The sequence below is a fragment of the Empidonax traillii genome, unplaced genomic scaffold (assembly GCF_003031625.1).
Source record: "Empidonax traillii isolate 1590-97213 ecotype Southwest subspecies unplaced genomic scaffold, ASM303162v1 scaffold121:size1714817, whole genome shotgun sequence".
Taxonomy (NCBI): domain Eukaryota; kingdom Metazoa; phylum Chordata; class Aves; order Passeriformes; family Tyrannidae; genus Empidonax; species Empidonax traillii.
The window spans coordinates 1,568,116-1,640,204 of record NW_020955314.1 but is presented as its reverse complement, the minus strand read 5'-3'; the positions used below and the strand labels follow the sequence as shown (position 1 = coordinate 1,640,204).

At 39.0% G+C, this 72,089-nt stretch overlaps 1 long non-coding RNA gene across 1 annotated transcript; it reads left to right on the top strand.

Annotated features, from left to right (window-relative positions):
- Nucleotides 1-20,045: 20,045 nt before the first annotated feature.
- On the top strand, nt 20,046-42,533 carry LOC114057218. Its single transcript, XR_003571155.1, has 3 exons — nt 20,046-20,139; nt 40,478-40,483; nt 42,524-42,533. It is a non-coding gene; the product is annotated as an uncharacterized LOC114057218 (long non-coding RNA).
- Nucleotides 42,534-72,089: the final 29,556 nt, after the last annotated feature.

The window sequence follows — 72,089 nt, the reverse complement described above, 5'->3', positions numbered from 1 at the left end:
TATCTGCAGTTTCTTTCTCAAGCTCGTTACAAACTCAGAGTATTCTACACAATGGGATAACATAATGGAAAACCTGGAGTATACTTATGTCAGAAGAAGTTGGTAGTATTGCATTCTGCCATTGCATGTCCATGGCTGTCAAAATTCTTGCTGCAGTTGGTGTTTATCACACTATGTCCATGTGTCTTGCATCAGAGTGCTCTTAGGTACTATTAGTACACATCAATGGGGAATAAAGAGTTGCATGTACTTTTTGTACAGGGTTGTCTAGTAGTGAACCATTTGATGAACACTCAGCACTCAGGTTTTCATCCTGAGAATCCATTGCAGGCCGCAGATGCTGCTATTTGGGTATTTTCTTTCAGGTACAGGGTGTCTGCATCAGTAGTAATCTTAAAAGACTCAGCAGCTTAGAAATGAATCTAAGAAAAGACTATATCAAAAACTTGACCCCTCCAGTGATCTTAACTGTAAGCAAAGCAAGTAATATCTCCCATTTAATATGTCCTTAGCCTTCAATTAAAACAGATGTATAAACAATTACATAACCTTGGCTGGTATAGTGGCAAGAATGAAAGAGAGGAAAGAATTAATAAAGCCAAGGACAATCTAAACTGTTTTTCAGCAGTCAGTGCTGACAGCAACAGAAAAAAAACATCCTGGACAAAATCGATGATCTTGAAAATCATCTCAAAAGATTTAATCTTGACTCTTTCTGGTGTGCCTACAATTGGGAGACTGCTGATGCACTGGAGTTTCTGGGCAGAACTCTTTGCTCTGCAACCTGATTATGTGCCCCGTGCCTAAAAGTTCCATGGAAAAAGCCAGGCTCTGTAAGAGTCCAGATTTTCTCACTTTTTTTTTCTTAACTAAAAGGATGAAAAAATTGCACATTTGTAATTCTCCTTTCTTGTAGCTTGACCAATTTTGTTCTTTTCCACCCCTGCAAAAAAATTCAACTGAGTTAGAGGATGGATCAAAATATGCAGGGATGCAAAAAATGAACTCCATTTACGGAGAAAACCAGATAATGTCCTTTGTTTCCGTTGTGGTTTTGATAGTCTGGGTTTAAGGAACAAAGCAATAATTTACCTTTTTTATTGCTAAGGATGAAGAAAAATATATTTTGCTTCCTTTTAGAGACAAGTGGTAACTATAAAAGAGTAGAATGAACAGTTTCAGAAACAGACTTCTGAAGAATTTTTTAATAAAATTCCCTCAGAGGAAATTTTTTAGTTATTTGTAATATTACTCATATTTTTCAGTAACTTTAACCAGGAAACTTTATTTAAATAGTAATTTTGTGTATGAATTTTATATTTAAGTTCCAAAATACTGCACATTTGTCCTCAAAATTTGACTGCTTATATTTAACGAAGTAATGTCTTAAGTTATACAATTTCAGCCTGGGTTTCTTTAATTTGAAAGTCAGGTTTGCAGCACTTGTAGTCTGGGGGCTACAAAGCTCTGCACAGTGTTTTGACCTGGATATGAAGGTGACAAGCTCATCAGTAGGGAAGTGGTTACTGTGGTATGAGTAGGTAAATAATGGGAAAAGGAAGATAAGAGAACAGCTGACATCTTCCTTGGCATTAATCACTTTGTCCTGATATTCTATTTGCTCTTTTCCCCCCTGACTTCAAACCTTCAGCAATTCATGAGAAAATTTTAGAAAAATACAATCTTCAGGCTGACAAAGGTATGTTCTAGAACTGACTGAGGAAATATGACCTCCTTTATGGGATTTATGGGATTTATGTTTTTTTTTTCTCTCCTTTAGTAAAAAGGAAAAAAAGATGTTCTTTTGGCGGCAGTTAACACAGGATGAAACAAAAAATCTGCCCAACATCTTTCTGATTCCCTTTCTCTTCTCATGATAAAGATGTCCCTGTACTAACTCCTACCATCTGACTGTAAAAGACCTAAATGTATGCCCCTTGGCACCCACTGACAGGCATCTTTGTATAATACAGAGGAATAATTGGCAATCCTTTGATGATACTTGATTTTCCCTAATGGAATAGTTATAGAATTCTTCAAGATGTTATTAATAATTGTCGGTATGGGAGCTGTTACTGCCTGAAAAGCTCAGGAGCATTCAAAGATGCAATGGCAGCACAGGCAGCCCTTTTAGCATATTTTTCTTGTTCCAGGAACACTGCTGAATTAGCTGGAAAGGCATATGGACTCTCTTTTTTAGCGTAAGCAATCGTTGTAACAAAATCTCAAACTGTGAAAAATTGCCATTGAAGTTAATCAAAGGATCTTAGAGCAGTAAGACCTGGAGGATTTGACTTGGGAGCAATTTACAGCTGGAATCTGACTGCACAAGATGACCTTGTAGTTTTGTAAAGGTCATCTTTATAATCAAAACTGGCTGCTGCGTTTTAAAAATGCAGAAGTAACTTTTTGAGAAGGTTATCTCAGAAACAAAATTGTATGAAACATTTTGTTTAATTATGCAATTAAAGACTGATGAGAGAAGAGATTTAATATATATACAAAACCAATTTGTCTATAGGTAGTCACAGTGACCAAGGGTAAAGAGCCGAGTTCTGAGGACAGCAAGCTTGATTCTCAATCAAGTAAGAGGCATTTTTGCTAAGTAAACTTTCTTCAGCTTTAATTAAGAGTAATCTACATGATACTTGTAAAATTCATGTTCACAAGGTGATGTGAGAATATAGTTGAACACTAAATTTTACCTATGAAATGTGGAATAGTAAAACTTTGGTGCAGATGCTGTTCTGGTTTAGAAGGTTATTTCTGAATGTGGGTGGTAATATTTATTACTTTCAGACAGTATAAATGTTCTGCACAAAAAAGAGAATCACCTATGATCTTGAAATGACATTCAGTGACAGTCTGAGTTGTGAAAAGACTATTTGAGACTATTAAACTAATTAAATAAATATCATTGTTACTGATTGAAAATTGGTAGAATTTGGTGATATTGCAATGTGGAAATATTTAATTTTTTTTTCATTTTGCACACTAGTGTTTATCATATTCCAAAAGAGGGGAGCTTTATGGATACAGTTGTTGTGAGCAAACAAAATACGGCTCGAATGGCTTTTTACACACTCTTGTCACAAAGGTTTTCAGGAATACTAATTAGAAAGCTTCCATAGTACTGTAGGATGTGAAACGGTGCAGAGGGGTAGAGTGGAAGGAAAAAGTGGGGAGCAGTTTAGTCCCTCCTGACATGCATGTACCTCTGTGCAAAGGCACACTCTGTGCTTTCCCTCCCCAACTATGAAAGTTGTTTTTGCTATTGGCCCTGAATTTTCTTGCCTGCAAAGATGAAGTTTATTTTGGAGTCACAACTGGTGACTTAACAACACAATCTTACCTTTTGGGTGCCACTGTTAGGAAAAGATAGGGTGGTGAGGAAGAAGAATAATAGAGTTTTTATCTCAACTGTGAACTTCACTAGCTGAGTGCTTTGCACTAAAGTAATGAAAATGAAAAGACATGTTCTGCTTTTGTTGAAAGAGAATAGAAAACCTGAATGATAGAGTCAAAAGCAACTTTCCCAAAAGCAGCCTGCTTACTGGAAGGAAAAAAGGAAAAAGCAAAACAACCAAAATTTGGGCTGCTGAATTTTGGCTGCTGAAAGGAAGCTAGCCCAGGTATTTCAGTGAGACAGGGGACTTCCTCCAGCAATCTCAGTACCTTGGGACCAATGGTAATTCAATGGGGTGTCAGCCCTATGTGTATCCTACTGTCAGACACAAAAAAAGGCCATCACCCCATGCTGAGTATGATAAGTACTTACCCTGAGAAAACAAATTAGCTTTTTTCAGTATCAGAGTATGTGTTGAAAATTTACAAAATAATAAAAGAAGACACGGGGGAATATTTTTTCTTATTGCCTAATCCATCTAATATATGATACAACAGCTTGGGATTTTAAGATGAAAAACATTATTCAGACAAAGAGATTTTGCAGTTAACATCCATCTTCAGCTCTGCCATATATGTGTAATGTAGCTTTTGAGTGATGACTTAGAACTGAAAGCAGTGGGTAGTGTCATCAGAGGGTGCAAAATTCTGAAGAAACTGAAAGCTGTGTCTTTGTTACAGGTAAGTCAATATATATTTAAATGGCATTGCTGTAACTGCCTGAAAGTCAATATGGAAGCATTACTTGAGTCTGTATGACAAGTGACATTTTTCAGCATTGAGCTCAAAAAGTTGACATATGAATAGAGATGAAAAGAGGAAAAAAGGGAAATTCTGCTCTTCATCAGAAACTGGAGAGCACATAAAACTGTCAAATGTAGGAGGAACAAAATTGGCTATTGCCTTCCTTTTCAGTTACTGCTGCTTAAGAGCCAACAGGTTAAATATGACCCATAGTTTGTGAAAATGCTGGTGGAGTTTTGTTGTATATGACATCTAGAGTTGATATCTGAGATTGGACTGTTTGCAGCTGACACATTAAAATTCCTGACTAGTACAGAATCATTCCTTCAGGTCTGCATTGCTGACCATTTTGAAGGCCTTTTTCTAGTGGGATCTTGATTGCACAGTCCAGTTATTCTTGATGGAAGAGCCTACATGCTAAGAGAATATTTTTCTTTCCAATTCATCTTATCTCGTGATTTTCACTGAGTCCAGAGATGTTTAAGACTCACTCAGTATAAAAAAAGGTAGCAGCTGTTAGGGAGTGGAATGCACTGATGTGGTGGGTTGACTCTGGGTGGATGGCAAGTACCTTCCAAAGCCACTCTTGACTTCCCTCCTCAGCTGAACGGGGGAGACAAAATACAACATAAGACTCATGGTTGAGGTAAGGACAGGGAGGTCACTCACCAAGTTACTATCACAGGCAAAACTGACTTATTTATTTTAAATCAAATAAGAGTACGATAACAAGAGATAAACAGAAATCTTTAAACACTTTCCACCCCCTCCTCCCTTTTTCCTGGTCTCAACTTCACTCCCAGTTTTTCTCTACCTCCTCCCTCTGAGTGGCACAGGGAGAATGGGAATACAGGATGTGGTCAATTCATCACAAGTTGCTTCTGTTGCTGCTTCCTCCTCACACTCTTCTCCTGCTCCAGTGTGTGATCCCTCCCGTGGAAACTAGTCTTCCCCAAAATTCTGCAGTAGTAGTTTCTCACAGGTTGTAGTTCTTCATGAACTTCTCCCATGTGGATACGTTTCCACAGGATGCAGTCCTTCAGGAACAGGCTGCTCCAGCATGGGTCCCCCACAGGGTCACAAGTCCTGCCAGAAGCCTGCTCCAGTGTGGACTTCCACGGAGTCATAGACTCCTTTTGGAATCTTCCTGCTCTGGTGTGGGGTCCTCCATGGGCTGCAGGTGGATTTCTGCATCCCTGTAGTCCTCTGTAGGCTGCAGAGGCACAGCTGCCTCACCACCGGCTGCAGGGGAATCCCTGCTCCAGCAACTGAAGCACCTCCTTCCCCTCCTTTTTCACTGATTTTGGTGTCTGCAGAGCTGTTCCTCTCACATACTCTGACTCCTCTCCATGGCTGCTTTTGCACAGGGATTATTTTCCCCTTTTTAACTGCATTATCCTTGGGGCACTACCACTGCCCCTGAGGGCTCGGCCTTGGCCACCAGTGGGTCTGTCTTGGAGCCAGCTTTTGTCATCTTCTCATGAAATCCACCCCTGTATCCTTCTCCACTCCAAAACCTTGCCACACAAATCCAGTACAATTTGTGAAAGCGAATGCAGTCATGCAGGTGAACTCTACCTTCCACAGTGCGACTGCACAGAACCAGAGCAGGGACAAGCAGGTGATTCTGCCCTCTTGGGAAGCCCCACCTGGAGTGCTGCATCCAGTTCTGGTGCCCCCAACACAAGAAGGACGTGAAACTGTTGGAGCAAGTCCCAGAGGAGGGCTGCAAAGTTGGTAAGAGGAGCACCATCCCTACAAAGACAGGCTGAGAAAGTTGGGACTCTTTAGCCTGGAGAAGAGAAGGTTGTGTGGAGACCTCAGAGCAACCTTCCAGTATCTGAAGGGGCCCTACAGGTAAGATGGAGAGGGACTCTTCCTCAGGAACTGTGGCTGTAGGACAAGGGATAATAGGTGCAAATTGAAAGAAGGGAACTTTAGATTAGGTATTATGAAGAAAATTCTGCCCTGTGAGGGTGGTGAGGCAGTGGAACAGACTGTACTGTACTGTAAGTACTGTACAAATTCTCTTATGTGTGTGTTACTCTAGTGTATTCTAGAACGTTATTGTTGTTAAAAATCTTACTATGATGTCAAAACCTGATAAATCAGAATGGGGAGAAAAATACTGAGCCTTTCCCTGAACTCCTAATGCTGAATGTCTCATTAGGGACAACACACAAATTCTTGCAAGAATCCCAGCATGGCAGTTCACTGACCTAGTCAACAAACTGTACTCAAAACAATAATCCTGTTCACTTTACAGTGTTTGTCCCAATGCGAGTCATAACTAGGCACTTCACAGAAGCATGTGTGCTAAAATTAACACGGGACTTTAAAGGAAGTCAGGAATTGACATTCATTAAAGAGGAAAGTTAGGACTTGAGCACTGAGTTTCTGCATTAGATTCTGCTCCAAGAGATTATCAACGCAGTGATTAGACATTTTTCATATGATTAAAGGTTTATATTGCCAGGGATTAATTGCCTTTCATTAGACTCCTTGGACAAAAGACCTTGCTCAGGACCATAACTTTGAACAAAATGTCTGATTTCATGTGACTCATTACATTCAGAAGCAAAAAAGAGAGATGTTTCAGTAAAGGAGTCTACACTGTAGATCTGCTGTCATATAAAAGAGACAGCAATGTGTAGCACCTATAAAAACTTCTGAACTTTAATATCTGACACTGATATTGTAAAGTCCCATTTATTTTATTGCTTGCTGTACAATGCCAGTCACACTTGAGAGCCCTTTCCTGATGGTGAGGTGATTTTGTCTAGTTGTCCCTTTGTGTTTTTTATTATTTTTCAGTGATCAAAATGTTAAGTGACTGGGTGTTTAGTTTAATGTTATCTGTCATAGGCAAACATCACTCGATTGATTCAGTCATTAACAAGGAAAAGCTAGTAAGAGGAAAAAGGTGCTAAGGAAACCAAATACAAGTGGCAAGGAACCTTGGATCCAAGGGGTATGATATAGACTGTATTTTGATTGAGTTGGTTTTTCTTCCTTCTGTTATTTCTGTGGGCCTCTTATGTCTAACTTGAAAATTGTCATCCAGTCGAGCTTGCTTTCTGTTGACAAGACTAACACACTGTGACACACAAGCAGGGTTTCTTGCAGTTAGGAATTAAGGTTTTGTTTGAAGGGAGCTCAGGTCTTTCACATTTCAGCCATGATTGTGAACACATATCAAAAGAATTCCTTGCAGTAAGCATTCAGTTTGGCAGCAGAGCATATGTAGTTAGAGATTCTGCTATTTGCACACTTTTTTAGCCTGCAAGTGTCACACACCTTGTTAATCTTGTTAACATCATTAGTTTGCGAAGCTGGAATTTGGTGACCTTGATTTCATATAGAATTAACTTTCTTGTTCCATGTTAATGATCGTCATATGACTGAGATCATATTCTAATGGCCTATTTCTCTTTTCTCCTTTTATTTATTTTGACATTTCTATGGAACTTGTGTAAAATAACTCGCCTATACTTTTGCTCTACTTTTGCAGTCCAGGAGGTCAAGAGAAGACAAGAAATATATACATTAATAAGAGATATGGATTAAAAATTAGCCCTATCCACCTATTAAGAGTTGAATTGAGCATTTACAGTCTTTATTTGAAATTGAATTTATTTTATTTAAGTTTATTTACTGCTATGGTCCCTGCCAGTTACTGTGTTGAAGGTACCATAGGCATGATACTCAGTAGCTGAAGACAGCACAGAAATAGCTCTTCTTGCTGTCATGCAAAAGGTGGAAATGTTGGTTTGGTTCTGTGTGATTATTTGGTGGTCTGTCTTATGCAGTAACTGCCCTTCAGAAAGTCTCTGCCCAGCTTTTGAGAAAAAGGCACACAATTGTCAGAGGCAAATATTTGTTGCAGGAGTGGAGGGAAAACTTCCTTTTGGTTCCCACTGTGTTTGAGGGTAATAGTAGACAAATCACACCACCTCTGTAATCTTTGCTGTCACCTAATCAGACCGCTTTGGAAAAAGGGCTGAACACAGACAAAGGAAGCACAACTTGTAACTTTCCTTGGATTTTCAGTCTGGAAATGTACTATGTCTTTTTGTCATCTTTGGTTGCCAATACAGCAACAGACACTGCCTGGGCTCACTCTAAGTCAACCAAGTTGCTCCTCAGAGCCACAGAACATTCTCACAGCATGCTCGAGATGTAAGGTTTCCAGCTTCTTTATGAGTTACAGTAGAAACTCTGATTTAAAACTGACTGATTTGTGAGATACTCCCTAAAGCTGGTGGCCGAGGAATTGTTGTAGAATGGAAAGTCATGGGCAAATTTTAAATTAAAGATCAAGTTCTAAATCTAAGCTTACCTTTGGCGGAAGTAGCATGTTGTTATGTAAATAGCATCAAGATTAACCTGATCCATATGCCCAAAGAAACCTATAAAAGCTCACTTTATCTCTATTGACATAAGTTTTGCAATGATAGCTATTCTGTCCATAAAAACCTGATCCTAAGCTAATAGACATTTGCATAATCATCCGGATTTGTACTTTGCATGAATGGCAAAAGACCATATTTTAAAAGTTCATCACGTTCTACCTTATGCTAATGAAGACTAATTTTAGTATGGTGAGGACACTTGCCAAATGGACTAACCAAGGAAAATAAATGAATGTTTCTTACTTGTCTTTCGTTTAGTTATTATTTACTTTTTATTTAGTTTGACTAAATGTGAGTCTTAGACTTGAAATGTGTGGTGTTTATGGTCACAGCAAAACCTTCTTTTGACGCAGTTGGTAGTCTGGCCACGTATACATGCTTTTGAAGGAAAGTGTCCTTTTCTAAACCCAGTGCCCTTTGCCACAGACAATTAATTGATTAACATTTGCTAATAGCTTAGTTGATATTTCAGCCCAGTGTTTAGATACTGCGATATAACCTTTTTGGTTCCTCCAGCCCTCGGTGTTGTTTTTTGCATTTCTCAGCCTGAGTCAATGCAATGGTCATCTTAACCTTAGTGGTTCTGTAGCAGCACCTAAGTTACTACCATTAGTGCTTAATACTTAATTACACCCAAAATCTGCTATTGAGCATTTGGGTAGTGCAAAAGCGTTAGTCAAAGCCACTTTTTAAAAATTAATAAGCAAATCATGTTTTATATTTGTGATACTTAAGCAATTCACCTGCTTGGGCTTTTATTAGGAGCTATGGAAAGTGTATGGCTTTTACTGCTTAGTTGGAAAGACGTGCTGCATTAATACACTAGGACACTGACATTGTCTTTGGGCTGTTCCTAAGACCTATCAGAGCTCTTGCCTAAGGAAAACAAGCATTTTCTAAGAAAGATTTGAAAACTTATTTCAAAGCAATGTCAGAGCATGTTTGTGACCAAACCACATTAATCTCATAAAGTTAATAAAGTTCAAAGTCAGCGCACTGCTTTCTGGATGAAATTTTCTTTGTTGGAACAAATTTTTCTCTATTTTAAGAAATGCAAACTAAAAGATGGTAGGTGTTCATATTGTGAACAACCCACTGGAATTAAAAATCTATGTTACCTTATTAGGTCTGCAGTGGAAGCAAATAAAACTTGTTGGAAATAAATATCTGTGGTAGAAGAGACCTCACTCAGAGATTAAAAAGTCAGAAAATACGGAGAGCTCTATGTGAATTGACCATATGGCTGTGAAACACCAGGGTTTATGACAGTCTAGATCTGTATCATTTTCATTGCCTGCAGAAAGCAAGCTGCAATGCACATTGAGTTTCCTAGTCTAGCCACGGAAAAAAAAAGCTACCTTCTATGTTTCTGTGTAAATTAATGAAGGTATTCAATTTGTCAGACACTGGGTACTTTTGGAAGCAATGTTCCTGTAGGTCAGAGCAAATTTTCTTGTGTGCTAGGGTCTTAGCATTTTTTAACACAGTTTTCAGCTAGCCAAATGGATCATTCCCTGAGCTGGGAAATAAAGGTTTTACACCTGCTTGAGAATCAAAATCATGAGCTGGAAAGCATGTGTATGGCTCCCAGTCTTGTTGATTTTTCTGAAGGCTCTGAGAAGTCCTGTAGCCAAGTCATATTTTATTTGAATTCTAGTCCTAAGAAAATGCTGTGATTATTCCATATTGCTAACCTGCTGAAGTTAAATTGACTCCCAAGATTTAGATGGCTGAGTGAAACACAAACATTGAAGTTAAGCAGATGCCTGTGCAGAGAGTGACCTAATTATGCTAGATGCTCTTCTGTTCTTAGAGCAAACTGTTTTCTGCTTTGCAGTCTAAACAGTGAAAAGGATGAGTTGCCTTTTTATCAGCCTAGTGTTTGCATTATGTGGGCAAATCTAGATCATATGCAGTTAAGCATGTTGTTAGTGCTTTTCCAAATCCAGACTTGAATACAAAAAGCATTACATACTTGAGAACCCTAGGAAAAACTCTGGAAGTCAACAGAAGATCGTGATGGTGAAGTGTTACAGTGTGATCCTTTAAAAAGTGTGGATAAATCCCATTGCATGGTTTGCCGTATTACCAAAACCTTGAAAAATTCATTTAAATTATTGTTTCTTTATTATCTTCATTTACCTTTTGTCAAAAATTGAATCAGTTCTCAAACCTCATAATTTATTATCCAATCCATAGAAAGTCTATCTGGTGGTCCTCTCCTTACTTTTTTATTTGGGTTACAATCACTGCATAGTATCAGAATAAAAGAAGGTTGGGTTTTATTTGGTTTTCAGTTATGTGAGGTTCCTCTCCTGCTGAGAAAGATAAAAAATTAATTATTGAAATAGCATTTTTTAACTTGTTTCCCTTATACTGGATGCTTTGCGAGCGCATGTTGTTTTTTGGTTTGCTGCTGTGTGTTGCCTTTTCTGTAGCTGAGTTGTTTTTTGGCCTCTAAAGCTCAAAGAATCCCCTTCTTGAGACTAAATTCAGCAGTTCAGTGTGTGGTATTTTTCCTTAGAAGAGAAAGTTTTTAAAAGCTAAGCCTACATAGTGAACTTTGACTTCGTGTAACCACAGACTTCATCACATATGCTACGATTCCAGGAAGAATGAAGTGCAAGGCAGGTCCCTAATGTGATAGTGTTTAATTATTTACAATGCTGCGTGTATTTTAATGGGACTTATGTACCTCTGATCCAGATCATTCCCCCATCTCTTCCCTTCAAAATCCACAAATAACGGGGCTGTAGAATTGTTCAGCACTAATATTCCCACTTCCAGCTCTTAAACACTTAGGATACTTATAGGAAGATATGATGGATATTAAGACTTCACACCTTTTAATTTCCTCTTTTTTTTTTCTTTTGATGGGCACCTTTGTTGATCAACTGGAGATCTGTGCTTCTTTCACGTGGCACTGCAATTGAAAAGGATTGAAAAGTAAAATCATACTTAATCATCTAGTAATGATGTATAACTTGAAAAACGAAGAGCACATCTGTTGTGTGTTTTATTTTGGCTTCAGCTGAATACACAATTACATCCGAAGTGTCGGCCCTAATTTGCAAAGTGTACTTCTCTGTTCCTCTGAGCTTTATAGAAAAAAAGTACTCCTGTTTCTCAAATTCATACATATCCCTCATACAAATTCAATTTATTTTATTTTTTTTTTTTAATACTCAAAGCCCTATGAGGAGAGGAGCAGTACCAGCCTCTTACAAATGAGGAAACAGAGACAGAGGGCACAGCAGAGGCCAGCAGCCTTTAACAGGGTATGTACACAGCTACAAGGAGACTAAAGTTTCAGAGTCCCATGCAAGTGGTCTCAGTAGAGAACCAGTCTGGGAATTCTTCCTAGGAAGACCATTCCAGGTTAGCTAATGTATTGCTATGTTTCCACTAGATTCAGCTGGTTTCTTTAAGAATTATTTACGTGTGGATTTTGCATATCACCTCTGTTGGTGTGTTCTGCCAATTTTGGACAAATATGAATTCATGCAAATATCTTTAGAGAAAGCATATTAAGAAAAAAAAAGGTGAAGTGATGTTTAACGTGTCTTTCTATAGGGAAATTAGCATGTTCCCCGTGCTCCTGCACAGTATAATCGTTGGCTTTGTATTTCATGATACAGAATGTTGTTTTTTCCCAGATCCAACTTAATGATATTTGGTGAAGGCAAATACAGGAACATATTTACCTTGTAGGGAACTGTAGAAGCGGCTCAAACACAAATATTTCACCTGATTGTTAATGTTCCAAACAGTAGGGTATGCAGAAAACTCTTGACAGGAAATCTGTGCTGCTAATGTGAGATGAGCTTTATGGATCTGGGAAAATAAATAAATAAATCTCAACAGAGCAAAACACATTAATAATTAAAAACAAATACTAGAACATAACTCAGGAGGTGTCACCATATGCAGCTGGTGTGAGTCATGCAATAAGCACCCCTTATTTAGCTTGCTCTGAGCTCTGGTTCAGAACTGTCTGCTGTTTTGACATACTCTCACTGTTTTATATCTCAGCATGCCCTAGCTACCTCTATTTAAGCCCAGCAATAAGAAATACTCCTCATTTCTTGGAACAAAAGCCGCACCCCTTCATAAAAATAAATAATCAAATAATATAAATACAGATCTGGGAAGAGAATAAGTAGAGCCCAGAGCAAGCGAGCTTATCTTTACAGTCAAACTGCAGGCAGGAAGATGCTCAACAGGCTGTTTTTTTGTACTAGAACATTTGAGAAGCAGAACTGAAAGGCAGCTGACTTTTTTCTCCTTCAAGACCATTATTTAGAAAAGGAAATTTACTCCTTGTGCAAATGTTAATACCTTCATGCTTGAATTTAGTACCTGATTGACAAGTGTGATGTTTTCCAAGTATTATCATTCCCTGATGTATTTTCTACATGTTAACTTGGTACTAGCATAGAGGAGAAGAATCCGCATACAGTTCAGAATTGTTATTTTGACTAGGTGTAAGCTTTTTCAACAGTATCTATGCAGTACTTTCAAACACATATTGAGGTGCCTTTTGGGAGGTAAAAGCCCCTAGTCTAAAATTTTATTTCTATTGAGATGTTTTGCTAAAAAGGGGATTGAGCTACTATGAAACAAAAAGAGTAATTGAATGAAGAACAGTTTGCTAAACTAAAGAGGTTGTGTCAGTATTTTAATTATTGTGGACAAACCTAATTAACTTACTCTCATGACTCTGGACATGTATTTATGCAAACTGTAAAAAGAGGAGAAAGGAATCCTGTCTCTGCAATGAACTCATCAGTGCAGGAAAGCTCTTGGTGGGGAATTAGTCTGGGAAAATTGGAAGTCAGACTTGGCTATATTCTTTAATGGAAATATAATCAGCAATACATCTTGATGAAATGCGCACTGCCATCACATAATACCCACTTGGAGGTGAGGTAAGGGCTGGAGGCAGTAGTCCAAAATCATTAACATCCCCCAGGGTGAATATAATAGGATGATAAATGCTCACTGGGAAAGGATTCATTTCAGTTTTCAAATGCTTTTGAAAGTAGAACAGAAAGTCAGTAATTTTATATCAATTTAGTCAGCCCATACTTTAATTCAGGAATGAAAGACTCCATGTCCATGCAGCCTCAGTGTATTTGTAATGCCTGAGCTGGGTGCTGGCATTATTTCTGTTAGCTCTGTTTCACCAAGGGAAGGTGGCAGGATAGAAATCATTCTGGTTTACATCTTGATTCATGTAGTAAAACCAAAGGTGGTTCTATACCACAATATCAATCAACTGAGATTCTTTAATGCAACAGAATAAAAAGGCCCAATCCCTGGCCAGGTATTTGGGTCAATAGACTAGCCCTGACAGCTTCCTTCCTTTTTATTTCTGCCAGGAGTGTTGGGGGCCGGGATGGATCAGACACAACTGTTCATCCTGGATATTTTAAAACCCTTTAGAGAAGGAAAAAAAAGTGGCTTGACTATTTTGGTTCCTGTATGAGGAGATAATGCTTTATCAACTTGGTTTTTTATTGAAAAAAAGCCTAATTTGATTTTAATTGGTTCTCTAAAGTGTCATTAACCCTAAAGAATTAAGTCTTCTAGGATATAGACTGTCTAGGTTGTAACACAGAGAGCAATATAATTGTGTCATTTGATTTTAAACCTTCCTATGTTTTAAATCATCCTTCCCATTTTAAGGGATATAAAAAAAGAGAAAGCACTGTTTCTCTACTTCTGAATGGATATAAAAAAATGTTACTACTTTGTCTGAAGTATTGGGCTTTGAGAGAGATCTTTAAAAAAAATTAACTTGCTAATAAATCACAGTCCAGTGTCTAAATTATTCATAACTGAAAAAAATGAGGCATTTTTGATCTCTGCTTAGTAAAAATATGCTGATTATTTTACAAATATTTGTGTGTATACAGTAAATCACTTATATAAGGAAGACAGTTCCACCTTTCTTTTGTTACCCTATTTATTGAGGAGTTTAGTTTTACTGGGTAAATGCATCATACACTTTGCAGTGCCTCAGCATACCTGCTCTCTTATAAGAGTAGATGCATTTAGCATGCTCTGCTAGTAAAGTAACAGCAAACAACTATCTTGGAGTTCTTACTTTTGACTTAGAACAAAATAAAGAAGCTGCTCGAAGTAAGAGATGTAGGGAAGATGGCACTTGTACTCCTCTCTGCCTCTTTAGTTTGCTGTCACAGTGAAGACAATAAAAGAAGAGCAGTAACGTTGCTGGTGTGTAATATTTGTACCTAAGCAGTATTTAAAATAGCATCATCTGATCAAAGGTATATTTAGTTCCTGCAAGCTCAAATTCTCTCCTAATGGTCTTCTCGTGCATCTGGAAAATAATCAACTGTCTATCAGATATCTAGAAATGCTTTAGCATCTGCCTAGGTACGATATGAACTAGAACTCTAAGAGAAGCAGCAATGAAATGTTTTTGTATTCAGACTGGGGATTAAGTGTTGACTCGTAGTGTCCATCATTACAGTACTGGAGAGAAATTCTAATAACGAGATAGAATGAAAGCAAATAAGTGTGTTGAATATAGCAGCTTCTCGTATAGATACTTAAGAATGTTTACCTATGGATATTCGGTGGATAAATGAGAATCCTGCTTAATATTGTGTGCAGGAGTTGCTCATCAACATGAGCAAATGTTTTGCTGACTGCCAGGGAGTGGATAGTATGGCATGGTCTGGGAAAGATCAGTGAGCTGCAGCCAATGTGCCGGGCAGGCACGGAAAGACGAGTGTTGGATGCGTGGAGGAAAAGGCATGTGGTGCATCTTATTGTGGGAAAGGCAAGCCTTGCTGATAGGAAAAGCCACATGGTCAAACCTTACAGTTCACCTGAACCATGTAAACAACTGCCTTCGTTCCACGGTCTGAGAGCTGAGCCCAAAGAGCACAAGCACAAATAATCTGAGCGGCAAATCCAGGTACGCTGTGTATTTCTGTTGTTTGCTTTGCAGTTGCACCTCTTTCCCCTGACGTTGGTTCAGTGTTTTTGCTTTGGTAACCTTTGTGCTCACCTTTTGAGCTTTCAGAGATCTGAGGGAAACTGATTGCAGAGTAACATGTGAATTATTCCTTCACGAGAAAGGAATTTTCTTTGTGTAGTATGTCTCTTCTAAAGGCTTTTCAGGGGAAACAGACTGATTCAGGTATGAGTACATGTGAGATTCAGGATACTGGCCCACATGCACTTTGAAGGATTGACTTAGGCCTTCGAACCTGCTACAAGTATATGACATCTTTTAGTATTGTTACACCAGTTTCTCAACAACTGCCGTAAATTCTTGTCTGTGATATGTCAGAGGTATCTGACAGACTGCCACTGCTAAATTATTCAAGGCAGGTCCCTACACTGGCCATTCTTTCTGTTCAGTGATACTGTGAACATGTTACCCCCAGCTGTGAAAACTGGGGGAAAAGCAAACTCAACTGCCTACAGGTAACCTGAAGGGATTGGCTCTTTCTTCAGGAATTCTCTCGCCATGTCCTGTTAAGCTTATTAACATGATCTTAGAGATAATCTTTTGGGAGGTACTAAATGTGTGTAGATGCAATGGAATACAAATCACCCCTTTTATAGAAGGGTAGATGAGTCGTAATTGTAGTATTAAGCTCACCTTTCTGCCTGCAAAGGACCAAACTAGCCTTCCCCTGCCCACTCTTTCCCAATTTGGGATATCCAGGATTATAATTCAGATATTAGGGGGTTTTGGTGCATATGGTGATAGCATTTTATTAATCACCTCACCCAGGAGCACAAAAATGGTGTGTAGTATGCTCATTTGACAGGAGAGTCTAATAGGAATTGCGGGATAACCAGCAAGTAGAAGAGTGCTGGATGTGATTAACTGCTTTTGCAAGGGATTTAGAGCACAGAAGTTTGAGAAAGGCATTTTTGCTGCTATACTCTAGTTATAAAATCTCTTTCCAATTCTCCTGTATTAAAAGAAATAAATTCTGATGAAGAAGTAGCTTAATATATCCTTAACTTTAAGAGTGTTTGACAGTTCTATGCTGATTTTCTCATAATGGCATTTTGCCATGAGAGCCGGGAGAACTGTGCTAAAAGTCAGGCTAGAGAAAATTAAGAAAATGGGATCTGAATGTAAAACTCCATTGGCAGGTTTCAGGCCTGGAAATGTTTTTTAATCTAGAATTTAGCATGTGAGGAAGAGAGAAACTTTTCTTCCAACCAGAGCCACTCTGGTCTGTACCTCTCCAGCTTGATGGACTAGAGAAGAAAGCATGGTTACAGCAATTTTAGATGGCCTCTTAGACTTTGCACTGAGAATTGACTTTTTGGCTTTTCTGGTTTTAATGGTGACTTTTTAAAACTGAAGATAAGGTATTGCCCCAACAAAGCAGTCCACTCCATGGGAACTGTTGATTCTGGATTGCCAAAACCTGTATCACAAGTGTTTTTGTAATCTTAAGGTTTGAACCAGGAGTATTGTCTGCTTTCCTACAGAGTTTAGGGTGAATTTGAGTTCTCCAAAGTTCAAAACTCCAACAACTGGAATTAGAGACTCTTAATTTCTTCTTCTTTTGTGTTTCTTAATTTATGAGTTTTAAAAGGTAGAGGGATTTAAGGATATTTATTTTTGTTTTGTTATTGTTGCTGTTGAGCCTGCAAGTAAACATTCAAAGACCTGTGTCTACAGTTCTGAATTATCACTCAGGGTAAGGAAGACCTCAGCTGAATTCCATATGCACATTACTTATCAGTTTTTGAATACTGAGGATTAATTACCTACCACTTGCCTTTGTGTTTTATATAATAGACTCTAGTTTATATGATAGACTGATGCATCCTTCTTAAAACAAGAAGCTAAGGAAAAGAAAAAAAACATCTCTCAGATTAAAGAGGGAAAAGAGGTATGTGTCACCCTGGATTCACGCTTCAGACTTCTGCAGCGCTCTTGTAGATATGGGCAGGAGTCTAAACCACAAAAAACTTGAACAGAATTTTACCTTGATGACTCCCCCAAGGATTGTTCAAGCTATGAGTCAGGGCAAAGAACACTGATTGAAATGCAGGATGCCATCTCACTCTTCCCTATTTTCACATGTTTCTCCTCTGAGGTTGCTCTGGTTTCTGTAAGTGACCTGTGTTTTAGTGAAACTGAGGATAAAAACAAAAATAAAAGTGGAAGAGAGATGGTGACTGTTTTACGTTAAGAATCAAACTTTGGAGGGAGAACATAGCTGAGAATAAAAGTGTGAGGGGCTGGAGCTCATTTCACTCACTGTATAGTGCCTTCAACAAGTTAAGGATGAAAATGCTTTTAACTCTCAGGATAAGGCTGTAAGTCAGCTAAACCCTCATGTTTGTGATCTAATAGGCTTTGGCTGTAAGCCAGATGTTCCACACAGAAGGTGGTCTTTCTGCAAGGCCCAAATTTGTCCTTTAGCAGCTGGATGCAACCTGCCAGGCACTGGTGACATGGTGTGAGTGAGGGGCCAGTGTGATGATGCAGAACAAATGAGTCCATCAGACTGCTGGGTTTGTTTTTTCTAAAGGACAGTCGCTTTAATGTGTGCTCAGTTTCCCATTATGTAGCCTAAAAGATTGAAGCCATGTAATCAAAATATTATCTTAATTACACTAATTACAGACCCTTATACTGAGAGAAATCTCAGGATATTTCTAATGTGAGCAGCTAATTAAGGTCTAGTAGAATAATGACAACTTAATTGCTTATGTTTGTGTGGAGGTGTCAATTTAGAAACAAAGTTGTATGTAACCTGCTATAATATGGTAAAAATAGTCGTATTCCTAAGTGCACTTAAGATAAAAGTGCATGTTTTGATTTGGTTTTTTATTGTCTACCAGCAAAAGAAATGTCTTTAACTTATGGTCCTTTATTGAGAACTACATTTGACATACCATCCTTCTAGATTGATCTGGTTACTTGTTTTGTAAAATAGAATAAATAAGTTTAGCTATGTAATATTACAGATGTATTCTATTCATTTGTCACTTGAAAAGCTACTTTTCACTTTCAAGTTTTGGCTAAAGAACCAATTTTGAAACCTTGAGGAGGCAATCATTCGAGACAGACCTCTGACAACTTGTGGTCACTTTTTGCCCTTGGGAATTGACTTTCACACATCAAGTCTTTTGAGTGTAAAGTTTGTTAATAAAATGTTTTCTTTATGCCATGTATACACAAACATGTAGAGATTCAATATAAACCTTGTTGGGAAAGGCATACCAAAAGAAATAGGTGATAAGGAGATAGGACTTGTATTTCTCTCAGACCTTTGCCTTTGGCTTCATGTGCTGATCAGGGACAAGTTTCCTAAAGTGTAGGAGATGCTGCTGGGTCATCTGCTGGGATCACTTGAGGCATCAAGCCCAAAGATCCTGTTCTTGCTCTTACAAAGGCAGAATTAATCACAGGCAACATCGAAATTTCACGTAAGTTTAAAGGAGGAAAAACTTTTATTTTGTTATAATTTAATTGTTGTTTAGTTCCCAGCTGCTTCCAAATGTTCCAGCCTTGGCTGGGCTCCCTGGGCACCATCTCGGGATTCTCAAGGGCAGTGTCTGGCTGGACCTCCAGGGTGGCCCTCTCCTTCTTCTCTGCAGCCTTGCAGCAGGGGTTTGAAAGCATGTATTGAATGCCTGCTTTTATCTTTGGGAGAGCATGCTGGAGGCAGCCAGGGAGGGGGAGACCACTGCTGACTAAACTTGGGTAACCTCTGCTAAAAGGGGCTGCATTACTTTGGAACAAAAGTTTACCCTGTGCCCTCAGCTGCTCAGTAATCCTTGACCTTAAAAAGAAAAAAAAAATAAATTAAAAAGCTTAAAAGCTATGCTGTGAATTCATCTGTTTTCTGGGAAACTTAATAAGATAAATAAGGTACAGCCAAAGGCCTCTCCTGTCGCAGACTGAGAATATTGCTTATCCAGCTCTGCTTTCATCTTGTCTCTGGGTGAGATTCTATCAATTTCCATGATGAAGTTGTTTAACAAAACAATTTTGATCATTGGAAATTGATGCTTACCACTACACTGTTTTATCTGTGCAGTTCTCACAGATTAGTGCAAACCTTGAGAATACAATGCAGCAGCATTTGGGTGCTGTATACGTAGGTGAAAATCAGCTACTGAAATCATAAAATCCTAGAATGGTTTGAGTTGAAAGGAACCTTTAAAGGTCATCTAGTCCAAACTCCCTGCAGTGAGCAAGGACATCTTGCACTTGCCCAGGTTGCTCAGAGTCCTGTCCAATCTGACCTCGAATGTTACCAGGGATGGGACATCCACAAATTCTCTGGGCAACTTGTTCCAGTGTTTTACCACTCTCATTGCAAAAAAATAACTTCCTTATAATTGATCTAAATTGATCCTCCTTCAATTTTAAAACCATTATCCCTTGTTCTGTACAACAGACCCTGCTAAAAAGTTTGCCCCTGTCTTTTTTATAGGACACCTGCAAGTAGTGGAAAGCCACCATAAGGTCTCCTTGGAGCCTTCTCTTCTCCAGGCTGAACAACCTCAACTTTCTCAGCCTTTTGTCATAGGAGAGGTGCTACATCCCTACGAGGTACTAATCTCTAGAATTGTTGAGCATTGGTGACTGGGTTTCCCTTTAAAGGGACATAGCCCTGAAAATTACAGATAAATATGACAGGTAAATACTGGTATCTCTTTTGTGTAGGGAGGAAGCCAGGAGCAAAAGTGTTTTTAAATGATTTCCTAAATTATATTTCAAGGAGGTCCATGTTCTATCTGTTTCATAAACAAGTTACCCCCATTTGTTATTGTGAGATTCCTGTCCACTCATAATTTCTGAACTAATTTTAGCAGACAGCAGATGTTTTGGAAAAAACATTCACTATCAAGCCCAGCTTGGCATACAAACTTGCAGGCCAGTAACAGTAGATGATGAAGCCTTTCAATATCTGTTTGATGACTCAGGACAATTAGTCATGACATGAAAGGGGGGGAATTGTCATCATAAGGAGCTCTGCTCTTCCCAAAACTTCAGTCCCAGTTAGCTCTGCTAGCACAGGAATACTCTATTGAATACTGCAACTTCCAGGAGTGAGCACTGTTTTTTTTCCCTGCATCTTGAGTGGATTCTGTTGTATTTCTGACCTTGCAGTTGAACCAAGCTACCATCACTGATTGCAGCATTCCTTTTGAAAGACTTGAGAGCCTATTTTCAGGTTCGGTTTCGTGTCTCTAAGACCAAGTCTTATTGAGAGTCGTATACTCCACACTGAGAACAATTTAAAGCTCAGTCCCTAACTTCAGCTTAATCCTTAACATCATCTTCCTCCCTTGTCATTGTCTCCATGTGTGATTTCTCCCTTTCTTCCTACAACACCTTTTATTACTCTCCAAGATCAGGACTGTCTTAAGGGAAAACTGTAGTAATTATTCTTTGGTTTCTTAGACTAACCAGCAATAAAAGCAAAAGCTGTGAGCTGGCTATTTTCAGGCTTGATTAGATTTCAAACATGAGATCTTTTTTAGAATAGCAGCTGGAGGAAACAATAGGAGCTGCAGAGGTAAAGGAACAAATTGTTCTCATAACGTACTTAAAAGCAGGGTGCGAGTGCCTATGAATGTAAATGCAAACAAAGCCCTGCAGCCTTCTTTTACAATGTCTACATCAAGTCTTCTTTCTGAGATTGATTTATACATAAATAGAGAGACTCAGAATAGTTGAAAAAGGCAATCTTGTCAAGTGTGAAACTTACCTCTCTACATAGCAGTGTTTTTATTTTAGGACTTCATTGGTTTTAGTATTCACAGAAACAGTTTACTCTCCTCCAGCGTCTTCCTAGATGATAAAGTGAAAGTAAAATTATCAGTGGATAGAACTTCAGGTGTAAAGGGCCTCAAATTGACTTGGATGCTGGCTTGAAATTCAGTCTTTCATCGCACAGCTCAAGTTGTCTTGGTAGTATAATGGTTCCATTGAAGTTGCATCCTTGGTTGTAACTGGCACTTGCAGTTGTCACTCATGTACTCAGCTTTTCATCGTAGAAATGCAGTAGAATATTTTGGGAGCAGTTTGATGCTCATCTCCTCATTTTATTGAAGTGGCATTTTTTCCATGACTGAAACAAATGTGAGGAATGTAAAGAGTAGAGTCATTAACTGAGCGTGTTCATGCCACCCTATAGCTTCATTTACCTTATACATTCTTCTATTATGATTTGATGTGTCTGTGTGGTACAGATGATATATGCCTGTATCTTGGTCTGACAACAAGGTTTCTTAAGGAACAGGTCATCAGGAAGCAATTAGCTATGATGGTTCTTACAGCCTCAACCTTATTACTGTTCAGATCTGAAGGACTGCAGAAGAGAGCTGTGATCTGAGACAGCTTCTTTGTAGGCTGGATCCAGGACATGACCCATGAGTATGTATTTTGTACAACAAATGGGAAAATTATTTCTGAGCCGTGTAGGATATTGTAGTGGCCTGCTGGGCCTCCATCTGTGATCCGTGGGCTACATTCTGTGGAGTGCTGCTGAAGCAAAACAGACAGTGTGACATTTTTAGTTAGCATTGCAGGTAATCTGAAACCTGGGTTCAAACTGCAGTAAATAAAAGATTAAATACTGAGCCCTTAATAGAGATAGATAGGACACAACTGGTTTTATTCCACTTAAAATGTGCCTTTCTCAATAGCATTTCAGTGAAAGGCTCAGCACTGCTGGCAATATGCTGTGATACCATGTCTCTCTGGCAAGCTTTTTTCTTAATACTCCAAATTTGTAATTATGACAGCTGAAATTATTAATCCAATTTAATTTGGTCTCTTTTAAGTCACTGGAGATTTATTAATTGCATGCCCTCACACTTGTCTAATTTAAAAGTTACAGATAACTGAGTACTTCTGTGTTTATGGTCTCTAATAGCTGCGTGATGTCAGTTCTCACATTCTGTAAAATTTTAATAAAGGAATTTAGGATGAAGTTTGTTATTAAGTGTTAGATGGATCCTACTATTAATATCGGTATTAAGTTACTTTTGCCAAGAGCATCAAAGTCAACAAACCTGAAAAGAACACAGGGAAATGACTAAGAGTTATCATGGAGCTGTCGAAAACAAATTATGTCAAAACAATTTAATTTCCTTCTTGAATCCTCCCCGGGGTAATAGGTCTTGTGGTTAGAAAAGAGATGGTAGATGTCATGTACCCTGATTTTGTTAAGGCTTTGTTCACTGTCCTGTATTACAGTCTCATAACCAGATGTAGGAAAAATAATTTGGAAGAAATTAATGAGGAGGGTGCAAGGCTGTTTTGAAAATTGTATTTAGAGCCCTGTCAGCAATCAACTGTCAAAATGAAAGAAAAGAACTGACTGGGATTCTTCAAGGACCTGCCTAGGCTCTAATACACCTCAACATATTTATTAACAACCTGGATGATGGAACAGCATGTGTGTTATTAGATTTGAACCTAGGATGGACTGCAAGAATGACAGAAGACAAGGTTCAAATTGAAGATGATCTCTACAAAATGGACAAACGGGCTGTAACAAGTAAGATGCCTTCTAGGAGGGAGGAATGTCTTTGTAGAAAAAGGGATGATCAACTGCACAGCGTGATCTTGGGGGTGGGTGGGTGGGGACTGTGTTTCACAAGCTGAGAGGTAAGGTAAGTTGATGTAGGGCAAGCACACATCCCTACTGGTGCTTACTGAGAGTTGCATGTTGTCTGTTCAGCACTACTAGGATCCTGAAATGCAGCAAGATTTCAATTGAACATGAGGAAAAACACTTTTGCCACGTGGATATTGTGCACTAAAACAGATGTCCTGCACAAGTTAGGGAAGCCAGCAAGAGATTTGATAAGTAGGAAGAAGAAGGGGCTGGAGTGTTGGTAGAGGTGCCAACAGGTGGGAGGATGGAGTTCATGAGGATACCATCAGAAGTGACTTGTGTAGAGATGTTTTCTGTCCTGATCTCCTGCACATTTCTTGCAACTCCAAGGAAAACCTAGAAAAATCAGTTATCTGGATCAGGGCAAGGCTCATCACGCTGTCCATTAATCACTAGCTAGAAGAAACTTATGCCACAACTGCCCCAAATATATGTTCTACTGCAGCCTGCTGGTCATGGTGCTTCCCAAGGCTGGAGCCTTGGAAGGATCATCCAAGGCTGTGTAGGAAATACCATATGGAGACAGTTCATACATTTCATGGTGACTGTAGTACAGTTACAAAAAGTGTCTGAAGAAATTCCCTAGAATGAATCAAGTAATGTTTTAATGGCTTGTTGTTAATGCAGTGAAAACATAACTGGAGATTCAAGCATTAAAAAGTTGAATTTGTGGCAAATTAGGTATCAGTTCTGTAGTCAGATATCTGATGAAACAGGGATTTTATCTCCTTAATTATAAATTAAACATTAATATTACTAGAACATCTAGTATCTTTAAACAATATACAAGGCCAATATATTAACATTTGAGTTTTCTTTGCTTATTGAAAGTGCAGTCTATTTTACAGTAACTTTTTATTGCATTATTAGAACAAAGCAAACCACATGTATTTTCCATAAAAATGTAATTGTAATTATCCTTAGGGAAAAAAAAATCCAACAAAACACATGTAAAACTAGGTTTATGTTTTCTGAGCTCAGCTCTTGTCTTTGAAGTTGCCTTTGGTTGTAGAGCTACATTTACTAGTGTTCTGGTGATAGTGGGAGACAGTATACCCCACCACCACTTTAATGCAAATTATAAGAAAAAAGAAACATCCCCTTCTTTCTCAAGTTCAGAACGTCTCCCAGTCTTAACAGCAAATCTCCACATTGGTTTGGCTGTGTTCACCTTTGAGCTGGTGTCTGGATTGGGTTTTAGCTCTCCTAGAACACAAATAATTCTTGATGACTTCAGGAATGGCAGAAGAAAACCAAACAATGCACTTGACAAGATGAAGATGCAGAATAATATGATCTTCACTAAAAGTCAAAGTAACAAGCGGAGTATCTTCAGTCTCACAGTTGAGTGTTTTAATAGTTATGGAAAAGGAGAAAAGAATGGCAATGCGATTTTTTTCTTTTGGTTTAGCAGTGGGTAGATTAGGATTTTAGGATTACTGTACTAATTTAAGATAGAAATAAAAGCATTTTTTTGTAAGCTCTTGAGCGAGTTCTGACATACGGGTCTCAAGAAAAGAGTGTAGAAAGCTAACTTGTGAAGTTTCATGTATGTATTTATTTATCATGAAAGTTAAGTATATGAATTAATCAAGATCCACAGTTATTTTGAACAGTAGTAAAAGCTGTTTAATATATCATATTAAGGCCTATCAAAACATGAAACCCTTTTTTAAAAGTACAAGTAATTGCCTCCCTTTCTAATACATTGCAGGCATAGGTTTCAGCAGCACACTGTGACTGATGCAAAAGCTAAAAAACTGCAAATACTAGAGAGAAACAGAGCATTTTTCACCACTTGAAGTCTCTTATCTTTTCCCATTGGTTCTGTGGATAAGCAGCATGCCATGAACTTTTCTGGACAGGGGTAGGTGGAGACCTGTTACAAGCATGGTACCAGGTAAGCATTGGCAGCTTCCTGAATGCTCTAAGGAATTCAGCCTCCTGGGTTGATGTTCAACGTAGGTCCTCTGGCTCCCCTCTGGGAGAGGCAATCAGGGACATTGCCAAGCTTTGCCAGAGCACTGGGAATGTCATTAATGTGAGAGCATTGAGAAGGAGCTGGAGACAGTGGTCCCAGATAAATCTGCACCACCAATATAACCCTGTTGAGTTTTGGGGTTAGAAAAATTAGCAGAAAAGATAATTTCCTGCAGTTCCTGATGGTTGGAACTGTTTTGAATATATAAAAAATACATACCTCCTTCAAGAACTGAGATTGTTTTCTCCAAAGAGTATGTCTTTACTTTTAATTCCATCTCTTATTAAGTGTCATCATTTTTATAATAAATGCTGAACACCTTGGGGAAAACAGAGTTTTAGCTTCAATACCATCTGATAGGCCTGTCTCTTTCTGGCATATAATGCAGTTAATTTTATATGTGACTAATGAGCATCAGTTCTTCTCCTGAATGACTGTGACCCATATATTGGGAAAACTCTCATGTCTTAATTGCTTGACCCTGAAATTAACACAAGCAGATGGGCCTGAACAGATAGTGAGTCTGACATGAGGTAAAAGGAGAGGCCACTAATGCAGTCAGTAGAACGTGGTATGTGAGAAACTGTTTTCTTGATTGGAATAATTTATTTCTCTTTCCAGCCAATTTCAGTCTCCTTTAATATCTTGTGGTTGGCTGATGTGAGGCTGATAGCAGGTTAGTTGTTTAACACCTGTAAGTTGGTAAGCTCAGCTGCAAGGTAAATTGCCATCTAGTATTGAGAACAATATTGAGAAAAAGATGTCGCTTAATTATAAACTGAAGTAGGAACTTTATTATTGATTGTCTGAAAAGTTGTGGATTAACTGTTAAATGTCTATATCCCTGAGTACTTGGGGGAGAAGATAGTATTTACTTTTAATTTTGGAGTTTAAGTAAATGTTAAGCTGTCCCTGTTTCAACAATGCCTTCTGTGTAGGCTGCATTACCTTCAGACCACCTAGACAACATCAACAAATTCCAGCATTGTGTGTAAAGTAGTTCAGCACCATTTGCAGTTTAAGTCACATTAAGTCATCACTTGCAGTTTAAGTCACATTAAGAATAGGGAATTGACTAAGGTTTTGTTGAGGGGGGATGGGGGGTGTTGGGATTTCTGTAACAGTTGTGGCTTTGTAGAGACTGTTACTTGATGCTGTTTGACTCCTTCATACTTGCACCTTGTTCTGACAGTTCCTCCAGGAGGTGTGTCACAGGATAAAAAGCAGCCTGTTGTTGGCAAAGAAAGTTTGACCTCATTACTGGGGCAGACAGGTGTATTCTTTAATCACAGCCTTAAAGCCTCAAAAACCCCTGGACTTCTTCCAGGATCAGCTGGGATTAGCCTAACCCTTTGATGTTACTTCAGACGTCCCATGGAGACACCAGTTGAAGAGGGTAAGTGAATGCTGACTGGCTGCAGTCCTTGGTTACTTGGGCGAGACATCTGTGAGAATGATTTGTGTGTGAGAAACTGGACCAAAAAAGGAAAACTGTTTCATGCTAATTGCAATTTCCAGTGGTAAACCTGGAGGTGAGCTGCTCCTGACAGGCTCTTACACTAATTAACCCAACAGTCCAGTACCCCATGCTGTGTAACGTTACACAACTACGCATAAACAACTCTGAGAAGATTTATTCCGACCTCAAACTTCGAACAGGCTCTGCTGAAGTTAAACAGGCTGTTTGAAGTGTCACGATGATCTGCAGTCCTCCTGTCTGATGCACTACATGCTTGACTCTAATTAACAGTAATCAAATAAGGAAAACCCTAATCAGTATTCAGCAGCTATTACCCTTAGCTTAGCAGAGAGAAAACATAACTTCAGAACAGAAATAAACACGTGGTATTGTGTGGAACCACAGTAAATTCCTTTAAGTGGCTTTGTGTAAAAGTTTTATTATTTTAACATGCCATTAAAGAGTGATCTACGGCCTTAGAGGATAGAAAAAGGGGGCTGAGGAGGAAAGAAATCCCAAATTATCCAGATGAGGTGTTTGCTTCCATTGAGCCCTCTTTTTGGAGTGTAAGCAGCATTTTTCATCTCTCTTGACTTTGGACATATAGAGTGTCAGATGTCCTGCACCCTTAGCAAATGCAGGCAAAATGTTATTATCTCAATTGTATTTTTATAGAGAAGTATCCTCCTCTTTCTTAAAATGCTGCTACCCATAGTTCATTCTAGTCTATAAGTAGTCATGATTTTGTAAATGGGGAGTTAGGAGCAGGGCTCCCGTAGATATCAGTACCCATGATTTGAATATATGCTCTTCTCACCTTTGCAGGACTTAAGGAGCCTTTTAAAACTCTTGGGGGTGGTAGAAAAGTGGTCTATCAGATAATGTTCATCACTGGATATCAATTTTGAGCAATGAGTCCCTGTACCTTTAGGCTACACTGGCTCTTGATAAATGAAGAGTGTCCAGAAAAGAGGCGCTCAGGAGAGGTCTATGGTTGCCCCAGTTACCTGAAAGCTTCCTATGGTCTAGAAGATAAAGACGCTTTTAGAAAATAATTTTCTTCTTTGAATGGCTACAACTGATGAGTTTCCTGACCTACTTGTGCATCCATAGAACATGGACTTTGACTGTCAGTGAGAGTTCATTCCTTGCCCACAGTTCTGTACTCTTTTCACTATATCCCAACAGTTGTTTTGCACAAAGTCCTTCAAGCCCACTCTCAAAAAGACACTGCGTTTGCTTAGCTTCAAGTTCTCTTTCCCCTTTTCCTGTGTTCCCAAGAACACAAATGGATGCTCTGTGACTGAAGGCCTTTATTTCCTCTAAAGTGCCATGGGTTTGTGTATAACTGTAAGCAGTTTCTCTCCTGACTGTGCAATTTCCCTTGGTGATGTTTAAAAGAACATTTTTAAATTCTATTTTTAAACTGTTAGAAATAGCTCTCCAGAGCTTCCACTGCTGAATACTAATAACTTTTTATATTAGCATAAAAGGATAGCTTTATCAAAGATCACCGTTTTAGGGGAAAATGGTAGTATTTGCATCTCAAGAGGCAAGGCGAAGCTGTTCATAGGTTTATGGAGGTTTTTGTCCTTTTCTTCAGCTTCCATAGTTCTGCTAATGCTAAATTAAATTAAATGTGCCAGAGGAGCTGTGGCGAGTGCTTGCTAATATGCCTGCCAGCCTTATCAGAGGGTGTTACAGAATGCTGATTTTTCCCAGATGCCTGTAATTTTAACACCTGCTCATACTGAAACTTAGATTACTTTCTCCTAGGACTATTTATAACTAAAGCTGTTGTTGGTGACTTTGGTATTTTTACATCAGCCCGTATGGCTGCAAGGAAATGCAGAGAGATGTACATAATGGAACAAAGGGCAAATAATTGTCTGGAAAACCCAGACTGCTGTTCAATATGTCTGGAAATTGTGTAGCAGCAGGCGAAGTTCAATTAAATCATCTTGGTTTTGTGTAGGAAAAGGATTTGCAACCACAGACTTGCCCCTCAAAATCAACTTTCTTGTTTACCACAAGCATATAACTCATTGAATAAAACCTAAGGTGATCCTGCTAGACCAATATGTGTCCTTCATCAGTAACAGCTAAGTAGTCCTGTCATACAGTAGCACTGAAAGCTGTACCTGCTGTGACCTTTTTCCCCACACAGTGTTGCGTGAGTCCTCTGAACCTCCAGCTAAACCCAAGTTGGACTAAGTAGGGAGAAAGTGCATTTTCTGTCATTCCATCCAGCCATCGTTTTCAGGAAAAGCTCATGTGTCAGATCACACTGCAAAATGTCTATGATTTTCCATGACTGTTTGAAGGTTTTCTTTAGAAACGTCTTTTGTACAGTGAGCTGCAGAAATTAGAGGAATGAGTTGAAATTGCCAATATGCTTGGAATATCTGAAGAAATACTTATTTCACAGATATTTTACAGGCTGGATGTTACCAAAGACTGGCTATTTCCGGGAATCTATAGAACCTAAACACCTTCATTTTCATTCCTCCTTCATCACACCACTCAATATTTAGGGTTCCAAAGATAAGTGAAAAATAGACCACAGATACAGCAAGATTTTTGTCTTTTTAAAATTTCTCCTCCTGCTGCAACCCAGGTGCCTAATGTCAAGGCATTCATGTTTCCAGTCCGCAAGATTTCACTGAGATGTAAAATGTATCTGATCTGTCATGTGGTCCCAAGGAGAAGTTAAGAGGCTCTGTGACTGCCATCTGCCCATCACTGGTGGAGTTTTACAGCCTAGTAGCAGAACAGATTGTTAGCATCCCCTCGTCTGCTGGGTTGGTATCCTGGTTGAAATAGATGGTATTTGAAGTTAAGAGCACCCAGCTGTGAGATATGTCGGCTAAACAGTGGATGCACTGCAGGGACTGCTGCATTATCTGGTAGTGCTGTGTCGGGGTGGGGATGGGGTGAGCAGCTGGATACAACAACTTCTGGTACCACTTCTGACAAGCTGTCAGAAATCATGAGCTACCACACTGTGCTTCTGATCTGTGAATCCTTTGACTTGAACAAAAATTGTTCGGTTTCTAGTACATCTCATCACAAATTTTTATGAAGCAGCATGAGGTTCTAGGCTGGACAGAACTCAAGAGCAGGAAATAGTGTATTATGTGTTTTTTCATCCGTTTTTATCTTTTTTTCCCTTTATGCTGGAGGAATACAATTCCTCAGAAATGAACTATACAATTAATGTTTGCGCAGACCTTTCGAAGCTGAAATGTCGAGATTGCTATGCAAATACCATATACTACTCTTGTATCAATTGATGACTAAATTTTGTAGTTTTAGTCAAATTATAGTTTTAATTTTTATGAATGGGGTTTAAGGTGCCTTGTTTGGGAAAGCGCTTAAACATTACATCAGTCAGATGCTATGTTGCAATATTACCCCAGTGATAATATTTTAACGAATTAAAGTAAATCCAAGGCTTGTCTTCTCCTAACATGTTATCTTCTCTGTGTTTTTCTTTAAGTATTTGATTCCATGGTTTCTCATAATCATAGATTAATACGTGAAAAGGCCTATCATCAACATCTTTTAGTATTAAAAATGAACAATTTTAAGCATATTCCTTAAAAGTGCCCATTCTATTCTCTCTCTTTTCCTTTTTTGTTTTCTTTACACCCTAGTTGTTTGGGTACACTATAAAACATTTAATAGGTCTTTGAGAAGTGGGAAAACATGAACATGTTTTAATGTTTAATGCATGTTTTAATTTCTCCTCTTATTTTTACCTGTCTCTGTTGCTTTTGGTCAGAAATACTTGCTCATTTATTGCTATATGCTATGGTCAGTGATTACATGAATTGCTTAATATGACTGCACGAATCATTCAAGTTTTAATAAATTCAATGGCTGCAACTGTAATTTATGTAGTAATATTATAAATTATACATATAATATATAGATATATTATAAATTTTCAATTCTTTCAGATTTGAACTACAGAGATAGTCTATTCTTAGCTGAATCTTGACCATGCTATCCTTATTCTCTACTGAAGAAATTTTAGTATCATAGTCTCCCTAGTCTTTATCCTCTGGCAGTGTAGAGAAAGAGGCATCTTCAGAGGGTAAATCACCAGCTCCAAAGTTTGGAACAGTCTCCTGGCAATGTCTCTTTTAGCTGTATAACAAACCTGAAATATCTGTTTCTGAGTACCTCAGCTGCTTAAGGCTGGGCCAATCCAGGCAGCTGTGCTGCCACTTCTCACAGCTTTTTTGGGAGAGCCTCTTGTAGTACCTGATACTTCTGGGTTTGCTGCAGTCAGTGGGCACTGATTCTTAGTGGGTGTTTTCTGGGCTCTGAATCACTGGGTTTCACTAATGTAGGTTGATCAGATGCTTTATCCCAGTAGCTGCAGTATTTTGGAGCACACTTCCATGCTTTAAGTCTGATAAAGATCAGATTAAAATAAATCTGCCGCACAGCTGGCTTCTTCTCCAAGTTGTTCCATAGTGCTGGTGTGTTTCTGGGAGAGGGATAGGGAAGTGTCCCTGGCCAATTGCTACAGCACACAGTATTTTCCAGTGTGATAGGGTTATTGTGCAAGCAGTAACTCTAAATTTGTACCATTTTTTTTCTTCTTATTTTTAATTCTGGAGAGCCTACCTCTGAGAATGAGGATGTTGTTTCAGTCTCTGTTTTCTGCTAAGGCTTGCACAAGGGTAGCAATGCTGTGTATGATGGACTGTCTCTTGTTCCACAGAGGATGAGTAAACTTTCTCATATGTTTCGTATGGGCCATTGACATGTTCTAAAATGAAACTGAAATACTGAATTAAAAAGATTCCACTTAAACAGATATGAAACAGTTCTTTTGCACTGGTCTTAAACACGTTCCAGACTTTCAGTTTGGAAGTTAGATTTGATTAAATAATGAGATTTCTCTTAATAACACTTTTGTTTGATCTGAGGTAAACATATTGTAGGTGGATAAGTTCTATACTTGCTGTTAAGGCTGTGTTTTGATTAAAAAACCCTAGAAGTTTAGATTCCTAGTTTATTTTACTGATTTTATATCTCATTTCAGATCCCTTATCCACAGTAACATCTGATCTCCTAAGAACTTGACAGGGAATTTTTTGGTGGAGGATAAATTTCTACCTTCAACATCATAAAGGAGATTAATTTTTGTTAGCATCACTCTTTAGCACTGCTGAAAGATGTCAAAATGTCTGCACTTCAGAATGAAAGTGTCTATTTTATCAGCTTATCAGATAGTTTACATGCAGTAGTGCTCTCAGATTTTTGAAATGTCACTGTATTTTTATTGTGAATTATCATGGGCATTGACAGACTTGATCTCCAGGGTTAGAAACTGAGGTATTAGATGGGAGAATGAATGTCTTAATGAGGTGATGTAATCTTAAAATGTGAATAACTCCAGGGTAAATTGAGAAGACTCCAAGTAATTCAGTTTGAACTGAGACTCTTGTGAGCTGTGATTATTTTAACACTGAACTCAATATTTTGTTCTCTTAGTTTAAGCCATGGGTGTGTGACAGTCTGCCTGTATATATTACTCTTGGTTGTTGCAGAACAAAGGGCATCAACCATGTTGACACGTAGATACACTTGGGTCATCTAAAAACCAAATGATTTTGCAGTTGTGTTTATTGTCTCTGATTTCCAGCCACAGAACACAGTACCCAAAATGTATATAACATTTTCCGTGAGTGTCCTCAGCTGTCATGAGTCCAGAACCACAACAGGGCTGAGCACTGGAATGGAGAAGTGAATCAGCCATTCTGTGATCTGCTTTCCTTGCCCTAGTTTGCTGACTTGTCTGCTGACTATTGAAATTAAAGCTTTTAACAGAGATCCATTTATATTTTTTATGTAGAAAAGATCTTTTGGTAAACAGTCTGTACTGTTCATCTCTCTTTTCAACAAATTCCTTAAAAAAATAAAATACACTATATGTTTCAGTTCTATGTGGAATATCATCATAACAGGAAAGTAGACTCATCTGCTTTGTTTCCAGTGTAAATTTTTTCTATAAAAGGAATGTTTGGATAGTATCCAAGGTCTTGTTCAGTAACCTGGATGCTGTGAGATTCAGGCAGTACTGGCTTGATCAAATTAGCACTCCTCTGATTAATTTAGAAATCCTAATTGTTTTCTGGGCTTGTGGCATATTGTGATCTGAAGATCCTGCTTCTGAGAAGACAGCTGCTAAGGGAAATAACGGAAAATGAACAAGTAAGTTGATTATTTGTTCACCAGACTAGTCTGCTTTTAAAAGAAACTGTGGCAGAGATAGTGCCATGAGCTGACAAAGTTGCATATCTTGTCTTAAACCAGCTACTAAGGATGAAGAGGGGAAAAAGAAGGGAGTGGGGCAATTTTTGAAGTGGAATAGGGATTCAAAAGAGAAATGCCATTTTCTCCATAAAGATGAACTCCCTCAGAAGAATGTTGATGGTATTTTGCAATTAAGCCTGTAGGGAATGAATGTTTAGTAGCATCTAATACACTTGGCTGCAGCTAATGGCCCTCTGGGCTATAAGTTTCCCAAAACAATGAAACACAAAATTTTCAAATAAAACATACTGTAAAGTCAGTAACAGTTTAAACTACCTCTTCATAGCAGCTCTGAATGTAAAACGCTTCTCGTAGGATTATTTGCGTGACAGCTGCCACAGGTGCATCTCTAAAACACCAAGTTTAAAATGTTTGTGTTTACCATAACTCTTTTCATTTCAGAGAGCAGAGGTGTTTTGTGGTTTGTTTTTTGTTGTTGTTGGTGGTGGTGGTTTTGGTTTTTTGTTTTTGTTTTTTTTTGTGCTAGATATGTCTGATGTATGCTGGGGAAAATGGGTTCTGTCAGGGAATATATCACCCTGAGCTTTTTGTTGATACACAATGGAAATTTGAGAGAGAAGGACACAAGCTGTAAACTGGCTGTATGGAAGTCTTGCATGTCTAACTGGGGGTAATACTTAGGCATGTGACAAAGCTCTTAGACTTAAAAATAGTTGCAAAATTTCATTGGAGTATGTGAGCCAAATTCAGAATTACTCAGTTCTGGACCAAAAATATTATTCCAAAAAAATGCTTCTAGTAAAGGGAGTGTCACTAAACTGACCTAGCACAGCGAGAGAATCATATTTCTTTTCCTCACACATCTGCTAAACTCTGGTCTGGTTAAAACTTTACAAGTTTATTGAGTTTAGTGTAGTTGTATTGAGGTCCAGTTGTTTTCTGCAGTACTGTCTTTTCATCAGTCATTTATCAAAACTTAAAGCAGTCATTTCTGTTCAGGCAATAAAATATTGAAGAGGTGGCAGTACTCACCAGTTGCTTTGCTAAGCACAACAGGACAAAATGCTGATAGACACCCCCGTAGTTATCTGGCCACAGGGAATTGGAGGTGCCATGATGGGTTTACTTAGTTCTGTGTCTCTCCTTGGCTAATAACAAGCTCCTCTTGGACACTTTTAATGGCTGACTCTCCAGCCTTTGGGATTTCTCCTTAAAGGTAGATCACTGCTTGAGAGCCAGGAGGTTGAATTTGGTTAGGTACGTTGTACTTAAATGGACAGACAATTCACTTGACTTCCCTCTATGGTTTTGCAGCTGCTCTGTGCTCATCCCCCCCACCCCAGCCTGTGCAGCAGGTGGCTGTGCCCAGCTTGGTTCCACCCAGCATCCTACAGCTCTACTGAGTCTGGGGCTTGGTCTCAAGGAGTATCGACATATCATCATCTGTACTCTTTTTATACAGGAGTCTCTGAAACAACTCATCACATATATGCCTGTAGTCAGTTAGTTTATTTTGGTTTCTTTGCCTCATGGGTGGGAGAAGAGTAATCATATGATGATCAGCATGTCTGCAGTCCCCAGTGTATCTTTCCCACCAGCATATGGTTGGATTCTTGGTGTGCTCTCAACACCAAGTTCTCTTCTACCTAAGATGCAGTGCCACTGTGCCATCGGGTTGATTGCCTGTCATACAACCTGTTTCTGACTGCTACTCTTAAGATCTCTTATACATTATGTGTATTTTTCTTTCTTTCTTTGACTCTTTTTAGCAACTTGATTATTAAAAAAAGAAAAATCAAAACAAAGCATACAAGCAGACTAACAGAAAACAAACAAACAAACCTACACCCCACAAGTTTTCTTAGCACCTGCTACACTGATTCTTGTGTCAGTCTCAGGTTGTGGAACTAACTCCTTGTGTTGATTAGAGCCTTAAAGACTTTCTGATTTAATTTTTTTTCTGCCCCATAAGACATATGATTGATTACAGAAGACTATGACACACAGAAATAGTGGAAAAAGTTTAATCACTTGTTTTGAAACCAAATCTAAAATGTAATGTGGAATGCTAAGAGTCAGCAGGATTTTCCAGATTTGCAAACTGTAGGATTACATGAAGGGGGAAGAAAATTCTAATGTCCGTATGAAAATGATTGCAGAGATGTTGCAGGCTGTATGAACAGTTTTCAGAGTTACTTTAAAGGAATGAGTACATAAAATGGGTAGACTCTTCAAGGAAAGATGATTGATGCCACATTGCTATCAGTTGTTCCACTGCCATTAGCATGGTAGTTAACTACTGTACAACAGCTGTCAAAATGCATATTGATGAAAAAGCACATATTCCCAAGATTATCGTATTCCCTCTTGCTCATTTTACTGGGAGTACGTTAGTTTTTAGTTGATGGTTTAAACTTCTAATAATTGTGGCACATAATTATAAAGATGCCACAGAGATTTACCAAGATGCCATTTTTCGTACTTACTCCTTGTCTCTGTTAAACTCGTGCTATGGTTGCACAGTGAGTATTTGCATCTACTAAAATTGCAAAATGGGCATTAATTTTTCATCAGCTTTTGTATCAGACAAGTTATATGCTCAAACGCAGACGTGGTAGTCTTGCATCCCTGTGAACATGACATGACTTTCTAATTGTAGCACAAAATTATTTGTGCAATAGTACTTATTTATGTAATGTAGGGTTTTAATAAGGTAGGATAGAAATCTAACCTTTTAAAACTAAATGAGTAAAGCCAACCAAAAATATCACAGATACTTGATGTGAGTAGCGTTTGCATAACAACATAACATGTTTTTGATAAATCCAACTTCTGCTTATTTCAATAATTAATATAGTAAATTCTGGTATTTTCTACATCTAATATGTAAGAGAATTCATTCTATCTACATGTTTATTACCAAAGCAAAAAGGTCATCTTCCACGCTGGTTGTCTGTGTCAGGTTTCCAGTGGAAGCTCTGTTGTACTCACTGTGATCTAAGGACAATCACATAGGGGAACTATGAAGGTAGAGAGCTGATCACTTTTAAATATGACCAGCTTAAGCTATTTTGGAAACAACATACAAGCTCTAAGGTGCACAAAGCTGCTCTTCAATACAGAAAAGGTAGTAGCAACCTTCGAAACCAAATGTATGTTGGGAACAACCTTTATAATTTCCACTAGGAAGGCAGTGAGATTGATGGAAACAGAGTATTGTCTTACACCTGTAGAATACAGAGTTGTTGGGAACGGAGATAAAGTTGTTGCCTGTATGGCAAGGGTAGAATGATGATTTTAAATACCCAGTGGAGTTGTGATTTATCAGTCAGGAGTGAAACACCAGAAAATGGAGGGATTGTTTTGTGTTCCCTCACTGGCAAGAGAGACATTTTTGTCTGTATCACTTTATTCTGGTTTGAAATGGTTGCTCAGATTAATCTGTGTAGATATTGAAAGGACACTGTGAATGAAGTCTTATGTTCCCAGAAATGCAGAGGCAAGATGTTGATGGTTCTGTTGTCCTATCTCCGCTGCTGACATGGTAAATCTCCCTACAAGTTTTACACTTGCCCAGGCATGGTCTAAACTTATTTAATGTATTTGGAGTTCTCCTTTCAGAGTAAACTCCAACTCCTTGTGTAGTGGGGATAGGAAGGCATGTAAAGACTAAAATAGTTTGTTCTAGGAGGAGTTAATACGTGTTGGTATTGGTTGCTGATTTTTCTGTATAGGCACTAACTCTAAATGACACTGAGAGAATTCAGGGTGGGACTAGAGGCTCTTACTTAAGTTCTCGCACAGTGTTTTGGTGCTGCTTTCAAAATCTGACTTAATTCCTTAAATGGGTGCCCTGCAAGGTAATTGTTCTCTTGGTTGTACAGGAGGTATATTCTTCTCAGAGCAAAATGAGGGTGTCGTTATGTAAAAGAGCTTTTCTTTGGGGATGCTTCAGATAGTTACTGGTTTTTTTACAGGGCTAGATATGCTTATCTTTGGAGGTTTTTATTATTTCAGTGTATATTGCTGCCTCTAAGCAACCATTTTGGTGGTTGATGGTGCCACGTGAGAAATTGATGGGGATAAGGGAGTATTCGAAATTTGTTCATTCAGAAGATGAGTTTACAAATAGGTGGAAGAAACTGATGTCAGAAGTCAGGCTTCTTGTGAAGATAATCAGAATATCATCTGAGTGCCTTAGCTTTACTACCAAAAAGATGCAAAACTTGTCCTTCAAAGCAGAAGGAAAAGGTTACTATATTTTGGGTCTTGGTTCTTAGTGCTATGTCTTACCATATCCAGTTCCATTTACTTCAGAACTTGTGCCAGAGAAAAGGGTTGGAATGGTCCTCTCCAGGGTATAGGATGCAGTAATTCTGTCATCAATGAATTTACTTCCTTTTTAAGAGCATGCCTGTGTACCAGTTTGCGTAGAGACTGTGACTGACAGTGATGGTGGATGACAGTTAGAGATCAGTAAATACGATGAGCTGTTATTAGTTTCTCTTACTCTTTTAATCTTGTACCAATGGCAGAATGTTTTGTCAAAGGAGTTGAATGCTTAACGTGATCATAGCGTTTATCATAACAGCTCAGAAGTGTGTATCAGCGTGTTCATATGCAGCCAAAAAGCTCGCATAATATCTAGCTCAAAAATAACTCAAAAACATGCTTGATTACCTTTCTTCCCCACCTGTATTATATATTAGATGTCCATCAAGGGTAGTCATACAGTGAAGAACCATCATTGGAACAAGCAGACAATCAGAACATAACATTCAGTTCCATTCATTTTCAGTTATGAGCTGCAAAAAAAATAAATGCAAATAGGGAAGAGAATGTATGTAGGCAGAGATAAAGGCAAGTATAATCACACTTAACACTAAAAAAAGCTCTGTCTGACTTATTCACAAAATTCCACCTGTGAAAAACAGTCTTTGCTTGGCTTTCTGACTCCTCTGACATATGATTAAAGCCAGAATTAAGCAGCCCTCATTAGAACTTCAGTGGAATGAATTATACTTAATAAATATATAGTAAGTCTATCTGATATGAATGCCAGCATTGTATACCCTATTATTAACATCCATTTATGTGCATGAATGGCAACTTAAACTAGAATTTCTTAGGCCTATATATTTTCAGTTTTAATGTGCTGCCATTTGTATGTTGCTGTGGCTGGAAACCAACGTAGCACTGACAAGAGCAGCTCGCTACCAAATCTCTGGCATACCACAAGGGCAGTGGTGACTCTGGGCTTTGGTACCAACAGGACTAATGGTGAAAGGAAATAGGAAACATAAAAGCATCAAGGCAACTTAAACTTTCTGTGAATAAAGTGCTCCAACTAAAGCTATTTGTGGGGTGGCAGGCTCTCAGGATTGGTAAATTCTGGTAAAACTATGGTACAGCTAGAAATACTTGCCACTGAGATGTTTACTGTGTGTTTGATAGGAAACACTGATTTAAGTTGCATCTTTATAATATATTTTTATGTAAGGTTTTGACTTAAAGCAGTGGTAAAGTAAAAGTATACTGGCTTTGATTGGCTCCTGTCATTTCCTGAGTGCTCCTCTTTAATGATAGAACAAACTCTCCAAATATAAATATGAAAAGCATGTATCATTTCTGTAGGATCATTAGAATTTTGGCAGTAGCATCCCATACCTGTTTGGCAAACATTCTCAGGTTTGTTGAGGAGAGAACAGGATCCCTCAAATGAAGTTGTCACTGTGGACTTCCCTCAGCAGCTATGGGAAAAAATCCAGGGTACTTGAGTATGGGCTCTGATTCTGTCAGCGAGTAGTTGTCATTGTCTAAGATAAGAAGTGACCCAAGAGGAGAGTTAGAGAGGCTGGCTGATTTTTTTTTTCCCCCCATATTCCTTCCCTTTGTAAATGTGGATGGTGAATATATCTTAACTGGTTGAGAATTGAATGGCACATTGCAGGAAAAAGTATCTAACTGCTGCCAGGATGAGGGTTCTTACTGGTTGTATGATTTTTGATTTCATTATCAGTAACTTGAGCAAAAGGGAATGTTTGGCTGACACATTTTCTATTGGAAATTAAATCTGGACTATAGAGAACACGATGGCAAATACCATCCGTGTTTTGTGAATTTCACTTAAGTCCTAAGCTTTTTTTTCAGTTGAAAGAAAAATATTTCTTGGTCTTGTGACTAAATGAGCCCTGATTAAAATAAAACTATGTGTTTTAACTAAACTACTTAATAATAAACATTGCCCCATCCTATGTGGGATGCTTATTGGAAGCTTATAAGATATGGATTGACTAGAATACAATTTGGCTGCATATCATATTCTCCTATATAGTCATAGCCAGGACTTCACTGGCAGGTGAAAGGGAAAGGTGTTGTCCCTTAATACCCTGTAAATCAGTGCTACCACTTGCTTTAATGGAGGGATCCCAATTAAGCCCTGTAACCCACTGATTGGTGGATAAAAATAAACATCTGCAGGAAGGTAGTGTAATAAAGTTAATTTTTTAAAGACTCACTATAGAAAGGAAGACTTTGACAAGGAGTTTGAACAATTTTTGTTACCCTAGGATTTTTTTATCATAACAATATGTAAATTATTTTAATGTAGGCTACGAATTTTAAACACTACAATACTCTTATTTCCTTTTTTACAAAGCATTCTGAACAATACAGAGAAAATGAGACCATTTTGAGTTGCAAATTAATCCCTTTTGCTAATTGTTCAGCTGTAGAGGTATAATGCCTACAGGATGCTTTAGAATTGAGAGTATGAGCTGATAATGTTCTTCTTGCTAAACTGGGAAGAACAAGTCTACTGTCTTAACACTAACTCCTTGATTTCTGTCTAAAAATGTAGTGAAGTCTACTTCATGCTGCCCTTACAGGCTTTTGTTTAATCTCCTTCAGAGATTTATGCTCCAAAGGTATTATGATGCTTCTTAGCATTGTACTCTAAAGGAAACAGTTACAGTATTTGTATGTAGCAATATTTTGAGAAGAAAGGGAAGTTTTACTATTTTTTTAAGCAATAAATGTGAGCACAGAACAGTGATATAATCAGACCTCAGATTAGATCAGTAACTGTGATTCAAAGGGTTCTGGATCCTGTTAGATTTTAAGAACTCCTGTGGGGTTTTAACTGTTGCCTGAGTTGACTTTTGACTTGAGCGGTGTCAGTGACTCACTGCCAGTTTTTGTCACGAATTGAAGTGTTGAGTATATTTGTACTTAATCTCAGCTGAGGGCATCAGTGTCTCAGAGCTCATGTAAAAACGAGATTCTAGATTTGATGGGTGCAGACACAACTTAGGGACACCAAAGTTAAGCTATGAGTAAACAAAATCAAGCACTTAATGGGAAATAAAAAATTTCTTTTCCTTTTTTTGTTTTCCTTGACAGCAATTTTTGGAAACCTCTTACTGCTATTATTAAGGTTTTCAGTAATTTCCAAGTAGTTCTCAGTTTTAACTGATTATTTATTTCTGATTACAAATCACAATCACATAAAATTGGAACACTTCAGCATCTTGTATCAATCACTGTTGGCAATCCTCTTCAAAACTGTTAGAATAAAGCATCAGCTGGAGCTGTGTGAGGTTAAATGACATAGTTGCTGAAACAATTGTGATTCTACAATTCCAAATAATTTGTCAGAATGGTTGTGTTTCACTGCATTTTGGCAGTGTAGAAATTGACTTTTTGATTATTCTTGTGTCCTCAGATGTAGCTGCCCCTCCTCTGCCCAACTTTATTATCTGCTGTAACAGTTGGTGAGGACAGTGTGAGTCCTGGTGTGTGATATTTTAACTGGTCTTGAAGATGTTTTAGACTTCCTCTGCTGGAGAGAGAATTTCAAAACTCAGTGAAAGTTCTTGACTTTTTTGGGAAGGGATGGAGAGGCATTGCTCTAAAACATGAGGATGCTTGCATTTATATACATATTCACACAACACACACAGACATTTCAAAGTTCTTTCATAATTACAACCTTCCTGAAGAATTACCTTTTAGCAATTTGATAATGTTTTCTGGAATCTGTGTTTAAAAAATACTTCTCCAGAAGTGTATCAAACATGATCTTTTGAGTCATAAATTATTCCTCATTTCCCTCCCCTGGGTGAGGTCTTACAGTTACATGGCAGTTTTAGATTTTTATTTTGAGGGCTTATAATTTTCCTGCAACTGAGAAGACTTTTGTCATAAATTAAAATTAAAAAGACAAATAAGCTCTCTACAAAACGTAGCAAAGGGTATAATTATATTCCCATCATTGTACAGGGGAGACATTTATGAGTACTTTGTGGTTTTTAAGTGAGCTCCTATGCTTGCCTCTTTTAAGAGCAGTTACTTTATAGAACAGCTTCAGGTGTGAGTTTTGTTTTGTTTTTTAACAACCAACTTTTTTTATTTCTGTAATTGTGCTTGAACACTTGTATCTAATGTCACGGTCGTAGGCTGAAATGTCTATGACTTTCCGTCCTATGAAATCACCAAAATATTTATGGTTATCAGCATGATGCTCCAATTATCTTTTAATTTAATGTGGCATTGCTCTTCCCTTTCTAGTTTCTAGGCAGCACCAAGGTCTGTTTCTATTCTTGAAAAATCCAGCTCTTGCCCTCTGAGGCCATTCATCACATCCCACACTCTTCTGTGGCAGCCCATGTTCTCAGTGTGTCATTAAACTGTGCTTTGCCCTTTCTAGATGTTCTAGATCCACTGACTTGCTTTGCTCAGTATTTATTGCTGTTAATGGAATGAAATAGAAGTTTCAGCTGTGAGACCTTGGCGTAAAACTTGTCTGGTATTTTTCCTTCTAGATTTTTTTGCATCTCCACCTGACGCTATGGGAAATACAACTGACCTTTTCTTGTAATATGAAATTATAGAAACATAAGGTTTCACAGGTAAAAATGTATTATGTCTAAACTGCTTCTCTTATGCCTGATCAATAAAGTTGTCCTAAAGTGCCAGCACGGGGTCCTGAATTTATAGGAAAATAGCTGTCCTGATTTCACACTGGCCTGAATACAGAATCTTCAGTTGTTATGTATCAAAACACAGAAACAAAGTTATGCATGTCGGGCTAGCTAGCTGTCATGGTGTAGGCAGCAGCAAATTAGGGGTTAAAAGATTTGATGTTACAGAACAGTACTGGAAGTGAAACATGCTTTTCATAATAAGTATTTTATAGCAGAAAAAAAAAAAAAAAAAGAAGCAAAGACAGCATTTTTTTTGTCCATGAGCATTTTGACTTCAGTTCAAGAGAAACAACGTGACCGATATGTTGTGGCAATTTCTCAGTGACTGCCTGTTTTGATTCTCAAAGTGGCATAGCAATTTAGAAAAGAAATGTTGAGGAAAAGCAACTGCACAGTTGCTGGGGCTTAACCCAGTAAAGGGGCTGGGCTAAGTTGTTTGGGTTTAGGGTTTGAATTTTTATTTCTACTTGGGATAAATGCAGACATATAAACAACATCAGGGTATAGGGTAGTGCAGGACAACTTCATCTTCTTTCAAACATAGTGCAAAACTGTTTGAAGCTGATGGCCAGACTAGTTTCTTACAGTATGTCATCATAAAGCTTTAGATTTTTCTGTTCTGAAAAGAAAGATGACACATAGGGTTGGTTTTTGTGAGTTAATGGGAATTGCATAGGGACTACTTTGTAATTTGGATCTGGATTTAACTAATACTACCTAAATAATGTGAAACACAGCAGAGGCTTTTGCAAAGATCCTCAAGACTTTACTTTTCGCAGTGCTTCCTGGAATAAGAGACTACATGCTTGAAAGCTTGTCAGCGTTTCTTGTGTGGGTTTTCCTCTCTGTGTCTTTATATTTTGCATCTTTTGACTCATAGGCTGCCACAGGTCTGTCAGTATTACTGCTCCCTCTGAAGGGACAATTGTACTTCACCACTGGGTGGGTCAAGCCACTGATCAAGCTACACTCAGCAAAATTCATGTAATAGAATTATTTTACTGAGCTGTAACTTTTGGTTTTAAAAATACTGTGTTTTTTAATGCATATTCTTATGACTGAAAAGAAAAAAACCTTAATGTAAACTTATTCAGTTGCCTCCATGTTTTTGTTTTTTTTTTTTTAGAAGTAGTTCAAGGCAGTTTGGTGTTGACAGTTTTTGGTAAGTCCCAAATGCTTTAAATTCCAGCTTTTTCACAGGTACTTCTGCGATTAAAATAATGCTGTGATGTTTTATGCAGCTCTTCAAAATAGCAGAGAGAGAACTGAAGAGACATGATTTAAGATAAAGAGTGTGACTGAGCAGTAAGAAGTAAGTTTGAATATGTTCCTGTGGCTGTTAAAGAAATTTAAAGATTTGGGGGTTGCTTTATTTTAAGAATCGCTTTGGCTTGATGTTAGTATTCACAGAAGATGCAAAATTACCTAATTTGAAACTGATGTGTGCTACTCAGGGAAGGCAGATCCCAGCAGCCACATGTTAACTCCTCTGATAGTTCCCAAATTCCATGAGATATGATAGTTGGGATGTAGAAATCAGCTCTCCAGATTGCGATCAAAATGTGGTCTTTCTGCTGGGACTGACAACTGAGAAATGTTACAAGCTCTAAGAAGTGAGCTGAGGCCACCAGTTCTTCCCATATGTCACTGAGCTGCTGCCAGAAGTTAATGACTTTTGGCCATTACTGTTCTGAGCTTGCTTTATAATGAGCAAATAGTGACAGTCTACCTATCTCATTAATCCTAGAGCTATGAAAAGTCTTTTTCAGTTTTCTCAGAATTCTTCCATGCCTTCAGCAGAAGCATTTTACTGCTTCCAAAAGGCTGAAGGATGTTTGGGAAACAGACTCCTGGGAGGATGTTTGGTAAGCAGACTTCAGTTCAGTGTGGGTTGTTTTTTTTCAATGTTATACTATGCAACATAACTACAAGTGAGGAAACGTTAGCTTCAGCCAGTGGTTTGGATGAGCAATTACTTATGTTTTCAGTTCTTACTTTTAGAAAGGAAGCTAAAATGATTTAAAAGTAAACTTAGAAACAAACGGGCGGTGTGCATTAGAAACTGGAAAGTGAATCCTTGAGGAAGTCTGTCTTTTTCTAACTTGATCACTCAAATAAGGAAAGTAGATATACTTTTATGGGATAGTATACAACAGGGTACAGAAAGTCATCAATAGTGAAACCAAAACCCAAACTGTTTCTTGCAAGGACTGGAGCTAGATAATTTCCAGCTGTGTTTCTAGACCCGCTCTTACTCCTTTCCCACCATATTTTTCTTTCATTTTGAATGTAATATGAGTGATTTCTTTCCTGTGTGGGAAATAATGATCCAAGCCACTTGTTTACTCTCAGAAGCTGTCCCAGAGGTCCATTTCCACCTTAGACTGTGGTGTAACAAGGGGAGACGGTCTAGGAGACTGCACCCTTTTTGCATCAACTGGTGTATGCTGCTGGGCCAGGGCTCTTTTATGTATTCATCCCCTGTAATAGAGCCTAGTGTGAGTTTGGCCTCGAGTGAATGATCAGTGGGAAGACTTCAGGGCAACAGTTTAGTCTCTATATAAGTCCATGTTGTCATTTAATCAACACGCTTCCATACTGTGCAGTTGCAAAGAAGTCAGAGAAATTATACAAACTGTGCCAGTGTGAATCAGCAGCAACAGAAACACATAGACTCCATCAATTGTAGGACTTTACTTGCCCCTTCTCTGTTCTGCTGATCTTTTTTTTTTTTAATTGCTTTTCTCTCCAACTAACTGATATTGCTTTTAAACACAGTCTTAGTAGCTGAACTTCAGTGTTCCAAGCCTGACTTTTTTAGCTTACATTTGACTTCTGTAATAAGTGGGTCAAAACACAGTTCACTGGAGACAAGTTAGTTTCTTACATCCGTTATTAATAGCTGACATTACTTAATATTTTAGACAAGCTCTCCTTCTCCTACATGCTCTCACATGCTTGCTTTCTTGCTCTCACTTGCCCTCACTGTTGCTCTTCCTATCACTCGTCTGCACTCATTCACGCCCTTGCTCTCTCTCGTGCTCTTTCTCACTTGCTCTTGCTCACTCTTTATTCTTGCTCTCCCCCTTTTGTGCTGCCTCATTCACCCTCATTCTTTATCGTGCTCTCCTGCACACTGTCTTGTACACACTCTCTCTCCATTTCCCCATTACGCTGTCAGAGCCAGACTCCTGGATTCCAGCTGCCTAGAAAATCCTTTAAAATATCTTCTCAATTTATAAGCTTGTAGAGATGCACAGCCACACCAGCTCTGTTGGCCTGTCTCTCATAGGTTCAATTACCTTGTACATATTGTTACAGCAAAATGTTTTTTGGAACAGTGAGAAGTTTTTAACTGGATTGTAGACTGACTCACATTTTACAGTATAAACGCCTGCGTTTTATTCTGTAATTACAGTCCTGGAACACTTTCTATTTCTTCTTACTTCTGTGAACTACAGCTCAGTGTGTAAGCTGTGCATGTGGCTCTTGGCTTTAAGCAGCAGTAGTCAACTTTTCATCAATTTCAGCTGTCTGACATCCATAAAATTGCAGATGGACTTTTGATAGTTTGGTGAGGTTTTTAAGGTCTGAAATTTATTTTCTTTGTTTCTTGTAAGAAAAAACAAATATGAATTTATCTGTTTATTCATACTTTCTTCCCACCTTTGTTTTTACCACTCCAGTAAACAAAATGAAAGAGGCTGAATATTTCTCCATATTTGTCAGAAATCCCTTCCCTTCAAAAACAAGCCATTTTTATTTATTAAAATATTCATACAGTTCAAAGTCACTTGTGTAGGTGTGTTTGGTTCAATTCACTTCATAAAGTAGGCAGTATCTAATTTAATTTGTTTCAGAGAGTATGTTTTAGATGTGAAACTATTCTCAGAAACGGGATACAATTGACTTCTTACATGTCTTTGTTGTTGAAGGAGTACTCAAGACATGCAGTCTTGGATCCCACGCAGTAAAACACATGAAGTGCCACATGAAGAGAAACCACCTGCATTAATATACATCCATGATTATTTTTTCTGCCTGTGATTGTTCATTTAGTATGTACAGGTTTTGTATGCAAGGGGCATACAAAGAAATGAGAGAGTTAAAAAAGGACTTGCAAAATATGAAGAGAAAATTTAGTTGAGGTTAAATATATCCTCAACCTCATGTCATTAAATTAATCTTAAATATTCATTTACAAATGTCACTATTGTAAGTTTATACTTGAAGGTCACAACTTCTAGTCCTTGCTTAAAATCTGGCCATACTCTATGAATGTGCTTAATGCTAAAGTCTTAGGAATAAAGCTTTGGGTTGATTTTCACAGGGTGGGGCTGGATCACTAATAGTAATAAAGGCTGTGCCTTTTGCAATTTATATTGGAAAATACTTTTTTTGTGATGGGCAAGCAAACAAGCTAAACTCATGGTGTCTTTGATTTTAAATATCCCTCTGGTGTAAGAGGTAGTCATACAGTTTCTTTGCCTTTTCTGTCAAAAAGGTCTGTGGAAGTCTCTTGTTCTTGGAGAGCAGGATATCATAAATAACCACATTTCTCCCAGAGAAATTTCTTCCTTCTAACTCTGGTGATCCTGAAGAAACTCCATAGTATACACCAACAGTCCAGCACAGTAATGAGTCTGCTTCCTAAACAAGCCAGCCCTGTAGGTGTTTGCTTGGCTTTTATTTTCGGCATAATCTTTGTTCTAAGCAAATGTAGAATTCATCTGTAATAATGCAGTGTGTATTTAACATACTACAAATATCAGTGAACAACCTTTAATAGGACATAACAGTTGTCAGGATGTGTTGGTAAAGGTTTCCCAGAAGAGACTATATTTCAGCTAGAAAAGGGCAAACCTGCCAACTTATTTTGAGATTAGAAGCACAATCAGTGGGCATGTTCCACCAACTGCACAAAGAGATATTGAAGATAATACTTCATCTTCAGATGAAGCATTGCCCTTTCTCCAAAGTAATATCTAATTATTAATGCTTGCCCAAGAATAGCTGTGCTGCTTCATGCATCTCACCTTTTTAATACCTGCACTTCCAGACTTGGTCTTTAGGATTTGGAACATCTAGCATAACCTTTAGAGTTTAATTTTTGGTATAAATTAGGTAAAGAAAAATCATCTATTAACCATTAGCAATAGAGCTAGCAGGTCACCCTTGACAGTGACTAATAATCTTCAAAGAGAACTCCATAATGAAAAAACAATTGCTGAGACACTAGTGACAGCATATCAGAAAGTTATTAGCACACATCACATTATCACAGCAGAAATAGCAAAATACTCTCCTGTTCAGAGAGTAAAGGATTTTAGAAGATAGCGAAGATGCATTCACAAAGTTTGGCTTTCTCGCTGCACGTGGGGGGTACGGATGAAATGGTTACATAAATCAGAGGACAGAAGGGACACATGGACCCATCACAAACAAGTTTCAGGAGAGCTCTGTCTTCAGTTGGTACTGATGCTTTCTACTGGTAACTTTAGTTGTGCAATGGACTTGGATGAGCAAAGCACTGAAGTTTACAGCAGTTATACAAAGTAAGAGCTCTCCTCATTACTGTGCTCCTGCAGAACTGCATGCCTCAGCAAGCTGAGTAGCTGGTGCTTTTAAACATGTGAAGACCAATGGTCAGCAAGACCTGAATTCTGGGAGCTTGTGCCCACATATTTTGCTTATGGGAATTCTGTTGTTCCTGCTCTTAGGTAAGTGCAGGAGAGCTATGTTTGCTTTTTCTTATCAGAATTGTCATGAGGTATTCAGGTGTTCCTAAGCATTAAACAGGTGCTATGTTTCTAAAAACTAAACGACTTGGCAAACCTTGAAAATTAGTAAATGGATGAACTCTAAACATGCTTGGATTCAATGTCTCCATCCTATCTTTACTGTACTGTAAAATTTTTCTATTTAGTGTTTCAAAAACATACACATTGAAAGTTATTTAATTAAAATAATCTGCTTCTGAGTTAAGCTACAGATGTGCAAGGCTCCAGATGTTAGCTTAAGGCTGAGTTTCACTGCAATTTCAAACAGGAGCTCTCTGTTTTGTTTAGTAGAAGAAAAAAAGGAGACTTTTTTTCATTTCCTGGTAAAGGTCATGTTGTTTTTCAGAAAATGTGCTCAGTATTTCTCCTTTAGTCATGTTAGCATATCAGCCTTTGAGGGAAGAAACACAGTGAGTTTCCTTCAATTGCGTAATTGCTCTCAATCCCTATTCAGTGGGATTTTCCATTCCCTACGGAACAGAACTGAGGACCAAAACTGACAAGATTACTATGACCAGTCATCTTGTTTTGGTGCAGCCAACACCTAAGTCTTCATGTTACAGTCTGTAAAGATTAGTTGCTTGATACTGCTAGGAACAGAATTTAATAGAACCTGATTTTCCTGGAGTTCCTGAGCTCCAAAAAGTGTCCAAGCATAGACAAACTAATGAAGTATGCATTAGCTAAGTGGACAGGGAGATGGACTGCAAAGTAGCTGAACTGCTGGCCTTAGAAGGTGATAGTGGTATGATGTCTAGCTGAGGGCCAGTCACCAGAGGGATATCCCAGGGCCCAAACTGGGGCCAGTACTATTATCCTGGACCTGGACAACAAGGGAGAGTGCGCTATGAGCAAATTTGGAGAAAATGTGAAGCTGTGAGGAGTGGTTGACACACCAGATGTCTGTGCTGCCCTTCAAAAGCATCTTGACAGGCTGGAGGAACAGGCCTACAACAATGTCAGGAAGTTCAACAAAGACATGCAGGGGCTCACGGTCTGAGAACCAAAAAAAATTGAACATGATCCCTTGTGGCAAAGAAAGCTGTGGTAGGAAGAAGATTGCCAGCAGTTCGAGAGAGGTTACCCCTGCCCTCTACTCATTCCTGGTGAGACCCTATTTAGAGTGCTGTCTAGAGATCTGTCCTCTCCAGTACAAGAGGAAACATGGACATACTGGAGCAAAGGTCACAGAGGTGATTCAGGGAGTATATACATGCAGGTACAAGGAGAGGCTGAGAGAGCTGGGATTATTTGGCCTTGAAGAGAAGGTTCAGCCTAAGAAAACATTTTGCCACAGGAACATTTTGCTGCACTGTAACAGGCTGCCTGGAAAGGTTGTGGAGTCTCCACCTTATGAGATTTTCAAGGCTAAGCTGAGCGTGATTCTGCACAACTCGCTTGAGCTGAGGGATTTGGACCGGGCAATCACCAGAGATTCCTTTGAGGTAAGCCATGATTGTGTAACTTGGTGCAATCCCTGGTGCAGTGCCAGGTGGAAACCATCACAGCCTCTTCGTAGAGCATGAGGCCAATAGTTATTTAACCTGAAATAAAAGTAGACACATTCTGCTTTTGACTAGACTGATCCACACAAATAAGAATGCAACTGCAGTTTTATTGTGCCAGACCTATTTTCTAGCTGCTTCCACAATATTGACCCACTTAAATGGAGATAGAAATTAAGTTTCAAGCGCTGACCATATCCAATTAATTGAGATTGCTGAGTAACTCTTTTGCAAAGCTCCTAATCTGCAAACACTTTCCTAATCGATAGCTGCTTCTGTTCAATATAACCCCAAGGTGACTGTATTCTGTCAGCTGAGAGTGAGACATGGAGCTCTTGAAAACCTGGAAAGATTCATGTCTTCAGGAAAAATTTTCACTTTTTTTTTTCATTACACCCTAGACTAGCATGAAAATCAACATTCCTCATTCTCTTCACTTATTGGTATGCTCATCTCTTAGCTGCACAAGGTTTCCAAAACACTCTTTTTCTACTGTTCATGCTGTGATTTAAGGGTCATTCCCTGATGGGACATCTGTTGGTGGGTAAATGCTTGCATACCCTCCCCAAATCCTTTCTGTGTTCTACTTCAGTCATTAACTAAGTCCAAGCCAAGAAGTGACATGCCTAGAGAATTTCCAACAGTGCTGTGAGTGAACTGAGATATATTGGCAAAATTCAGCCATTACATTGCAATGGATTTTTGCTGTAGTATGTTTTAACCTGCATTTCATGATGAGGAAGGCCTCTGTGAACTTGTCTGCAATGTGTAGTGATCCGATTAATGAATATTCATACAGAGAAAATTGTATCTGTTGTGAGGGACACCAGAAGAACAGTAATTGGTTCCAGGATTGATGGATGTTTATGCTGCAGTCTACTCAAGGCAGCACATGCTGGAAGCATTAGCATCCTGTTTCCCTTGTCAAAGCTCGAAATGAGTGGAAACAATTTTTATTTTCTTTCTGTGCAAATTGAGTAAGTGACAGTTTTTAATTTTACACTATTTTTCTGCCAAGTCTCTCTCTAGGTGGCAGAAAATTGTTGCACGTTGTGAATCTCTTACTTAGCACTATTGTCAGGGGGAAAGAGTCACTGGTTCAGATGATGCTCCTGAGTAGCAGGGAATTTCTTTTATTTGACTTCAGAGCTGCATCAGAAGTAGCTGGTTCTCCTCTATGACCCTGAATCAGAGAGACAAACCTGTGCTCAATAGCTGTCACTCGGCCAGCAGGAACAATAAAGCTTGTTCAGCATATTGTTCCAAAGGGACCCACAGTCACATCAGGTCCCCTGAAATCTCTGTGCCCATAAGATGCAGGCAGATCATCAAACAGAGGAGGAACACCAAGAAAATGGCCAAATTCACAGATCCTTGGGGTAAAAAAAAAAAAGATGAATAAATTTCAGGCTTCCAAGCAGTCTCTTTATTCCATCGTTCATTTGTTGGAGGGAGGTACCTGTTCAAATGGTAATGAAAGGAATAAACATTCAGATGACAACAATGTGCTACAACCTGCAAGCCAGAGATATCTGTTACAGGAGTGCAGTGCAGTTTCACGTTGCAAAGACACGGTGAATTTTTGCATTCCACAATTAAAATGCTGTATATGATACTTGTTTGTTTGTAACTTGTTTTTCCCCAAATGCCTCAGTACTTCAAGGGCACATGCTAAAAAAGCAGATGGATTTACAGATGGAACAAGGCTGTTATGGATTTTATATCATATTTTTGTTGCTTGAGAGAAAGTGGGAAAAATTGCCCTGATATGTAAAATTGATGATTAATGTCTACGTACTTACACGTGACAATCACCGGGAAAACAACTTTATCTTTCTGCAGGGAATATGGAATACACAGAAAAATTTCTGTTCATTCATCCACATAGCAGTGGAAAAGAGTGAAAGTAGACTGCATCAGTCTGTCCTTCAGTCAGCTTACGCTGAAATATAGTGGGATCACATTGTAAACCAATTTTATCCCATTGATCAGGTGGAGCTTGAGAGATGGATGGATTTTTCTTGATCATTAGAGTAGCAGTCCTTTGTATCTGGCGCTTACCCAAGGGTAAGTGGTGCCCTGTGCCTTGTGAACATCATTTCATCAGTTCATGCAGGGCAGCAAAGTTATATTACAAGATGCTGTTCCTGATGGGACAGGAAAAAAAAAAGTCAACAAAACTATGTTTTGCAATTTTATGTGAAGCACAGCCTTTCTGAACTAGTTTACTCCTCTGAAGTCTCTAACTGAAGTGTTTTTATGCAGCTTGGAGGCATACATAGCTTAGGAGCAGACTGTACTCCTGTTTTCTGTGTGAGTGTGCATGTGTGCCTTGGTCTCTTGTTCTATGAAAAAAGCCTTTTTCCTTTTCATGGCTAGTGAGATTTATGCAGTTGGCAGGCATTTCAAGTTGTAATTGTGAGTGGCTGGATGTTAACCCAAACACTTGCTTTCTTTGCATGCTTGCAGTAAGCAATAGGGGGGGAAAAACTGAAAGGGCAAACTAGCTTGCTTGGTTATATAAACAAATTAGGTGACTACTGCTGCCCATCAAGTTTTTCACTGCAATAGGGACTGCCTGCTCCTGTTGAGTTGCTGGTGCCAAGACTATTACATGTTGTACCTACCATCAAATCAGCTTTCTATACTAATTAAAGCTCTTGGAGTTCTCTCTTGGCATCTGGTGCAGATTGGCTGTAGCTTTGGACATAGGCATAAATATGTGGTTGTGTCAGTGTAAATTCTCAGTACCATTTATTTTGATTCCTGGAAAGTGGAAGAATAGGGCTTAATATTTTCAGCTTCTTTCTACTACTTTAATTAAAATCAATAACTGTCACTGTGATAATGGATGCTCTTCCTGGACAAGAGCTATTGGCCTCTTCAGGGAGAATAGAGTGAAGAGAAAGGAGTTGTAAGATCATGAATTGTCTTACCCATTAGATATGATGTCAAGCTTTTTCAAGCACTAATTTTTTGCATTTGTTGTTGAGAGAAAAGGTGAGAGGACGAATGGGAGTGGATAGTATTTAAAAGTAAAAAACTGATCTGGAGCTGTTTCTTTTTAATTTAGTCTCAGAGATGAATGGGGAGATTCTGTTCTAAGCACTGACTCGGACTTTTGCTAGTACTGTATTTCCAACCTGATGAGATTTTCAGACTAAATGGAAATCACACAGAGAACTCTCTCACTGCTTAGGCTCTATTTTGACAAACAGTCTTCATTTTGGGTGCTGACCACCATATCTCCACTATTCAGTTAAAAATTAAGTTTAAAGCAGTGTGTTTGAACTAAAGGTCTCTCTTGGGAATAAATGGAATTAATACCTTAAGGTATTGTTTATATTGTTTGTTCAACACCTGGCTAATCCAGAGAGTCTTACTGCATGTTGAATTGTTTAATGTGCAGAAAACATCCATGGTATGATATATGTAAGAAATGAATATATCAAATGTATTCTATAAATAAAGCAAGCTATTCTATTAGGCTGTGCCTTTCAGGGAAATAAAATGCAGCTTGGCAGTGTCAGAAACTATTTCCTTTTTCTTCTTTTACATTACTTCTTTTTAGTTTAGGCCAAGCTTTATCTTATTTCATTTTTCCACAAAACTCAGCTCATCAGAGTAACTTTTATGGCCACTTTCTTTAAGGCAGCAGAAATTTTATGAGTGACGATTACTTGCTTTAGGATTTGGGGATAAGTTACGGGGAAATAGTCTAAAACCCTAAAGTAATAAGTGGGTCTTGGAAGGGTACTTGTTTGCATTCATGGAAAAAACCAGAATATTGAAATTCCCAATAAAGGTGCCACAAAGCAGCACAACTCCTACCTTAAATAAGGATGCAGAAGCCAGAGAGCATCATTTCGATACCAATTAAGGAAGTCCTGTTAGCTTTGTCTGAAGTTCATTTAAACTTTGTATTAACCACAAAAAAAGAAGCTATTGATTAAAAAGCGAGTTGTTATCGAGCAGTTCTTGAGCTGGAGGCCTGATTTCTCTTTCTGGTTTTCCACTCGTTGTCTGTCTCCTCTGTATTCCACACGGTTGTTTTCTATTCCTGCTAAGCCAGTTGGACCACTTAGGGAGAAAAGGTTCATAATTTAGTGTGCTTGTACTGCCATGTCTATCTTAATATTTTTATTTTTTTATAGGCAGAGAAGCTTCTGAGGATGGTCCTATTTACAGAACAATAAACACAAGGAGGGTGAAAACAGGGAGGAAAAGTGGAGGTGTTGGAACTAGAGTTGTCTGGAAATACTGGCAGCATCACATTAAAGTTTTCCTTGCCTGCTTTTTTTTAAAACCTTGCTTGGCAGGGCCTGTCTGCCGGTATAAAAAGTAAGTCAAGGGCAGGTTGCTGGACCCAAATGACTGATGTATGCTAGGGGTTTTATTGTATTCAGACTGTCCTCTGTAACAAAAGTGAAATAAACTAGCAAAAATTAATTCCTTTTTGTTGCTAAGACAGCAACGTTTGAAGTAATGTTACTGATTATCACTTGGCACAATATAGGTGGATGAGGTGGACAACTCAGTCTTACCTCAGAAGTAACGTGAATGTGTAAAGAAACTTTAGGCAAGTATGATATTAGATCTGCCCGTGAATCTATGCCCCAAATTGTAAATAACAATGGTTTTTTTTAATCAGATGTTACAGCAGGTAGCATTTCATTTGTTAAGACACAGGCTGGTGAGCTCTAGAGATACAGTGAGGGATCTGGGGTTAATATGCAACATGCCACAACTACTAAAAGCTGAATCAAAAGTGTTCCATTTCTACATGGTTCTCTGTGGTTTTATATGTTTTATCTTCTGCTTGACTAGGTCTTTTGTCACAATATCAAAAAAACCCCATACACACCAAAAACAACAAAAAAAGGTGAAAAGCCTCTAAGTCTAAAAATGCAGAGGGGAAAAAGGGATCTTGCGGGACAAGCCAATGCACTGGGAATATATCTTGGACTGGTATGTAATTAGATTCACTGCAGTGTCTCTTAGAGTTAACTGTTATGTCAGGAAGGATGTAAGGGAAGTAGCTTCTCAGTAATGATCATCTAAAACATTGGCAATAAGAAGTGAGAAAATTATAAAGTCTGTGATTCGTTCTATTTTTTGTTTAAAAATATACAACTGCTCTTTAAAAATTGTCCATTATTTTGAAAAAAAAAAAAAAAATTCTCTTTTAACTGCTCTGGCACAAAACAGTTTAGCTAAATCATGTATTACTGGATATATCTGAACATTACAAGTGGAAAAAAACATCTTACCATTATGTTTTGTATCTTGGTCCTTGATCCTGATCACAAGAACTCCTGTTCCTGTGATTTTAGTTAGGTTCTGTTTACAAGTTTACAAGCCTTTTTGACTTTTGTGTTTTGTGTGACTTTGTGATTGAGGTCACGATGCAGATTTAAACTGTGATTTTAGCTTAGAGCTCCAGGCTATGCTTGAGCACCGACTCTCAGGTCACTCATGCAACAGAATTCATTGTCTTCCTCCAGTCTGAAGTTGTCCAACTGTCCCCTCTTGTCCTGTAAAAACTGAGTACTTGAACTTCTATAGTTGCCGCCAGCACAAGCATCTGGGACCTCTCTACATAGTTTTTGCCATGTACTTGTGAGGCCAGGGCAATAACAGAGGAGGAGAAACTGGGATTAAGGGAATTACTCACGTTTTGGCTGTTGGGAAATGGAGAAACTGCAGTCTTGGCACTTCCCTGACTCTATCCACATTCATCCAACACCAGATTCTGTTATTATGTTGTACCTACCTTGTTATTCAAATAGTGCTTTAAGAAACGACCCTGAAACCGGTAGGTTTTGGGGTGGGAGGAGTGATTGGACACAATTAGCACTACAGGCCACGTTAAAGTATTTTTGTGATGGTGATTTGCATTTTATCCATCCAACATGTTATTTATTTTAAATGGCCTGTATTCTTGCTAGCAGAATGTGAAGAACAATGGAGATGATTTCATGCACCAGAGTGTCTGTGCACACAATGAAATCCCAGGAGAGAGAATAAATTTAGGGAGTATGGGAAGTCTGGAGCAGAGTCTGGTGTATAACTAGGGTTTACTTTAGGAAAAAAAAACCCAACCAATCAAACAAATATCTGAAGACTAAAGAATGAAATATCCTTTTGCTTATATGGAGAGAGGGTATTGTGTTCTTCCTTTTCACCGAGACTGGCTTCTTGCTGGCCTGGCCAAATACATGTAGAACATAATTTTTATAATTAGTACAAGCAATGCATTTTGTTTTCCACATATTATTTTTTTGCCTGGATGCCTTTTTGTCTCCTGTTAAGGAGATGTTAGGCAAAAACTGAGTTATTGCAGCCATGCAAATGGGATGGTTGATGTTTCTTAGCTGGTCTAAAATGGAGAATATGGTAATTACTTGACAGACTGAGAAATGGGTGCTTTATTTCTTTGTCTCTCTAGTCTCATTATTACAGAACATTCCCTTATAATGCAATGAACAATGGCATTCAATGATTTCTATTAGAAATGTAGAAAAAAATGTCAGAAAAATTCAACAAAGCCCTGGTTTTGTGCCTTTGGGTGTTCTGGATGCTGGTGTTTTTTGAGGGTTTTCTGACGAGGCTTCTTTTCAGTTGGTTATTTTGCACAGTTTTTCCCAAATAAATCTTTAAGTCATATAGACCTTCCCTACATAATCTATCCTGATCTTTACTATTTAGTGTTCCTGTAAAGGAAAGCACTAGGCCTATGGTGATAAGAGATGGACCAAATGTCCACCCCACCTGTAAGTGAAATACTAGATAGTTTTAGGGTTCTTTTGTGAGCTCATAATTTTTTTTTTATAAGCTCCTCATGAATTCTATTATGATAATGGTTTTATATAAACTAGCAAGGTCTTTTTTTGTTGACCCTAATACCAGTGCATTACACATTTCATAAGAAACAGCAGACAGAACTCAAGACCCTAAAGGGGTTCAACAAGTCCAAGTGCACGTTGCTGCACCTGGACCGGGACAATCCTAGACATGATTACAGACTGGGAGATGAACTTGTTTGAGAACAGCCCCACAGAGGAGGACTTGGGGGTTCTCATGGATGAAAAGCTGGCAATGTGCACTTGAAGCCCAGCAGGCCAAACAAATCTTGGACTGCATCAAAAGCAATGTGGGCAGCAGGTCGAGAGAGAGAGTATTATGCCCCTCTGCTCTGCACTTTTGAGACCCCACTGGAGTGCTGCTTCCAGCTCTGGGGTCTGCAGCATGGGAAAGACATGGACCTGTTGGAGCAAGTCCAGAGGATGCCCATGAAGATGGTGAGAGGGCTGGAGCATCTCTTTTGTGAAGACAGGCTGAGAGAGTTGGGGTTGTTCAGCCCGGAAAGAGAAGGCCCTAGGGAAGACCTTAGAGCAGTACTTAGAAGGCTTTTATAAAAAAGAGTGAGAGCAATTTTTTTAATGGCACATAGTGATAGGACAAGATGGAGTGGTTTTAAACTGAGAGATTTAGATTAGAGATTAGGAAGAAACTCTTTACTGTGAGGGTGGTGAGACAATGGAACAGGTTGCCTCATCCCTGGAAACATTCAAGGCCAGGGTGGATGGAACCTGAGCAACCTGGTCTAGTGGTTGGCATCCCTGCCTGTGACAGGGGGCTTGCAATGAGATGACCTGTAAGGACCCTTCCAACCCAAGCCTTTCTATGATATGACTCTATGATTTCTTATATTACTAGTTCTGGCTGAAAAATATTTCGCCTCCAACTAATAGTTTTCATGGGTCCTTTTCAAATCCCTTAATGCTTTCACAGGTTGTTTCTGAGTGCATCTAGTTACAGAGGTTTGACGAAAACTCCTTGGATACAGCAATTTCTGAAGCATTGTGACTCCACCTTCTGAATGAATAGCTTTAATGTGTCATAGCTGTCTTTGCCAGTCATCAGCTGCTTTGCAAATCGTGGCAGTTGATAGCATATTGGGTTCCTGGAACACAATTAGACAAACCTTTCTTTTGTTTTTTTTTTCCCCTCATCTCTCATTCCATCTGAACCTGTCTCTTTTTCATGTTAATTTTAATGTAAACCTTTTTTGTTTGGGCTTTTTTTAAGGCTACGTAGTGTCTGCAGCTCGGTGCATTAGTGGTGCCCTGCAATCTGGGGCAGACAAGTTCTATATCAGTAATTTAATAAGTCATAGATAAAACAAAACAGCATAGATTTATTTTGTTTTAAAATTGAAGAGGGTCAGCTGTGTGAGCAATGTATCTGCCAACTATTGTCATTGTCCTGTCCCAGCAAGCTCATTTATCTTGGTTAGTAAACAACTTAAAAGGCAGAGAAGGTGGATGGCTTAAGGGAATGTTATTAGGACACAAGATCTCTGATGTCTCATGTCTTGCCTAAATCCAGGCTGAATAACTTATTAGACACGTCCCACCAGTAGGCAGTTAGGGGATGCAGCTAAATATACGACTGTTATTAGCAGGTGACAGTGGAACCAGCAGTTGTCACAGCTGGGAGGTCAGCTCAGTTAAATCAATCACATTCAAGATGTCTGCAGAGAAAACAGCAGAGGTGAAAGCTTGTAAATTCTGATAATCACCAACATTTGAGGGGCACACACGCAGGAGCAGAGTCTTAAAATTTAAGGGCCATTGACTGGAAAGCTTAGGCATAGCTGATGATCCTAAAACTTTTTTTCCCCCTTTTAATCCTAAATTCTTTGGTATGTGGAATGCTTTATGTTTTTTTCTTTTATGAGAAACTATATGTTTTCTGATATGTGAAGGAGCTCGAATAAGCCACAATAATAAAAATTAGTGAACAGGTTGTTTTCCAGTCACTTATTTTCTTCTGCCATCAATTCAGGAGTCCTAAAGCAACAAATATTACACCAATTTGGAATGAAATAAGTAGTTTAAGCATGGATACACAAACATGCTGGATGGTGAAGAACGGCGTTCTCTGCTGAAGAACCACCGTAAACCCACGATAAATTAAAAACATATAATCTGTCTGCATAAAAGCCAGCAGGAACTTGCAAAGCATTTCTGGGACTGTTAAAAATTACTGTATTTCCCAGCAGAACTCATTACCCTAAGAGCATCTCTGTGGACTCCAAGGATCCCAGTTATATTTGAAGAGTATCTCAAGGGTCTTTGCTTCCTCTGGGCCTGAAAGCAACATTTCTTTCCTCTTTTTCTGAAGGCAGCACATACTTAAAAGGATATATTTAAAGGAGGAAAAAAAAAAAGTTACAGAATGTACCAGGTGTTATGGCGACACCTGCAAAGCTACTTGTCATGTCAGCTGTAGAACTTGGAAAATTCTATTCTGAAGAAGTTTGAAACTCTTGAATGATGGAAATTGATAATACAAAACTCCTATTAGGGTCATGTATACTACTCAGTATTCAGACTACAGTAAACCTCTCTGGTCCTATTGTCCTTTCCTGTTCCATTGAAGTAGCATATTTGCAATGAATTTCTCTCTTTCACTCCAGAAGAGTGTTTCACAATACACTTTATGTTGCTGTTTGTCTAATTTCTGAAAGCTTTTAATTTTTTGTCATGGAGAGATAAACTTGCTTGATTTTTTTTTTTCCTTCCACAGAATGAACAGTGGTGAGAATGTGGATTTCTTAGTTGGAATTAAGTACCTGAAAGGTGCTGAATCAGGCCTCAAGTCTGCTCTATAGAAATGTTCTTCAGCTATGCAATTCAGTTGTCTATAATGCTTCTGCTTTCTTGCTGCTCGTTCTGTGCAACAGGGAGCAAAATTTATGGTAGAAGTTCCATGAAGCAGAGGTCAGAAAAGAAGTCTAGCAAGCCAGTTAGAGGTTTTCCTAGGAAGCTGTCAAGGCAAGGAGTACAGAGTGGCATGGGCAGATGCTACTGGCTAGCTGTCTGACTAAAGCTGCAGATTTCTCAGGAGCAGCAATTTTTTTTCTCAGTGTGCAGGGTGTCAGAGTGCAAGACTCTTTGTTGGAAGATAATGCCATGGGTATATGAATGTATGAGAGCTTCCACCAGAGAACATGAGGGAACAGCTGGAGATTCCCTGGTCGGATACTTGGAAACACAGAAGTAGGTGAGCAGCTGCTTTGACTCTGTAAATTTGGCAACAGGGCCTTTCTTAAACTTCAGAAGACTCCCTTTTCATACACTTTAGGAAAGGATAAGAAACAGTGCTGATGTGAAGTTGGCTTGGTTGTTCCATTCACATTAAAGCACAGGGTTTTTCTGAAGGATAGGTGTGATGACCATCTTAAGAACTGTGCTGTTACTTGGCCCACTGAAACAGCAGAGCAATGCAACCAGTCCTCTGCAGGAAGTGACTGGAGATACACCAATATGAAAACTGAGGTGTTTATATTACCCAAGATTTAGAAACTAGATAAAAATAATTTGGCAAGAACTTCCTCTATCACAGAAAATAAAGACAAGTGGAGTCTGTACAAACAGGAGAGAAAGGAAAATTAAAAGCATAGTTCGAAACTTCTTTTCCATGGGTTTCATGTTGTCTAACATTACATTTTACTTAGTTACTTAAGCAGACCATTTCTGTTGCAGCATTGAAGATGAAAAGCCAAAGATCAAATCTGCTGTATTATTTTTTAAAAACTATGTTTTTAACAAGATAATATTTATGAAAACCTAAAATTATTCAAAGGTTGTGTCACTTCAGTACAGCTTTGTGAGATTACTACCAGTAATAATAATTTTGACTTTATTACTGGATGAGGATCTACATTAATCATATCACTTCTTATTTTAAGAGGAAAAAGCGGAGGCCTCGGTTTGTTTAATAATTGCTACTTTTTCATTATTTCTCATTTTGGTACCCTGAGTTCTTTGTATGAAAACCAAATGCATTTGAAAAGACTGAAACAACAGAATGTTTCTATTTCAGTGGCTGATGGTATCTGTTAGTAATTACTGTATCAGTGGTAACACTGCCAATTTGTGAAAGAAACCGACTTCTTATAAACAATAGTAAAAAGTGAGATTCTTTCCTAGGAAGGTGTTTATCTACCAAATTAGGAAGCAACTGTTGATGTTGTTGTAGAGTTAAAGAAAATGTAAAAATGATTAAAGCCTTTGGTTTATAGAGTAGGAAGCTGCCTGAATGAAGGAAAAAAATACAAGTTTTTGATGTTACCTGTTATCTTAAAACAAACTGTGAATGCAACCAAAATTATGAAGGATTGAATAGTACTGTTCTCAAATATTATCTTTTATTGTTTTTTTGATAAACATCTATTCAAGGAGATTAAGTTAAAAGTATCCATAGTTTGACCTTGTTACAGGTTTCTAGTTTGTCAGACAAAAGAGTCAAAATTTACTAGTTGTATGTTATTTTCCTCTGTAGTTTTTTCTAGTGGTGTGTGGTGGGCTTTTTTCACTGTGAGAAACAGTTGTTGGAAAGAGCTAGTTAAGAGTTCATCAGTTGTCTGACTACTGTACTTTCTGAGAACTTAAAACTGTTTACGGGAGGTGTTGACGCAGTCTTGGTCTGTGGGAGAGGAGCAGACCAGCCTCAGGGTTCTTTGCCTAGCCTGTAGATGTTAAAAGGTGAGAAGGCAATGACTGAGTGACGTGTGTCACGCCACTGTGCAGCCAAAAGAAGCAGACTGACACAGAGCTAGTGAACACATCAACAGCCAAAGCTGATCCAACTTTATTCAACAAAATGGTGGGTTTTTATAGGGAGAGGGAGTGAACATTCTGGAAAAAGGGTGGAATTTGGGTGGGTGGAGCATGCAAATCCGCTTAACATCATTGGATGGAGGGTTATACATAAACATTAGGGGGTGTAAACCTGGGTGGAGTAAACTGGAAAGAACATGACTGGTGGATACCTCATGGTATCTGCACCAATGGAACACTGTCTCTAAGCCTGTCAGGCTGTCAGTCCACGAGGGGAGGGGGGAAAATGGTGGGAAAATAACCTACGAATAGGTTTTAGTAACAACTAAACTACCACACAAAGTCCATTAGGCACAGTGAGGTCCATTGTCCACTTTCATAAGCTGGTTCTTCCACTCTATGAAGAATGTTTCCATTTCCTCAGTGTTTTTCCTCTTCTGAAATGCACCATCCATGTCCTCATAATCATTGTTGTCTCCAACATCTCCTTCTTTCTTGTTTTTTATGATGACGTTAGCTGAAAGACTTTTGGTTAATAGTTTATGCAGGCAAACGAAAATACATGGGATGACACGGCAAACCACAAATAAGATTATGACTAAAAGCACAGAAAAGCCAATTAATTTTCTGAGCCAATCTGACATGTTGGGCAGATGTAACCAATCAAATATGCCGCTTAAATCTGGGCCTTTCATCTGGGATGGTGCATGTATGTCTTTTACTAAACTTTAATTGATGGATACTTTTATATATTGATTGCAAATGGTCAGAAAAATTCATGCAACACATCCCAGCGAATTCCTCGCATCTGTGGCCATGAGCAAGAAGAAGGAAGTCTGTGGCTGCACGGTTTTGAAGGGTTGTGGTCTGGAGTTGTAAGGTGTCTTCTAGTAACCTTTCAATTGCCCTGGATGTTGCGTTAGCTTCTTTTGTAAGCCAACATCCTAAGTGAGTAAGCACTGAGAGGGCATGATTGCCACCTATTGCTGGGATAAAAGTAGCAGTCCAGAAATTTCTCACAGTAGACCATATCTCCACATGTGAATCACGCTCTTCCGGGAAAGGAAGTGGTGGAGGCATGGTTTCAAATTTGTGTGTGGGAGGAATTGGAGCGTACCGTGTAGGAGAGGGAGTTAAAAGATTCTGTGATTGTCTGGATTTTCCCCAGGTAGGAGATCTCCACCGTGGTCTTTGTTGAATTGGGGTCTCCTTTTTCTGTTTACCCAGTGTCCAGAAATGTGGAGGAACGGACTTTCCGGTTTTAAGGTCATGTACTTGGGAAGAGATCTTTTTTGCCCAATTTGAGTCATATTAAAAATTGTTGGGAATTTAGCAGGATTGAATAATGACAATTTTCCTATAGTGCATGGTCCTCTTTTAGGCAGAGATGGAATACTTTTCCACGTCCTGTCTCCACACAAAAGAAAATATCCGAGAGGTAAGGTTTTTATTCTCGGGAAATATTCGGAGACTCCTTGTATAACATAGGTATCATTGCACCAATATTTGAAAGCAGGGTTAGTGGAAGATACATCAAAATAACGTGCTTTAGTATGGAATTTTGTTACTTGGAATTTAAAGCAAATAGGGGTAGGTAATGAACCTATAAGGTCAACCTCAGGTGGTGGGATTATTAGTAAAATTAGGATAATTTTTGAGCGCAACATATAGATTGTTAGATGTGTAAGACACATATTGAGGGGAAACTTGCATTATAAAGTCAACCCACTCCGGGCCTAGTAAGATGGGAATTCCAACTAAGCCTGACTTTAGGGGATCAGTGGCACTGTCTGTAGACAGGCACATAGAATCTGTTGCCATTGCCTTTGCTAAGGAAATCCATGCATTCTCTTTGGGTTGTTGCATCCAGTGTGGTATCAGGAAGCTCGTAACTGCTTGCAAGCTTAGGAGGAGGATGATGAGGACTTCAGCTGAGGATCGCTGGCCACCTTTATCCTTCTCGCTGGTACCCATAGTGTCCCTGTATCTGTGGAGATGCAAGCATGTCCTTTTCCCCCTGTTTTTAAGGGAAAAGGACCTTTCCATTGATTAGTAAGTAAATCTTTGTACGTGACATGAGCTTTATCACCAGTTATTATACTTGTTCCTCAAAAATGTCTTTGCACTGGGGTTATATCTCCCTCTTGGCAGTTTAAAAAATTTAGAACATATAAAGCTTTGGCTAGTCTTTCTTGGGGAGTGAGATTTTTTGTGCTTTTTTCCTGTTTTTTCAACATGTTCTTTAATGTTTGGTGAGCACGTTCCACTATTCCCTGTCCTGTGGGATTGTGGGGAATGCCCGTGGTGTGTTTGATGCCCCATTGTTGGAAGAAATTTTGGGTGCCTGAAGACACATATGCAGGCCATTGTCAGTTTTAATTTGGTATGGCACTCCCATGTGTGCAAATGCACTTAGGAAATGTTTCCTTACGTCTCAACTCTTTTCTCCAGAATGCGAGGTGGCTACCAGAAATTTGGAGAAAGTGTCAATTGAAACATGTACATATTTTAGTTTTCTGAATTGAGGGATATGGGTCACATCTGTTTGTCAAATTTGAACAGGCTCCAAACCTCTGGGGTTTACCCCAGGAGGTTGGAGGGGAATTACTTTTTGGCAATCAGGGCAAGCCCTGATTATTTCTTTTGCCTGATTTTGGGTGATTTGGAATTCTTTCTGTAATGCTTTGGCATTCTGATGGAAAAAGTTGTGGGAGATGTGTGCCTGCTCCAATGACTTCAGGACAACAGACACGCCTGCCAAAAGGTCGGCTAGGCAATTCCCCTCTGCTGCAGGACCTGGAAGACTGGAATGGGAGCAGATGTGAGTAATATAGAAAGCATGCTCACGCTGGCTAATTAGAAAGAGTAATGATTTAAACAATAGAAACAATTGTTTGTTTGCAAGATGTTTTAAGTAGGAATGTTCCGCTCTCTTTACTATACCTACTACATACACTGAGTCACTGACGATGTTCAGGTTTTGTTTGGAAAAGAGAGTAAAGGCTCGGACAATTGTGAACAGTTCTACAATTTGAGATGATCCTTCGGTCACATGAAAATCATGCTCCCATTGGTCACCAGTTTTCCAGGTGTCAATGGCTTTTCCAGAGCGTCCAGAGCCATCTGTAAACACTGTGATGGCGTCAGCAATGGGAGCTGATGATTGTATAAATTTGAGGTCAGTTGGGATATACTGAAGTTTTTGCAGTATTTTTTGACCTGGGGCTGAGAATTTTATTTGCCCCTTGAAATTTTCTATGGCCAATTGGAAGTCAAATGACACCGTCAGTAATTGTTCCAAGTGCTCTGAAGTCAGGGGAAGGTAGATGGTATGAGGGTCTTCCCCTGACATTTCCCAGCACCGTATTCTGCCTTTATAACAGACTTTAGAAATTAATTCTGGAAGGGTCATAAGGGTTTTTCCAAACTGGTGCTGGAGGAAAACCCATTCCCAGGTATTGAAACTTTCTGTACATTTTGTGATTTGTCCTATAACACCAAAAGGTTGTTTAGGGCCTAACGGAATAACAACACTAGGTGGAATGCCAACGATTTTTCTGTTACTTTGCATGGTGGAAATTTTCTGTTCTACTACCTGTAAGGCATCCAATGCTTCAGGGGTAAGTGTCCAAGGGGACCTAAGGTCAGAATCTCCATTCAGTAGTTCAAATAAGGGGTTTAGATCATCAGTAGATATCCCTAATTGTGGGCGTATCCAATTGATGTTCCCTAGTAATTTTTGTAGATCATTTAGTGTTTGCACATCACGATTTATGATTATTTTTTGTGACCTGATAGAAGTCATGCAAATTTTCCATCCTAGGTAATGCCAAGGGGAAGCCCATTGGATTTTTTCAGAGGAAATGTGTAGGTGGAAAGTTCTCAGAGTGTCAATTGTTAAAACCAATGTTTGTTTTACTTCAGATTTTGTTTCTGTGCAAATTAATATGTCATCCATGTAGTGATATATGATGGTATTTGGGGTTTGGAGCCGAATGGGGTTTAAAATGTTGGAAACATATAATTGACACAAGGTAGGCGAGTTTTTCATACCTTGTGGGAGAACTTTCCACGCGTACCTCTTGTTGGGCTCCCCTGCATTCCTAGAGGGAACAGTAAAGGCGAATTTGTCTACATTGTCTGGGTGTAATGAGATCTGAAAAAAAAAATCCTTAATGTCAATTATAACTATAGGCCATTTTTCGGGAAGCATGGATAGGGCAGGCATCCCTAATTGTAGTGACCCCATTGGCTCTAGGACCTCATTAATTTTCCTTAAATCATGCAACAGCCTCCCCTTGCCCGATGACTTCTTGATGACAAATACTGGGGAGTTCCAGGGACTTGCTGATGGGGTAATATGATTTAACTTTAAATTCTCTTCTACCAATAGTTCCAATTGTTGCAGCTTTTCTTCAGGAAGGGGCCACTGGTCTACCCAGATAGGTTTTTGAGTAAGCCAATTAAGTTTGGGTAGCAGCTGCTCTCCAGTGGCTGATGTTACAAATTTGCCTCGATTTTTGTACCCCATTGAGTCATCACGTCCCTGCCCCACAGTGTCATGGGCAGAGGAAGGATGAGTGGCTTACATGACGCATATTGGTTATCAACATCTGTAAATATTACCACTAGTTTACTTTTTTGTGGCCTACAGGAGCCCCCCACCCCAGAGACACTGAGGGAGATGCCCTCAATAGCCAAGTCCTTAGCAGCGACGATGGTGATGTCCGCTCCAGTATCTAGAAGACCAGTGATTGTTGTGCTTCCGACTGGAGATGTGGCTGTCACTGTCATTAGTGGTTGTTTATCAGAAACTGTCCTGGTCCAGTTCACAGAGGTGGTCGTCTCGGTGTTTTCTTGGTCCTCTTATGCTTGCTGAAACAACTGAGATACTGAAAGCAGAACACCTATAGGTTCAGCGTTAGTCATTGTCACAGGTGGAAAAGGAACGTGTATAGAGATGGTGATTTTGTCTGAGTCGTTGTTGGTAAAAAGTTCTACTTGGGCGATGATACCTTTTTGTGATGCTTCACTTGAAGGATGGATTAGGTACCACGGGTCCTTTTGCAGAGGTTGTGATGGAAATACTGTTACTGTACATTCTTCCATGGTGAAGGTGTTATTGAGAGAGGAAGAGTGAAGTGTAATATGTTGTGAAACATTTAGTGTTGGTATGTCACGTCTGGTTCCAACTGGCTCCTTTCTTGCAGGTGACATTGGCACTCCATGGAGGTATTTGCTGTCCTCACGCCCCTCATGGTGCTCAGTGTCATGTTTCCCTGATTCTCATCTACCTTTCTCTGTGGTGGTGGTGTATTGAAGGTGACTTTTTTCCTATATTGTGACTTGGGAGATTTTGGTGGAAGGGGAGTACCATTTATGTCACTGGTGGACCTGCAGTCTGAAGTCCAGTGCTTCCCCTTTCTGCATCATTGACAACTGAACCGAGGAAGTGTTTTTTGGGTGTGGCTGGCTTGTTGTCTGGACATTTACGTTCTATGTGTCCTGATTGTTCACAGGTGAAGTGTTTTCCTTCAGCCGCACAAATCATAAGCCTTATTTTTCTTTTGTTGATCCTACATTATGGCATGCTTCAATCATTTCTAGTAATGTAGGATTTTTTAGAGGTCTTAACAATTTTTGGCATTCTTCATTAGCCTTTTCGATAACCAATGATTTAAACAAAACATCTTGGGAGGCCTCATCTGAAATTTGCTTTATTATAGCCTCTTTTAGCCGAGTTGCAACATCTAGAAATGGTTCTTTTGGACCTTGAAAAATTAAGGCATATGATGGTGTGGAAGTTGTGATTTTTGCTACTTTCTTTATTGTCTTGAATGCTAAATCACCTGTTTTGTGTTATAATGCAGGGTGTGTGGTTGCTTGTTTAGTGTTGCTAGAGTATGGTCCCTCGCCATATAGCCTATCTATGGCTTGTTCATGGGTCATCCCCCTAATATCTCCTCCTTCCTTAACATATTTTTTAATGAGGGCTTTCCACTCAGTCTTGAAGGCTGAGTATTGGATTGTTGGTTACCAGGCCCTTGCAACTAAGCAAATGTCACAAGGGATTAAATCATAGGCCTGGAAGAAGGAGTCAAGTAATCCCATGGTGTAAGGGGAATTCAAGCCATACTCTGCAACCGCTTTTTTGATATCCTTCATGACTGGGTATGAGAGAAGGGTCTCCATTCTGGAGGCTTTCCCTCCTCTTTATAGACCAGGAAAGCTTGGAACATTTCAACATCTCCAGCTAATGCCGCTTGGTTGTGAAAAGATTTCCAAGCTTTCTCATGTGCCTCAATAACTTGATGTGTTATGTCTATCCAGGGCCCAGGTGTAATTGGCTCCTGTGTAAACAAAGGGATCATCAGCATCACCCGCAGATGAAGTAGGGTTAGATGTTGAGGTACTAATATCTTTAGTGGTAGGATGATGTTGTGAAGATGTCATAGATTTTGTTGATGGTAATTTAGTGATCCTGTGGTAGGAGAGTTTAGTTGTTGGTGTGAAAACTTTTTTGGGTTTTGCTGATTGAATAATAGTGGCAAGAGGTGGTGGTGTAATAATCTCTTCACTATCTACATCTGAATTATCAGTATGGTCTGGTGTTGATGTCTGCGTGCTTGCTGATGTATGTGTGTTTGTGGTTTGTTGTTGAGATGTTTGGTGTTTAGGAGTAGTGGGTGAATGGGAGACAGATTATTGGAAATGGTGGGACTTAAAAGAAAATTGCCGGAAAGCCATGGGTGGAACAAGGTCTTGCACCTCGGCCGCAGGTGAAGGCCTGTATGGCAATTCCGGTGGCTGCAAGAGATGGGAGGAATGGAGTTTAGCAGAGGTGTTGCGTGGTGGTAGAGGAGGGTAGGCCTTAGGCTCTGCGGCATGGGCGCCGCCATGTTGCCGGAAGTTGGTGTGGTCCAAGCCGGAAGTAAAGGCTTGGGCGGGGCCCACAGATCTATGGGCGGTGCTGTGATGTAAGGGGAAAGTGTGTAGAGTGACATCGTGAGGGGTGGAGAGTAGTGGTGATGTAATGTTAAGGGGCGTGTAACTCGGTGGTTCCGCCCCCACCCCATTGAACACGCCTCCACCCTCAATCTGTCTTGCACACTGTTGCTGCAAACCGAGATGTCTCCCAAAGCCATTTTGATCGCCGCTTTGCATGCCATGTGCCAGTTCCCCACTGCCATCTTGTCTTCTACTCCCAATAATATTAAGTCCCTCCATGTTAGTACAGAGTGAAGATGACACAGGAAGATTTTTTGAAGGGTCGCCATTTTGGTGCTGTTGCAGAGGTGATTTCTGTATGGAGCTACATGCAGTAGTTTTTTACCGAGTTTGTAAGAGCATAAGGACGAGCCTCCAGGCTATTAGTCCTTTGGCAGCCAATTTGTCCCCTTTTTTGTCTGCTCTCCATAGTTGTGAGCCAATTTTATCTCAGTCCTCCACAGTTAATTCTTCTGGGATTTCAAGGTGGTGAGAATTTATCCACATTGCTCGGGCTTTCAGGGAAGCTTTATCATCTTTGTGACCCTGAAGCTCAATGATGGCTCAAATCCTTTTATAAATAGGTCTCTCCGGTTTACAGAGGGCTGCACCCATGCTTTAGAAAAGTAAAAATGGGGTTTTTGGAGATGGGTTAGGAGGGGAAGGGATGCCCCAGCAGTTAACCTCTCCTGTTGATCGCCGGTGTCTTCAGGGAGGGGGACTCAGAGTCCAGTCTCTGCTGGGGAGACTACCGGACTGCAGGGTCTCACACACCCCCGCAGCTGCTGCTTTTTTCAGGACTAGAGTAGAGTCTTTGAAAATAAAGAATCTACAGACTAAGCTGAAGGTTGGGCGCCATTTGACGCAGTCTTGGTCTGTGGGAGAGGAGCAGGCCAGCCTCAGGGTTCTTTGCCTAGCCTGTAGATGTTAAAAGGCGAGAAGGCAATGACTGAGTGACGTGTGTCACACCACTGTGCAGCCAAAAGAAGCAGACTGACACAGAGCTAGTGAACACATCAACAGCCAAAGCTGATCCAACTTTATTCAACAAAATGGTGGGTTTTTATAGGGAGAGGGAGTGAACATTCTGGAAAAAGGGTGGAATTTGGGTGGGTGGAGCATGCAAATCCGCTTAACATCATTGGATGGAGGGTTATACATAAACATTAGGGGGTGTAAACCTGGGTGGAGTAAACTGGAAAGAACATGATTGGTGGATACCTCATGGTATCTGCACCAATGGAACACTGTCTCTAAGCCTGTCAGGCTGTCAGTCCACGAGGGGAGGGGGAAAATGGTGGGAAAATAACCTACAAATAGGTTTTAGTAACAACTAAACTACCACACAAAGTCCATTAGGCACAGTGAGGTCCGTTGTCCACTTTCATAAGCTGGTTCTTCCACTCCATGAAGGATGTTTCCATTTCCTCGGTGTTTTTCCACTTCTGAAATGCACCATCTATGTCCTCATAATCGTTGTCTCCAACAAGGTGTGTCTTGGCATTTTATTTGTATAGTTCTTAATAAAGTACTTATCAAAAAAAGAATAAAAAGTTAGGCCTGCCACAGGCAAAACTGTCATCTGTTAATACCTCACTGAAATGAGCACTGAAGTTCAGAGCTACTCATCATTCTTAATCTTCTCAAATGATATAATTCTGTAATCCTCGTACATTTAGAGAGAAACTGGCAAGATACCGCCCACTTTGAAACATTCTGCAGGTGGGACTAACCTGAACTAGACATAATTACCATATTAGTGTTAAAAACTTGATGATAAACTTAGAGCCAACTGTAAAGCTTATCTCTTTCAGCTCTGGCGAGGTGATGTTTTCCAGCCCACCAGAATCCTGTCAAGACGAGACCTAGCAGAGGGTCCTGCTGAGCAGGAGCCAGGCAATTTGTTTAGTAAGAAGGCTCAGATTTTTTCAGGATTTCTTCACATAAAGTATGTTTTAATGAAAAGTGTTATGGCAACAGCTATTTAAACTAGAAACCTTTCTTCTACTTTTGCCTTATGAATTGGTAAGCTTGAATATAACAGCAAAGGGAAGGGCTCCCTAATGGCCTGGGAAGGCAGCTGGGCTTGGTCTTTCAAAAAAAAACCAAACCAAACAAAAACGCTCTAGTACTGCCGTCACACTAAAAGACTTGCAGGAGGGTATAGTTAAGAGGGTAACAGCATGCTGGTGACAAAGAGGCTACCAGAAGTCATGGGAGTCCTGGGGTCTTTCTTTAACCAGCCACCAGATGTGAAGAACCAGTAAGTTTTTTCCAAAGAAGAGCTTCCAGTTTCTTTGCCTAATTATATGGGACTGCCCCTGTTGTCTGTCATACCTAAAATAAACTGGCTTGAGACAGCAGTTAACCACAGCAATTGCAGTGTTTTCTTGCCAGACCTAGAAAAGAGGACAAAATTGAAACCCTTCTACTCTCATTCTGGACCAAAACAAAAACAATCCTCCCGACTCCTAGAAGGTCTGATCACTCAGATTACAGACAGTGTTAGACAAAATATTTGGACAACTTTCTTGTGATGACTATATCTTTTATCAAGTACTTCTAGACACGTGTATGGCAGTGAAAGGCTTCCCAAGGATATTCCATGGATGCCATCATGGGTTCAAGAAGGTCAGTCAAAGGCTGAAGTGGCTTTGAGGAGACCACTACTGTCTTCCCAGATGGTGAGCCTTGAATAGAAGGTAAATGTCCATCTTCCTTCAGGTGTTTTAGCAAAAGGGGAGAAAGGTACAACTGCTCCCACACTTTGAATTTTTAGGGCTTGCGAGTTTTGGGTTTTTCTGCTTTATTCCCTTGAAGGTGTCCAGATCTGCAAAGGTTTTTCAGTTCATTTGTAGCTGAATTTCATTGTCACTGGTACAGGTCACTTGGAAAATACCGTGCTGCAACTGACATCTCTGTGAATAGATGGTATTTTGCACACTATATAGGCTGATGTGTCTCTTTTTTTTTTTTGTTCCTAGAAAAAGCAACTTTGAATACAGAAGCTAACTGCATGGTCTTAAAATTGAAAAGATATTTCCCATTCTATGTTTATGGGGAAGATTTCTGTAGAAGTGGTGTAAAGATTGATCATTGCTGGCTTTTGTCCCTCAGCTTTTTCTCATTCGATATTTGACTAGGAAAACTAGCAAATTTTAGCTATTGAGGATTCTTGATTCCAGAGACTGTAGGACTCATTAAGTTTTGTTAATCAGTGATCATTTTTTTTTCATTTATAATACCAGATAACTTTTTCTTTTTTTTTTTTTTTTTTGTCAGTGAGAGGGAATAAGGAGGAGGCTCAGTAGAATTTTGATTATAATAAACCAAGTTGTGTTGTATAAGTATTAGCTGGAGTAAAACTACTAGCTAAATGTTTCCCCTTGTGTGCAAGTAAGCTCAGCACAAAGCTCAACACCATCTTTCACAAGCTTGGACCACTGTCATGGTGCTGTTTGTATAAAGCACCTTAAGTCAAGAGTAGGATACAAAAGAAACTTCTAAGACAGCTGTTGAAGAGAATAAACTGATTTCATTTCTTAATTAATATCACAGCTTCATGCTCCTTGGATCACTCAGCTCCTTGGATCACTCCTGTGAAGGTGTCTTCTGTTATGCCAAGACAAAATCACACATACACCATGTGGAGTTTACAACCATTATCTGTTATTAGTACATACAGTAATGAGCTGGGACTGACACTTTTGGGTGGAGGTTTTATGTTCACTGATTTCAGTGTTTTCCTTCCATGAGTCTATCAGCCAAACATCTTGCAGTCAGATGTGGAGCAGTAAAACTCCATGGCATCTTGGGATGGAATGACACACAATTTTACTGAGCTGCCTCTGTTTTTTCTCTCAGACTTCTTATTTTGCCACAATGTACCTTTTTCTGGATCTTTGATCTTACTCCTTTCTTGAAAACTGTTAGTAAAGTTTCAGTTTCCTCCTTTTCTTTCTCTGTTGTATCTTTACTTATACTTTCTTTTTTTTCCATGCTTTGGGAGCCTGTAATCTCTCTCACCTTCTAAGATGAGGGTATAGCTATGGTTTCATTGTTATGTTTTTCTCATTAAAACTGGCCTGATCAGATATTTCCCCTGTTTTCCACTGCACATTTAAGAAAAAAGGCCTTAGAAGTACTACTTATTATGGATATACAAACAGTGCTTGAAACTAAACAAAGCCTTCTGCTTTCTGAAATTATATTTTGCAGCTGTGATATCAGTGGGCTTTTGCTCATAATTTT